This window comes from Bombina bombina, chromosome 4, assembly GCF_027579735.1.
Source record: "Bombina bombina isolate aBomBom1 chromosome 4, aBomBom1.pri, whole genome shotgun sequence".
Classification (NCBI taxonomy): domain Eukaryota; kingdom Metazoa; phylum Chordata; class Amphibia; order Anura; family Bombinatoridae; genus Bombina; species Bombina bombina.
The window spans coordinates 320,601,061-320,673,149 of record NC_069502.1 but is presented as its reverse complement, the minus strand read 5'-3'; the positions used below and the strand labels follow the sequence as shown (position 1 = coordinate 320,673,149).

The window sequence follows — 72,089 nt, the reverse complement described above, 5'->3', positions numbered from 1 at the left end:
ATTAAGTTGTTAAAAAGATAGGGCAGATAATAAGAGTGGATATACAGAGAGTAATAATTCTCAATAGATAGTAGTAATTAAACAAGATCCCCCACCTATGAACAATGATACTAATAAAAAAAAAATGATACTAAGTAATAATAACAGTTAAATGCATGAAAATAGCAATTAAATAGTCTATAAAAATATGAATAACAAATGCATATATTTACAAATTATTTGCAAATAATTATAAATTACAAGCTCCCTTAAGGATAGGTTATTTGGATCAATTACATAAAAGAAGCAGAAAGAACAATCCTCGGCTGTGGAGAACCCTGGTAACCCAGTGTTAGAACCAGTGGATGTCGTGAACCAGACACAGACTGAGTTATTGCGGATATCATTTTAACCTCTTGTGAGTGTTTTTGACTGTTTTTAGCTCCAATAAAGAGTTATTCTACCTTGATGTGGTGTTGCGCCTCTCTTCTCTTGTTTTACTACACATGCATACATACATACATACTGGCATTCAAAAGATTGGGGTCACCTAGACATTTCCTTAATTTCCATGAGAATATACATGGAATGAGTTTTAATAGGAAATATAGTAATTGGCAGGGTTAGAAATAATTAATTTTAAGTGAAATAGTAATTGTGTCCAAACTTTTTTGTCAAAGAATCCTCCATGAGCAGCAATTACAGCCTTGCAGACCTTTGGCATTCTACATGTTGCGAGGAAAAGAAAAATGCTGAGTCCCATAGTTTGCAAATCTTTTGTTTATTGGATCTGAGCCATAGGGTACAGGAAGGGAATCCCTATTTTCTGACGCGTTACATGCATGCGCACATGTGCTTCATCATAGAAAATTTCCTCTCATCCACTTAGGCCTTAATAGGGTAAACCAGCCAATCATTTTAAGTGGTCACTGATTTCACAATAGGTAACATGTAAAAGGTTTATACATTTACATTTAAAACTCAAGCAAGGATATTAATTGCTGACTTTAAATGAATTGGTTTTATGTAGCTATCTTTGGCTTATGTTGGTATGTACTTATTAAAATTATTTTAGAATTAAAGTGCTAAATATACTCTTGTTGGAGAGGAACTACAGATAAAAAAATAATCTAAAATAAGAAAATAAGAGAAAAAGTGATATAGAATAAGGGTTACCAGAAATCTTCTCTGGTCTAAGAGAAGTATGTAATGTGAAAATAGGTAAAGAAATAAATAAAAGAATATAAAATATAAAATAAAATACATAGAAAACATGTGGGTAAACTGGTATACTATTAAAAATTTTAAGCAATGATATTGGACATCAGAATATGAAAAAGGCAGGGAAGGAAAATGGGAAAAATAAGCTTGCATTTTCCAATACTAAACAAGAAAGGTATTCAAATATTTTGATATATATGAATACTACTTAATATGCTGTAGTAGCAAAAACATATTTATTACTTTTTATACCCTTTATATTTATCCCTGTTTATATCCCATTGGTTCTCATATTGTTTATATATAGCTCTCTTATATAGAAGGGATAAGATGGATGCTAATCACTATTATATTGACTAGCTGTATTTCCTATAAACATACTGACTTTTTTAATGTTCTTTTTGATTCTGCTTTATTAGTATTGTTCTGGGATATGATATCACACAACAATTCTAAAAAGGGAATTTTAGAATAATTTATACTTATCTATTTTCCAGATAAAGCCTTGTTGGCCTAGTGTTTGAAATGTACATGTTGACACCATTCTGATAGAAACTTGGTGTTGGAATCAGTTGGATTAAAAAGCTAGATATGTATTTTGTATTTAGTAACTCTGTTTATGAATAAATTAACATCATATCTACAACTGATACCTTTAGGGATTCTGATTTGCAATGTGAAAATCCAGAAAACTTCTCTTTTCAGTAGCTTTTATAGTCGGTCACCTCCAGTGTTCCCTCTAAGGCCAGTTTTGTGTGCGGCCTAGTAGTGAAACAGCTAATTAGGTAACCACACCCTGCAATTAGCAAACACTGCACAATGCAGATGGGAAGATATGGTTCTCTTGTTAACTGTTTCACTGCTGGGCTGCACACAAAACTGTCCTTAGAGGGAACACTGGTCACCTCCTAGTGGATCATTCTCTATCTGTTCAATGGCTATGAAGGAAAAATTTGATATGCCCTGCTCATGCAGGTGGAAATGCTTAGCTACAGGAGTTCTAGGTATTTCTTCTTCAATTAAATTCAGATGCTCTTTAATTCTATCTTTCAAAGAGCGAGTTGTGAATGTGATGCCTATATATTGTAGTAGGCAGTGCTTACATGTAATGAGGTATATTATGTATGTGAATGTACAATCTATTCTTTGTCTAATGTCATATGTTTTCTTAGTTTGTGTGGAGGTGAATGTGAGACTTTTCTTCGTATATGAGCAACTCCTACATGGGACACGGCCACACTTATAGTTGCCTTTGACAGATGACAACCAATTAGTGGTGATGACTGCTTTGTATGAACTTTCTTGGTAATCATGTCACGTATAGTGGGTGCTCTTTTGGCCACACAATTTATACCATTCTCAAATTTGTATTTTGGTATACTATCACCATTTAATACTGGTAAATATTTCTTTATAATATTGGAAATGATATAAAATTGATTACTGTATTTTATTATGAAATATATGTCTTCATTAGTAATATCTTTGATCTCAGTGTTCTTATTTATCTTGTTCCTATCTCTTTTTATATTAGAATTGAGAAGAGTTGGTCTATCCAATTTTGCTACTTGGTGTTTGATTTTATAAAATGTATTTTTATTGTATCCTCTTGCTATTAGTCTTTGTGTCAACTCGTCAGCTTGTTTGCTATATAGAGTCAGAGAGGTACAATTTCTCAGAATGTGAAGGTATTGTCTCTTAGGGATACCTTTATTCATGTGAGGGGCATAACAAGAATCAGCCCTTAGAATAGTATTCCTGGATAGTGATTTTATGTCGGTACTGGTAATGATATTGTTGTCGAGACCATAATCTAAATAAGCATCAAGAAACTCTATTGATGTATCACTGTAGCATTCTAGTTGTCAATTTGTTAAGGCAATCTGAAGAGATTTCACCCCATGCTCCTTGAAGCACCTCTCAAGTTAGATTTGCTTGAGGGGCACTTTTTACATACTACCTGCTCCCACAACAACTAAATAGGTTTGAGATCTGATTACTTTTCTGGCCACTCCATTAAAGACAGAATTCCAGCTGACTGCTTCTTCCCTAAATAGTTCTTGCATAGTTTGGAGCTATGCTTTGGATCATTGGAGGAAATTGGCTCCAATCAAGCAGTGTCCACAGAGTATGGCATGGTGTTGCAAAATGGAGTTGCAGCCTTACTTTTTCAAGGACCCTTTTACCCTGTATAGATCTCCCACTTTACCACCATCAAAGCACCCCCAGATGAAGACACATTGCCTCCTCTATGCTTGACATATTGCATCAAGTACTCCAGCACCTTTTCATTTGGTCTGCATCTCATGAATGTTTTTCTTTGTGATCAAAACATCTAAAAATTGGATTTGTCTGTCCATAACACTTTTTCCAATCTTCCCCTGTTCATTGTCTGTGTTTTTTGCCCATCTTAATCTTTTCATTTTATTGGCAAGTCTGAGCTATGGATATTTCTTTGCCTCTCTGCAAGTTGTGGGATAAGCACTCTCACCACCTCCTCAGTAAATGGCCAGGGTGATAGGAACTATGGTTATTTATAGTATAACTCACTGGACTTTGAAAAAACAAAACGTGGTTTATTGTTGTGACGTTTCGGAGATCAAACCGTCCCCTTCATTTGAGTGACTCACTTGTTTGGATCTATGATCATTGCCACTCGGCAGTTTAAAGATTATACCTGTCCTGATGAAGGCCCAACTGAGGGCCAAAACGTCGACCATGTATTAATGTTCTAAGAATAAAGAAAATATTCTTCTCTATACAAACCCTGAGAGTGCCCTTCTTCCACACTTATCTCTATAATTATCTCTCATAAGGATTGCACCCAGGTCGTGGCTGCTCCACCTGGTTGGAGTGCTGGGCTACATGCTATTTGACTTTTGATATATATATATATATATATATATATATATATATATATAGAGAGAGAGAGAGATCAAGACTATATCCCAGAGCTGGCTAGAATACCCAGAATATACAGCAGGCCTACACAGGTAAGCGGCAAAAAATCATTCTTTTATTAGACAAAAATACGAATTGACCTGTTGCCAAACGTTTTAGCTCACGCAGAAGATTTCCTCAGTGGAGGCCCAAGTAGACATAAACTGCATAGCAGTAAAACATCCTTATATACCCTTATAAAGCACAAATTAAACCCACCTGTGTGAATTAATCTCCAGAGCAAACACATTGCTTGTACTGTGTCTATAGGCCATGCCCATCACTAGCCGCGCCTATTATTGACATCATCAGCATCAGGCACAGTTACCAAGGCAACCTGTAAACACCACTGGGCACCAATGATCCATACACAATCGTCATGAAAAGACATGCCCGCCGGGTGTGTACTGCTATCTGTCATAACCTAAGGAACCAGATGTACGTCTCAACTATACCACTACGTACACCCCAGCTTCTCAGTTTGTGGTGTCGGTGGTGAAAGATAACTAGTCCATTAGTCAGACAACACTTTTCCTTTTGAGACAACTCCCAGTCCAAGGATGGTATACAAGAGATCCAAAAGTTTGAGAGACTTACTGGTCCTTACGGATCCAATGCACTGTTAACGAAAAAGCGACATGGTTACCCAAGGGTAAACTGGGATGCTTCCGATGTTGCAATTGTGTAACGTGTAATAGTAAGGTTACATGGAACAAATTCCATCATTCCCATACTAATAAGGTGTAAAACATTTGACACAGATTAATGTGCACATCAGAATACATTATATAAATGTTGATCTGTTCGTGTTCCCTTTGCTATATCAGTAAAACAACAACTTCATTCAGAGAAAGACTTGCAAACCATAAGTCGACTATCTACCTGGCTATTGACAAAGGAGATTTGGACTAACCTGTAGCAAGGCACTTTGTGCAGGCTGGACACTCGATCTCCTCGCTGAGAACTATGCTAATTGATCATCTCCCACCACTGAAATGAGGGGGAGATTGAGGAAAAACGCCTCTCAAGTTGGAAGCATGCTGGATTTTTGCTCTGGACACTGTGTCCAAAAGGGGATTGAATAGCAGTGTTGATTGTGCTTTCTGCTATCGATAGTTGAGTGTTTTCTTACAACTTAACTATGAGGATAGATACTACAATCAAGACTACATGTCTGGACACTACGTCTCCAAGGTGACTGAATAGTAGTGCATTTTATGCATGCTGCTATTGTTAACCTAGTGCTAGACAATAATAGACTGATGGGGAAGAAGACTACAATCAAGATTTAATTTGCTTATTATTATGGACTCTTACGGGTATCTAAGTCCTCAGTACTCTTATGCTGATATGGGCATATGTTTCTAGCTATTTCTTGGGACATGAAATCATGTGGTATGCTGGAAATACAGATGGTTATGGGTCCACCAAGTCTTGACACAGCAATGTGTAAATCTCCTTAAGTGTTTTATTACGATGCTAGAATTATAAGTATATTGCACAATATTTATTTAGTGTAATATGAAAAGAGTCTGTTATATGTGCTTATGCTTTGCATCACTATTTAGCTAGAATTCTTGAATGCCATAACCCTAATACAGATTGTTTGTATATAAGTACACAATATGTAGGTTTATATGTTGTTCTGACTCCGTCTCCAGAACTCGTATTTCGTTATTAATACTGTTTGCCTATGTTATCCTGTACATAATACTGTGAGCTGATTTGATAAGAATTATGATAGATAGCAGTACACGCCCCAGTGGGTGCATCTTCATGACGATTGTGTATGAATCATTGGTGCCCAGTGGTGTTTACAGGTTGCCTTGGTAACTGTTTCTGATGCTGATAACGTCAATAATATGCGTGGCTAGTGATGGGCATGGCCTATAGACACAGTGCACAGGTGGGTTTAATGTGTGCTTTATAAGGGTATATAAGGATGTTTTATTGCTATGCACTTTATGTCTACTTGGGTCTCCACTGAGGAAAGCTCCTGCGTGAGCTGAAACGTTTGACAACAGGCCAATTCATATTTTTGTCTAATAAAAGGCTAATTGTATGCCACTTACCTGTGTAGACCTACTGTTTATTCTGGGGATTCCAGCCAGCTCTGGGATATAGTCTGTATCTCTGTATCAGTGTTTAGCAGTGCTCCAGGGAGTTTATATGTTGGTGTGTCCCATTTATACTGGACTTTTTATATATATATATATATATATATATATATATATATATATATATATATATATATATATATATATATATATATATATATATACATGCATATTGTATATGCCAATAATTGCACCAGGGTTGATATCTACATGGTAAAATTGTACAGACCCAGACATATAAACATAGAGGATCACCCTTGATTCAACTGTCGCTTGCATCTTCAGTAGAACAAAATGCAAGAATAGCAATATCCCTACAATCAAATTACTGGAGAAATCTCTCCTGGTTCATAGTCATTCAGTATTAAGCTTGCAGAGGTGGAGTGCCACAAATATATCACAGAGGCACTGCATTGTGGCCCCTAGGCCTTACAGTGAACCAATCTATGTTAAAAATGGGTATTTGCCATTAGAAAAATGTGTAGTAAAGACAAAAAAAATCATTTGAGCAAACATGAAATGTGTCAAATCTACATTATTGCAAAATGAACCACAACAAAGTAAATATAGCTTGGAGCTGAGGTTGTTTGCAATGAACTGACAGGTGCCCTTTTATTGCAAATTAATGTGTATATGACTGTGCTTAAAATCCATTGCTGTAAGATAATGTGCCCAGAAGGGCACAACCAAGGATTTGTTTGGTTTTTGTCCTCACACAAACATGACACAAGCCTAGCAACAAAAGCTTCACTAGCCTTGTAAAAATTATTTTTGGTACATGGTTCGCTCACAAAATACAGAAACAGCTGGAAAAATAGATATTTCATTGTTACTGCAAATGTTTGATTTTTCTGTGTTTTCTGTTAGTCTTTATATTACGTGTATTGCAGAGATTTGCTAAGCACATAAACAACTAATTGGCAACAAATGTAGCCTTATAAAAACTGATGGGGTTTTTGATAGGATGTGGATATTCAAAGCACTTTTGGAAACTTAAAAAATAATAAGCAGGTAGATAATGCTTTTTTTTTGTGAAACAAAAGTTGATGTTAATAAGTGGAGACACTAAACAAATGAACATGTATAAAGAAAACAGAGGATAATGGTTAAGGACTAGCTCTCATAAGGCTTAATAGCATGATACATTGTTTGTCAATCATTTCACGAATACACTCTTTAGCTATTAGATTGTCTTTCATATATGACCTATTTGACATTAATAACCAGGGGTATAACTAGACCTCACTGGGTCCCAGGGCAAAAGTTGTGGTGGGGCCCTACTTCCAACAGTGCCCTTTCTGGTTGTTTGTAATCAGCAGAATCAGAGCCAGACGCCACACAGTAGAAAAGGGATTTTTTTGTTCTATGGATGTGAGTTATCCTTCCTTCCTAGTTTGTCTTTGCCAGATAATACACACAGCAAACAGGGAAAGAATCCAGCACCCTTGTATTCTCCTTTAAAGTGTGCCTGTCACAAAGGAGTATCTGTTTCTTCCAAAATTCACAGTCCACAACAAAGAGATGTGACAGCACCACAATATAACATGTGAAAGCATTATTAGAGGACCTAAGACCTTAAGACAACTGTGACATTTCAGAACTACATGGTCCTTAATCATGCATAGCTATACAGGTGAACATTCACAGTTTAAATAATTTTCTTAATCCCATCAAATCCCTGATTTTTTTAATTTTTAAAGTTTTTTATTATTCAGCATATAAATTTCCAACAATTTGATTACGGCGTGCAAGGCAACAGAAAAAAAGGAAAATAATTAAAAAATGAACATCGACATAGCTTTCTTGCAGCTTGCTTTTCTTAAATATACAACTTAAATTATACCTAGGTAAATTAACAATTGTTAACAGGGTGATACCACAAAAGTACATGCATAACAACTGCTAATAGTGTAATAAACCCCTTAGCCCGTCCAAATCAAACAATCAGTACTCCTGCAAACAGTTATCAATTATATACTGCTGACTTCGTTTTATCCCCTCTAATACCCTCGAATCATGAGCAATTAGCCTTTTATAGGGCCGTTTTTTCTCAGGATGACTTTGGGCCACGTCCCCGCCCCACCCCCCCCCCCCCCCCGAGCTGCCAAGAGGAGAGAAAAAAAAAAACCAACAAGTAGCGAGGGAGTCAATCACACCCCTAGTAATACTAATTCCAAATTTCTAAAGGGAAATATCATGTAGTCTATTTCGGCTAATGTGAAAATTTTAATGAATAAAGACCACTTCGTAAAAAACTTTTTAATGTCCTCTTCATCATTCATGTTGGTATCTATCTGTTCTAATATGCACTGTTTTTTAAGGCAGTTTTTAACCTCATTGACCGAAGGGGTTGCCGACGTTTTCCATTTTTTAAAAATTAAGTATCTAGCTGCTATGATTACCATATTAATTAATTTGTGTTGGGGATGTAGCTTCTCCCTATCTTTCTTTAGAAATACCATATAGCTCAGGGATAGATCCAGAGGGCAGATCTTGACAATGTTTTTTAGCCAATATTTCACTTTCCTACAGAATTGACCTATTCTAGGACAGCTCCATATCATGTGTACCAGGTCAGCACCATATTTTGAACATTTTGGGCATTTAATAAATTCTGTGTTCCCACATTTAAGACCTTTCTCTGGAGTGAAGTATGCCTTGTACAGAAGTTTGACCTGTGTTTCCCTCCAGGTGGAAGAAAGTGTCGTCTGAGCTAGTCTTGTAATAGAACCTTGTACCAATTGAGCGTCAATATTGCTCTCTGATATTAAGTTATTCCAGTCTGCCGAAAGTTTCTCGAGATTTGAAGTGCCCCCGAGGGAGACAAGAAGTTGGTAACATGGGGAGATAGACATCAGTCCATTTCCTACCATTGTTAACCATCCCTCCAATCCTCCCCATGACCAAGGGGATTTTGTATCCTTCAAGAGTTCCACTACAAAATGTCTGGCTTGGAGGTAAGCGAAGAATTCCTTGTTTGGAAGATCAAATTCGTGTGATTCATATGCTTTTACAGCATAATTCTCTCTATCGATGTACTGAATGACCCTTGCCAATCCTACGTTCTGCCATCTTTGATATACTGCTGATTCTATTCCCGCCGGGAATTTAGGGTTACCTAAGAATAGAGCAAACTTTGATATGTTACAGTCCAGAGATAGAGCCTTACCCATTCTCCACCAGCTCTGAATAAGGATATAAATAGTTTTTAATGTCTTCAACCCCTGGGGTATTAGTTTCGGTTTACAGTGTGTTAGAGCTGCCGGTAAAAATGGGTAGCAGATATTGATCTCTAATTCATTGTTTGTGACATAGTCTTTAGTAAAAAACCAGTCTGCCACTATGCGTGCTAAGAAAGCGTAATTGTAAGTGCAAATCCCCCCTGACTCCGAGGTAGTTGTAGCTTAGAAAGAGCGATTCTAGGCTTTTTATTCTGCCAAATGAATCTTCTCAAAAGCATATTCAGCAACCGAATGTCTTTCGCTTTAAGTAGAATGGGAAGATTCTGCAAGATATATAACAACTTCGGAAGTAGAACCATTTTAAACACCGCTATCCTACCTGATATAGATATTGGAAGACTTTGCCAGTTTGATAGACTCTGTTTAATCTCTGTCAGAATTGGAGGATTATTTAACTCATACAGCTTCTCTATATTCGATGGTATTAGGATCCTCAGATATTTAAATGCATCCGACACTATCTTGAAAGGAGTAACAACAGATGAGTTTTTATTTCTCTTTAACCAAAGAAGTTCCGATTTTGAGGTATTAACTCTGTAGCCTGAGAAGGATCCAAATTGTTTAATAATTAATAATAGCTTTGGCAGATTATCTTTGATGTTTGATAAATAGAGCAGGATATCATCTGCATATAATGCAATTTTGAGCTCCTTTTTCCTAACCTTGATACCTTCTAACTGATGTCTAACCATGATTGCTAGGGGTTCTATTGATAGATCAAAGAGCAGGGGAGATAGAGGACATCCCTGTCGTGTTCCCCTCTCCAGAGTAATCTCTGGCGAAAGGGTACCATTGACCAAGAGTTTAGTACAAGGTTTATTATATACATTTGTTACAAAATGACAAAAATTACCTTCAAAACCAAATTTGATTAAAGTCTCGGTTATGTGATCGTGATGTACCGAATCAAATGCTTTTTCTGCATCAATTGAAATAACCGCATAGTCCGAGATGTCCTGCCCCTCCCCGCCCCTCATGCTTTCCTGAGAAAAATAATCCACAATGAGCAAGATCTCTCTGATCTTTGCTGATGAGTTCCGTCCATGCAGGAAACCTGCTTGATCCCTATGTATAATAGTGGGTAGAATCCGTTGTAATCTGTATGCTAGAATAGAAGTTAAAATCTTATATTATATATGCAGGAGAGCTATGGGTCTATAAGATTCTTTTGTGCTAGGATCTTTCCCCTGTTTGGGAATTAGTATTGTGTTTGATGCAGAGAAAGAGGGGGGGATTGGGAGCCCATCTATATAAATTGCATTAAATATCCTACACAGACTTGGAACTATTGCTGGCACAAGAATTTTGGAAAATTTGTTGGGCAACGAGTCAGGACCGGGAGCTTTCTCCAGTGCGAGTTTATTTATAATTCTTTCAATTTCAAGCTCACCAATAGGGGCATTTATAGTCTCTATCTCGTCTGCCCTAAGAGTTGGAATTGTCAATTGTCTCCAGAATTGAGCCGATTGGGTTTTATCTGAGTCTTTCAGAGAGTATATCTCTTGATAATAAGCTGAAAACAGATCAGCAATCTTTTCTGAGCTTGTTATTGTTTTCCCCTCCTGTTGAAGTGATTCAATCACCACTGACCCTTTGGCTCCTTTAACTAGTTTCGCCAAGAGCTTTCCTGATTTGTTTCCAAATCTATAAAATTTTGCTTGTGATATTAGTTCTCTTTGTGTGGCCTGATATGTTAGATAGGTATCTCTTTCATTTTTAACCTTTATATATTTTAACCAATTTACCTTTGTTTTTGCTGAGAGGTATTGGTTATAGGCATTGGTCAATGCGTTGGTTACTTCTTTCTCTCTGGTTTTGATTTTTTTCTGTATCTTAGATACATAAGATATTATTTCGCCCCTTAGGACAGCTTTTGCAGCCTCCCAATATATCATGGGATGCTTACAATATTCTGCGTTATGCTCCACATAGTCTTTAAATTTTGAATTAAGCCAGTTTTTGAACTTTACATCCTTTGCTAGAAAGATAGGGGGAAAAAAACGAGCTTGGTTAAATCTTCTGTCCGATTCCTGGACTTGGAGAGTAATAGGAGCATGATCCGAAAGGGAGAAAGGGAGATAGGTATTATATCTGTCTTCACCTTTGAATTTAAGAGCCAAATCCCTGATTTTTACTTGTTTTTTAAACCCTGAAAGTACTCAGCAAATTAATAAATAATACCTTAAATATGTAATAATACTAGCAGACAAGACTAGTTGTGTATAAATTATTATTATTATTATTTTTTGCATTTACATTATTTACACTTTATTCATATTAAATGATGGTATATATATATATATATATATATATATATATATATATATATATATATATACAGTATATATTATGGCTATTATAAGAAAGCCCTATCTGTCCTTTAAAAAACAATATATAATATATATGGGTGCACTAAATATAAAATCAGATACTAAAGGCTATAAACATGTCAAATATAGCAAAAAAAACTCTGGTCCTCTATGCACAAATTAATTGCAAACATAATGGTCTTGAATGGGATAAAATATATTTTTGTTTGCTTAAAACACTCCCCACTAAAAAGTTATTATTTATAGAGTAAATAGAACACAAACCAATTTTTCTAAACTTTACAATCTAGCATCTTATGGTTCCAAATTTAGAACTGTAACACTGATAAAAGACATACACCTAGATTATGAATTTTGTGGCATTTCAGCGTAAAAACCAGAATACAGCCATTATGAGTCTTGTCGGTATAGCTGTACCGCAAGCATTTTAGCCTGTAACACGTCAGTCCTGCACTCAAAAAAATGATGTTTTTGCGTGGGATTTCCATAGCGCTGCCATTAAAAGTTGTGCAGTGAGGCTAAAATGCTTGCGTTCCAGCCTATACGACACAATCCGTTCCGCAATCTTAGACCAATAGTTATGAATTTTGCATAACAAAACTGTTACACAAAACTCATAACTAAAGTGTTACAAAGTATACTAACACCCATAAACTACCTATTAACCCCTATTCCACTGCCCTCCCGCATCGCAAACACTAAATTAAACTTATTAACCCCTAATCTACCGCTCCCGACATCGCCGCCACTAATAAAATGCATTAACCCCTATTCCACTGCTCGACATCGCCGACACTATTATAAAGTTATTAACCCCTAAACCTCTGGCCTCCCACATCACTGCCATGAAATAAAGCTATTAACCCCTAAACCGCAAACCCCCCACATCGCAAACAACTAAATTAAACTATTAACCCCTAAACCTAACAACCCCCTAGCTTTATTAAAATTACAATATCCCTATCTTAAAATAAATAAAAACTTACCTGTGAAATTAAAAAAAAAAACCCATATATTAAACTAACATTACTATTATACTAAAATTAAAATAACTACAAATTAAATAAACTAAATTACACATTTAAAAAACCTAACACTACTAACAATAATTAAATCTACAATTACAAAAAATCAAAATTACTAAATTACAAAAAATAAAAAAACACTAAATTACAAAAAATAACAAACACTAAATTATGAAAAATAACAAATGAAATTATCCAAAATAAAAACAATTACACCTAATCTAATAGCCTTATAAAAATAAAAAGCCCCCCCCCAAAAAAAATAAAAATAAACCCTAGCCTACAATAAACTACCAATTGCCCTTAAAAGGGCCTTTTGTAGGGCATTGCCCTAAAAAAATCACCTATTTTCCCTGAAAAAAAAATACAAAGACCCCCAACAGTAAAACCCACCACCCAACCAACCCCCAAAATTAAAAAAACCTAACTCTAACAAAAACCTAAGCTACCCATTGCCCTGAAAAGGGCATTTGTATGGGCTTTGCCCTTAAAAGGGCATACAGCTTTTTTTATTGCCCTTAAAGGGGCATTTAGCTCTTTGAAGAACGCCCAAACCCTAATCTAAAAAAAAAAAAACCCACCCAAAAAAAGTTAAAAAAAAAAGCCTAACACTAACCCCCGACGATCCACTTACAGTTTCTGAAGTCCAGACATCTAGGCGGTGAAGTCTTCATCCAGGCGTCGAAGTCTTCATCTATCCAGGCGCGTCTTCTATCTTCATCCAAGTGGCATCTTCTATCTTCATCCCAGCGCAGAGCATCCACTTCATACTGTCGCCGCTGTACACTGAATCTTCAATACAAGGGAGCCGTTTAAAAATGGCGTCCCTTGCATTGCTATTGGCTGATTTGATTTTTGTAATTCAAATCAGCCAATAGGATGAGAGCTACTGAAATCCTATTGGCTGTTCAAATCAGCCAATAGGATGAGAGCTACTGAAATTCTATTGGCTATTCAAATCAGCCAAAATAATTTCAGTAGCTCTCATTGATGTTTATGGGGAAAGCGTGCCCTTTGGATTTTCTGCGGTATGGGACTCATTGCAACCATATCACACGCACAAGGTGGCTTTTTAAAAACTTGTAATGGTAGCGCTATGGAGGGTGAAATAACGCAACTTTTGTTGCGTTCGTTTCGTACCCTATATAGCGCAAAACTTGAATCTAGGTGATAGTTAATATTCTACATATTGTATCTTAATTATAACTAACTTTTCATATAGTGAGTGACAAAGTAAAACCACAAGAATGCTATTTCTCAGAATTGTTTATCTGATAGAAAACTAACCAAGATGTGTGACACCACTCTGGTGCATTGGTAACAATGTATACAGGGTATTTCTCAGGTAAAGCAAGCTGGGATACTTGCCTAGATATGGAAATTGCCTGTGCAATAATTAGATTGCTCTTATTTTTATGAAATGGAGGATTTTAATTTCATTCTTTTATCTACACAACACTTTAAATGAATTATATATATATAGTATCTCACAAAAGTGAGTACACCCCTCACATTTTTGTAAATATTTTATTATATCTTTTCATGTGACAACACTGAAGAAATGACACTTTGCTACAATGTAAAGTAGTGAGTGTACAGCCTGTATATCAGTGTAAGTTTGCTGTCCCCTCAAAATAACTCAACACACAGCTATTAATGTCTAAATCGTTTGCAACAAAAGTGAGTACACCCCTAATTGGAAATGTCCAAATTGGGCCCAATTAGCCATTTTCCCTCCCCGGTGTTATGTGACTTGTTAGTGTTATAAGGTTTAAGGTGTGAATGGGGAGCAGATGTGTTAAATTTGGTGTTATCGCTCTCACACTCTCTCATACTGGTTACTGGAAGTTCAACATGGCACCTCATGGCAAAGAACTCTCTGAGGATCTGAAAAAAAAGAATTGTGGCTCTACATAAAGATTGCCTAGACCCTGAAACTGAGCTGCAGCACGGTGGGCAAGACCATACAGCAGTTTCACAGGACAGGTTCCACTCAGAACATGCCTCGCCATGATCAACCAAAGAAGTTGAGTGCACATGCTCAGAGTCATATCCAGAGGTTGTCTTTGGGAAATAGACATATGAGTGCTGCCATCATTGCTGCCTAAGTTGAAGGGGTGGGGGGTCAGCCTGTCAGTGCTTAGACCATACGCCGCACACTGCATCAAATTGGTCTGCATGGCTGTCGTCCTAGAAGGAAGCCTCTTCAAAAGATGATGCACAAGAAAGCCCGCAAACAGTTTGCTGAAGACAAGCAGACTAAGGACATGGATTACTGGAACCATGTCCTGTGGTCCAATGAGATCAAGATAAACTTATTTGGTTCAGATGGTTTCAAGCGTGTATGGCGGCAACCAAGTGAGGAGTACAAAGACAAGTGTGTATTGCATGCAGTCAAGCATGGTGGTGGAAGTGTCATGGTCTGGGCCTGCATGAGTGCTGCTGGCACTGGGGAGCTACAGTGCCAGCAACCTGTGTGTTTGGGTTGTACACATTGTTAAACTACTCTGATGCAGAAATGTTAATTGCAGAAACACTTCTTCATATCCTTTTAGTTTAAAGATATAAGTAAAAAAAGGCAGCTGTAGTCCACAGTCCAAGGAAAAACAAGCAAAGGGAAACTACATCTTATAGGCAAACATTTGTAGATAATATATTTTGTACTAATTGCATTTCAGCTTCAGTGCTTTTTCTGTGAGTTTTCCACACAAGTTATACCTTGTTTTTTTGTTTTTTTAAAGGAATGCTTCTTTAAAACATGAGGTCTCACATCAATTTATGTATTGGGGAGGGAGAGAGAATGGCGATCACCTGATAGCTTTCCCAGGATCTCAACTTACAATCACTATAATGTTTTTATGAATCACAGAGCATTGCCTATTAGTAAACCCAGAAAGCCCAATTATTTCAAACCCACATACTGTATTGCATAATTTGCATCTAACAAAATGCAATATAAAAAAAATAAAAAAACATTAAGATGTCAGGGTACAAAGAGTATTTAAATAGTTAAAATATAAACATTTCCTTTTATTTTTATAATTTATATGCTATCCAAAATGAACACTAAAATATTACATTGAAACAAGGAAAATGTATAAGTATAAAGTGCTTATTAAAGTCAATATAAAAACACAATACTGTAAGATAATTGCATTTACAAAAAAAAAAAAATATATATATATACTGTACACATACATATTTATTTATATATATATATATATATATATATTTATATATATATATATATATATATATATATATATATATATATATATATATATATATATATATATATATATATATATATATAGTGGATATAAAAAGTCTACACACCCCTGTTAAAATGGCAGGTTTCTGTGATGTAAAAAAATGAGACAAAGATAAATCATTTCAGAACTTTTTCCACCTTTAATGTGACCTATAAACTGTACAACTAAATTGAAAAACAAACTGAAATCTTTTAGGTAAAGGGAAATAAAAATAAAAAACTAAAATGATATGGCTGCATAAGTGTGAACACCCTTAAACTAATACTTTATTGAAGCCCCTTTTAATTTTATTACAGCACTCAGTCTTTTTGGGTATGAGTTTTTCAGCATGGCACATCTTGACTTGGCAAGATTTGCCCACTCTTCTTTGCAAAAACACTCTAAATTTGTCAGAATGCGAGGGCATCTCCTGTGCACAGCCCTCTTTAGATCACCCCACAGATTTTGAATTGGATTCTCTGGCTGGGCCATCCCAAAACTTTAATCTTCTTCTGGTGAAGCCATTCCTTTGTTGATTTGGATGTATACTTTGGGTCGTTGTCATGGTTAAAGATGAAGTTCCTCTTCATGTTCAGCTTTCTAGCAGAAGCCTGAAGGTTTTGTGCCAATATTGTCTGGTATTTGGAACTGTTCATTATTCCCTCTACCTTGACTAAGGCCCCAATTTCAGCTGAAGAAAAACAGCCCCAAAGCATGATGCTGACACCACCATGCTTCACTGTGGGTATGGTGTTCTTTTGATGATATGCAGTGTTGTTTTTGTGCCAAACATATCTTTTGGAATTATGGCCAAAAAGTTCAACTTTGGTTTCATCAGACCAGAACACCTTTTGCAACATGCTTTTGGGAAACTTCAAAAGTGTTTTTGCAAAATTTAGCCGGGCTTGGATGTTTTTTTTTGTAAGAAAAGTCTTCCTTCTTGCCACTCTATCCCATAGCCCAGACAAATGAAGAATACGGGCAATTGTTGTCACATGTACCACACAGCCAGTACTTGCCAGATATTCCTGCAGCTCCTTTAATGTTGCTGTAGGCCTCTTGGCAGCCTCCCAGACTAGTTTTCTTCTCATCTTTTCATCAATTTTGGAGGGACATCCAGTTCTTGGTAATGTCACTGTTGCGCCATATTTTCTCCACTTGATGATGACTGTCTTCACTGTGTTCCATGGTATTTCTAATGCCTTGGAAATTCTTTTGTACCCTTCTCCTGACTGATACCTTTTAACAATGAGATCCCTCAGATGCTTTAGAAGCTCTCTGCGGACCATGGCTTTTGCTGTAGGATGCGACTAACAAAATGTCAGGAAAAACCTACTTGAACAGCAGAACTTTATTTGGGGTTAATCAGAGGCACTTTAAATGATGACAGGTGTGTACTGACTCCTATTTAACATGATTTTGAATGTGATTGCTTAATTCTGAACACAGCTACATCCCCAGTTATAAAAGGGTGTTTACACTTATGCAACCATATTATTTTAGTTTTTTATTTTTATTTCCCTTTACCTAAAAGATTTCAGTTTGTTTTTCAATTGAGTTGTACAGTTTCTAGGTCACATTAAAGGTGGAAGAAGTTTTGAAATGATTTATCTTTGTCTCATTTTTTTACATCACAGAAACCTGACATTTTAACAGGGGTGTGTAGACTTTTTATATCCACTGTATATGTGTATGTATATATATATATATATATATATATATATATTATTATCGGTTATTTGTAGAGCGCCAATATATATATATATATATATATATATATATATATATATATATATATATATATATAAAATATATAAAAAAGGTAATTATTTTACTTTATTTTTTTATTATTATTATTTTCCCTGGTTCGAACTTTTTGAATAATACTTTGTCAGGATGAAGAACTGAAATCCAGTGTACAATATGATTTCAGTGTTTTAAGCATATGCTGCACTCTATCAAGAAGCATTTCTCTAAAATGGTCACCCATTAGGAAATAAAACACAGGGTTGATTACACTGTTCAAGAAAGCCACAGGTCTAGATATAATGTAAATAGAATTAATTGTGGCAATTGCACATTTACTTAGTTCCCATGTTTCGGTTTGCGAGGCAATCCTGATATTTCTCATTACATGATAAGGAGTGAAAAGGACTGAAAACACAAGTACTGCAATAGAAACTAAAGTCAGTGGTTTTTCAATTGAAATGGATGATGTAAGCTGTTCATTTCTGTGTTTCAGAAAACAAACTATCTTCAGATAAAAGAAACACATCAAACATAATGGAATAATAAATCCAGTAACAGTGAGGCACAGGCTGTATATTAAGCTTTTTGATGCATCTCCAGAGCTGCCATAGCTAACGCATTGAGTTTTATTGTCCACCTTGTCTGGTCCTATAAAAATCAGAATTGGAATTATTTCAAATGTGACTAATATCCAAATACCAATTGATATTAGAATTGCTGTTCTTTTCTTCTGCAGGACATGATCTCTGAAAGGATATCTGATGAGCATGTATCTATCAATGCTGATAAATGTAAGGAAAAGGATGCTGGTGTATAGATTTTCATGTAGTAAATATCTGTTACTTACACAAAGTACATGACCAAATGTCCAACGTTCATTGGCATAACCTTCAATTAACATTGGAAGGGTACAGAGAAATGCAAAATCCGACAAGCAAAGGTTGAAAAGGTATATACTTCCACTTGTCCAGTTCTTCATGCAGAAAATATATCCAAACATCACAACAACATTACCAAGCACGCCAAAGAAAAACTCAAGGCTGTATACAGTAGACAAGTAATATTTTTCAAGCAGGCGGTCAACTCCTGTGCACACTGAGCTTTCATTCGAGACCTGGGAAGAAATAAAGAAAAGATCAATACAGTTTAGGGCAATACACTTTTACTTTTTAAAACATTTATTTAAAATCACATAGTAGAAAGTAAAAATAGCATTGACTTGACTGGTGTACTGTACGATTTTTGGATAATTTTGAAATTCATATAAGTGGAGCACTATTTTAACGTGCACCTGTAAAGGGGAAAATTTTCCCCTTTACAGACGCACATTAAAAAACAATCCATTACAAGTGGCTGGTTAATGATCCTGCAAGCTTGCGGTTTCACTTTGTGCTAAGCGCAATTAACCAGAGGTCAGACCTCTGGTTAATGATAGCAGTTGTCCAAATTGCCCCCAAAATAAAGTGGACAGTTCTTTAAAATAAATAAAAAAAATATGAGCATTTCTAATTTTTTTAATGAAAACTGCTCAAAGCATTATAAGGGGGTTAAAGTGAGGTAATGTGGGATGTGTGAGAAAAAAAAAAGCACTGAAAGTACCTTTACATAGAGGTTAATGGGGACTGTGTTTTTATATGTATATGCTTATATATATTTATGTGTTAATATTTGTATATAATGATTCAAGAGACGTGGTTCACTCCATAAAATGTATCTTTTATTCTTCCAATTTAAAACAGCATAAAAGAAGTTTCAAAGCAATACACATGAAGGGTGCAGCACACAGGTTAACGTGGCTATGATTATGGCAACTCGCCGAAATGTGTAAGCCTGTGTGCTGCGCCCTTCATGTGTATTGCTTTGAAGCTTCTTTTATGCTGTTTTAAATTGGAAGAATAAAAGTTACATTTTATGGCGTGAACCACGTCTCTTGAATCATTTTATATTATCCAGCGGGATTTCACTCCAGTGTCCTATGGACTGTTTTCCTTGGAACCTGCTCCTTCCCTTTGATGACGTCACGATAAGCGCCCAGCAGCACACGTTTGAAGCTGCACGCTGAGAAGGTGAGAAGCAGACAAGCAGAGTCGCTTGATGTTTGACCGTTAGAGGAACGGAGGCTTTCTGCACCTTAGCGTGGATGTCCAGGTGATGTGCGGCTTTTGCTGAATCAGTGGCGAAATATATTTATCGTTATTGTTATGGGAGAAACTCTTTCTTTGAATCTTTATTAGGTGTATAAACACATAAATATATAGAGTATGTATATATTCATATATATACATATATATTTAAATATTGCTGACCAGCGTTCGCTGCGCTAGGTGGTTTGCCATGTCTGACAACATGAGAAAGAGGCTCCCATTGGAGCCTATGGAAGCACACTCTCGTGCGCGCAAGGCTTCCAGGCAATGTGCCTCACTTGTAATACCAGTGCACATTTTCGTGTGCTGGTTTTACTGAGTGGAGCGGCAATTTCGAAATAGCGAGAATGCAATATTGCACTCCACTTGTAATCTAGCCTAATATCTCTTGTTTATTTTTATATAGTTATACAGTTAAAGCAATATACTAGCTGAAAAGCACAAACACTATCAAATGAAAAGCATATTTGTTATGAGATGCCAATACAGAACAATGACATGTATTGCAGAGTATTAAGGAAGAAGCAATTAGATTTTTTATTTTTTTATTTGGATTCTTGGAAATATGATCATTGATGTTTTTGTTTTTTGTTTGTTTTTTTGCTCTGTGTAAAAAAAAAAGACAGGGAAAGTTTGATACACTTGTTTGTGTGTGTGTGTGTGTGTGTGTGTGGTGGTAAGGGGGGTCCCAAAATCAACATATTTCATGAAAAATTGTGATTGTCTTGTTTCTTTAAAAGTTAACATACTCATTCAAAACATCATCAATTTCCAAGAGAGTTTACAGTCTACACAATAATCGAGTGTAGTGTAGATTCAAATTTTAAGAAAGAGGGTTTAAGTTAATACACTTGTGTGGGCAAAACAAAATGGCCTCTATATCACTAAAGCATTTATTTGAAGTTTTTTTTCTATACTACAGAGTATATTTGGCTTTGATTAAATTACTTTCTACAATGTGTGTGTTTGTCCTGCAAGTAAAAGCATACAACGCAGCCAGGTATATCTAGAGAGTAAAAAGAGGGAAAATATTTACAGTACTCTAATATTCTATACGTTATACGATTGAGAGGTAGTTTTAACAAAGGTCGCTTTAGCGAATCATGTCCGCTCAACCTCGCTAAATGCCGACAGCGTATGCTGATGCGTATTCTGATGAAATGCTTGTGCAATGCTGCCCCCTGCTCACTGGCAGACAATGGGCTGCTAGCAGGGGCTGTCATATCCAATCGGGATGATGTCTTACAACCGCTGCTTCTTAACTTCCGTTTCAGGCGGATCTATATCGATGGGGCTCAGAAGCAGCATCTTCTGCTTAATAAATGGACCCCCAAATATCATCAAGTTCACTTTAAGAAGTGTACTGTATTGAATACTAAATAAGAAAACATCTCATTTACTGAGTGAATTGGTAACATGTAAGTATATCTACAGTTTTGTGTCCAATAAGTACTAGTTATAATAGTGCATAACGTTTTTCTTGTTTATTACAGCTAGACCTAATATACACCCTCAGGGGCCGATTTATTAAATGTCTGTCCGACATGGTCCGCTCAGCAGATCATGTCCGACAGACATCGCTGAATGCCGACAGCATACGCTGTCAGCATTTAGCATTGTACAATCAGTTTTGGTGATTTGCTTGTGCAATGCCGCCCCCTGCAGGGGGTGTCAATCAGCCCGATCGTATGAGATCGGGCAGATTGATGTCCGCAGTCTCAGAGGCGGCGGACCAGTTAAGGAGCAGCGGTCTTAAGATCACTGCTTCTTAACTGCTGTTTCCGGTGAGCCTGAAGGCTCGCGCGGAGACAGGGGCACCAGGGGCCATTCAGCCCTTCATAAATTGGCCCCTCAGTGCTTACTTTGCCAAAGCACTACAAGCATCAGTATGAAATACAGGGAGTGCAGAATTATTAGGCAAATGAGTATTTTGACCACATCATCCTCTTTATGCAAGTTGTCTTACTCCAAGCTGTATAGGCTCGAAAGCCTACTACCAATTAAGCATATTAGGTGATGTGCATCTCTGTAATGAGAAGGGGTGTGGTCTAATGACATCAACACCATATATCAGGTGTGCATAATTATTAGGCAACTTCCTTTCCTTTGGCAAAATGGGTCAAAAGAAGGACTTGACAGGCTCAGAAAAGTCAAAAATAGTGAGATATCTTGCAGAGGGATGCAGCACTCTTAAAATTGCAAAGCTTCTGAAGCGTGATCATCGAACAATCAAGCGTTTCATTCAAAATAGTCAACAGGGTCGCAAGAAGCGTGTGGAAAAACCAAGGCGCAAAATAACTGCCCATGAACTGAGAAAAGTCAAGCGTGCAGCTGCCAAGATGCCACTTGCCACAAGTTTGGCCATATTTCAGAGCTGCAACATCACTGGAGTGCCCAAAAGCACAAGGTGTGCAATACTCAGAGACATGGCCAAGGTAAGAAAGGCTGAAAGACGACCACCACTGAACAAGACACACAAGCTGAAACGTCAAGACTGGGCCAAGAAATATCTCAAGACTGATTTTTCTAAGGTTTTATGGACTGATGAAATGAGAGTGAGTCTTGATGGGCCAGATGGATGGGCCCGTGGCTGGATTGGTAAAGGGCAGAGAGCTCCAGTCCGACTCAGACGCCAGCAAGGTGGAGGTGGAGTACTGGTTTGGGCTGGTATCATCAAAGATGAGCTTGTGGGGCCTTTTCGGGTTGAGGATGGAGTCAAGCTCAACTCCCAGTCCTACTGCCAGTTTCTGGAAGACACCTTCTTCAAGCAGTGGTACAGGAAGAAGTCTGCATCCTTCAAGAAAAACATGATTTTCATGCAGGACAATGCTCCATCACACGCGTCCAAGTACTCCACAGCGTGGCTGGCAAGAAAGGGTATAAAAGAAGAAAATCTAATGACATGGCCTCCTTGTTCACCTGATCTGAACCCCATTGAGAACCTGTGGTCCATCATCAAATGTGAGATTTACAAGGAGGGAAAACAGTACACCTCTCTGAACAGTGTCTGGGAGGCTGTGGTTGCTGCTGCACGCAATGTTGATGGTGAACAGATCAAAACACTGACAGAATCCATGGATGGCAGGCTTTTGAGTGTCCTTGCAAAGAAAGGTGGCTATATTGGTCACTGATTTGTTTTTGTTTTGTTTTTGAATGTCAGAAATGTATATTTGTGAATGTTGAGATGTTATATTGGTTTCACTGGTAAAAATAAATAATTGAAATGGGTATATATTTGTTTTTTGTTAAGTTGCCTAATAATTATGCACAGTAATAGTCACCTGCACACACAGATATCCCCCTAAAATAGCTATAACTAAAAACAAACTAAAAACTACTTCCAAAACTATTCAGCTTTAATATTAATGAGTTTTTTGGGTTCATTGAGAACATGGTTGTTGTTCAATAATAAAATTAATCCTCAAAAATACAACTTGCCTAATAATTCTGCACTCCCTGTACATACTCAACAGTAGTAGAAATCTTGACCCTACATAAATCTACCCCATAAACTCAGGAGCATGCACGTGTCTGGAGCACTATGTGACAGCAGTTTTGCATGACTGCTATACATCTGCAAGAGCACTAGATGGCAACACTATTTTCTGTCATGTAGCGCTCCAAACACCTAGCTAGTTAACCCTTAAACCACAAATATCATTGGAACAAAGCAAATTTGATACTAGAAGTAAAATTGATTTTTTTTTTTTTAAATTGTATGCTCAGTCTGAATTAAAAAAGAAAGTGTTTGGGTTTTATATCCCTTTAAGGACCCTGCTGTTTCCAAAAACCCAGATGACAGGGCATTTGCAGCTCCTGGTGTCCCTGTCTGGTGCCATTTTTAGCTATAGCACTCATTTGTTATTAGGTGTTTGATTCTTCGCTGGTAAGTATGACGTGCTTCTGTTGCATAGGTCAAGTACTGCATGTTTGCAAAATATAGTGAAAAAAGGAGAAGTCTTAGTCGATCTGCACAATAATTTGCAAGTGCATATACTTTGCTATAATGTATGTGTTTTTCTATAGATACATGTAAATTAAAATAAAAATGTATTTTTGGATTTAATAAATTAATATACGACAAATTCCTTAAAAAAATTGAAATGCTTTTGAAAATATTCAAATTATTTAAAAATATATCTGTTAATTTGGTACAAAAATATTTGAACTCTTTTTGTAAGGCTTGTGAAGAAAATGAGTATTAATGCAGCAGTATAATTACATAATCACATGCATTTTTTGCTAATTGCTACTTTCATGTGTTATTTGTTTAGAGTTAAGGGGAAGGTTGTGGTATTGAGGTTTTTTAGGTTTTCTGATGGGTGTTAAGGGGTTACCCAGTGTGGGCATGTATAAGGCAATCAGCGTTGGGGGCCATGGTTATGTATAGAGTTAATAGTTTTGGTGGACAAAGTTTCATATGGGTAAATTGTAGTGGGGGGAGGGTCACATAGCTGTGGGTCATAGGGTTGAGTATAAGTTTAATACTGGGGGAAGCAGGGTCACATATTGTATGACCCGCTGTTTAAGGTTTCTTGAAGTGGGTAATGTTATGAGTAAGGATAACTAGAACCTAGTGCAGTGAAGGGGGTAAGTCGTGCTGCAATGGGCAGCAAAGGTTAAATATATATGTATATGAATGTATACATATATATATATTTATGTGTATATACACATATTAACATAAATATATACAGTGTATATATATATATATATATATATATATATATATATATATATATATATATACATATACATATATGATTTCAGTTTAAAAACAGTCCCCATAGAAAGCAATGTAAAGGCACTTTATAACTGTTTTGTGCAGTTATTTTAAAAACAAATTAAAGATGCTACATTTTAATTAAAAAAGGAACCTTACACTTAATTTTGGGGGCAATTGGGGGACATTTTTAAATTAACTAGAGGTCTGACCTCTGGTTAATTTTCAGCATGAAGTGTTACTGCAAGCTCACTGTAACATTTGCCAGCTTCTCGTAATGGCTGGTTATTTAAGTGCGCCCATAAATGGGCAAATTTGCCCGTTTACGGGTGCATATTAAATTAGTTCTCCACTTGTAATCTAGCCCAATATTGCTTGAAAAGTGTCATCTCTTTAACTGCTGCAAGATACCTCTCTACTTTAAAAACATAAATTAGAAACCACAAATTATGAGATCAATAGTAAGTAACTAAGCTGCAGATAAAGTTATAGTAGATTCAGAAACAAACAGAAATGTTATGCTATAAAAGTTTATATTATAATATATAGCAGCATAAAGATCTAAAATATATGATGAAGATTAAATAAGGACTAAAGCTGCATATATTGTATTAAGGGTTGTAGAAAAAAAACAAAACAATAACCACTGTTTTAATGAGTTTTTCCTTTAGTTTGAATCAGCTTCTCTGTTATATATACTTGGAAATGATTCTGTTAAACAGTGATGAACTTGTGAAACTGTTATCACATATAACACAATTATTGGCAGTTATATATTCTGCATGTTTAAAATATAAAAGGCTAATTTTAAGAGGAAATAACCTAAAATAATCATATAATTATTGTTAAATAGAAAATTAAATTGTACCTTACCATTGTGCCAGAAGGTATTCTGCCAGCCTCTCTAGCTGATATGTGTCGGTCACTGTTTTCAGAGGTGTGACTTCTCAGTGCATTAGGGAAAAAGCTTTATAGTCTAATTTGCATATCTTGATTAAGGCTAGTTAATAATTCAAGCATACACTACAAGCTTGTTTTTTTAAGCTGGCATTGTGGTTAGCAACTATCAGGAAAAGGCACACTAAAAAATAATTTGTCTCCAACACAATAACTTTTAGGGTGATTCATTTAAAAAATTAGCAATTCCATGAAGGTTTTTCTTTTTATATTCATGACTATTTCCACACACAACAGTAAAGCTATGAAACTTCCACAAAAAAAGTTAAAAATAAAAACATATAGTTATTTATATTTGAAGAGCTATTCTTAAATCATTATATTTTACTTGCCAAAATAAGAGCTACAATACAAACTGAGTGGTACTTTGTGCTCCTGCTCGTACGTTAACTCAGCTAGATGTAGGCTTTTTGTGTGCGTCAGGTAGCGTGGAGGCTTTTTGTGTGCGTCGGGTAGCGTGGAGGCTTTTTGTGTGCGTCAGGTAGCGTGCGTATTACAAGTTGAAAGTAAAAAAAATTTAACACTAGTGCTAACCCGACGCCTGCAAGAAGTTTGAATTTTGTGACACGGTGCAGGAAAAATGGAAATAAAACCTAACACCCTTACTTGCACGCAAACCTGATCACGTTTTCTCATGTGCGCTAACCCGACATTAAATATTAATATTTCACATCCCAATATTCTTCACATAGACGAATATGTTCTATTTATTCATAAATATATATTTCTACATATATATGATTTTTTTGTATATATATATATATATATATATATATATATATATATATATATATATATATGCACAAACACTCACTGTCCACTTTATTAGGTATAACTTGCTAGTACTGAGTTGGGCCCCCTTTTGCCTTCAGAACTGCCTTAATTCTCCGAGGCATAGATTTAACAAGGTGTTGGAAACATTCCTCAGAGGTTTTGGTCCATATCATCACGCAGTTGCTGCAGATTTGTCTGTTGCACATTCATGATGCGTATCTCCCGTTCCACCACATCCCAAAGGTGCTTTATTGGATTGAGATCTAGTGACTTTAGAGGCCATTGGAGTGCAGTGAACTCATGGTCATGTTCAAGAAACCAGTTTGAGATGATTTGAGCTTTGTGACATGGTGCACTATCCTGCTGCAAGTAGATGGGTACACTGTAGTCGTAAAGGGATGGGCATGGTCAGCAACGATACTTAGGTAGGCCGTGGTGTTTAAACAATGCTCAATTGGTGCTAAGGAGCCTGAAGTATGATAAGAAAATTTCCCCCACCACATTACACCACCATCACCAGCCTGAACCATTGCTACAAGGCAGGATGAATCCATGCTTTCATGTTGTTTACACCAAATTTTGACCTTACCATCTGAATGTTGCAGCTGAAATTGAGACTCATCAGACCAGGCAATGGTTTTCCAATCTTCTATTGTCCAAGTTTGGTGAGTCTGTGCGAATTGTAGCCTCCGTTTCCTGTTCTTAGCTGACAGGAGTGGCATCAGATGTGGTCTTCTGCTGCTGTAGCCCATCTGCTTCAAGGTTTGGCATGTTCTGTGATCAGAGATGGTATACTGCATACCTTGGTTGTAACGAGTGGTTATTTGAGTTACTGTTGCCTTTCTATCATCTAGAACCAGTCTGTCCATTTTCCTCTGACATCAACAAGGCATTTTCATCCACACAACTGCCGCTCAATGGATATTTTCTCTTTTTAAGACCATTCTCTGTAAGCCCTAGAGATGGTTGTGCGTTAAAATACCAGTACATTAGCAGTTTTTTAAATACTTAGACCAGCCCATCTTGCACCAACAACCATGACACGTTCAAATTCACTTAGATCTCCTTTCTTCCTCATTCTGATACTCGGTTGGAACTTCAGCAAGTTGTCTTCACCATGTCTATACACCTAAATGCATTGAGTTGCTGCCATGTGATTGGCTAATTAGCAATTTGTGTTACCAAGAAATTGAACAGGTGTACCTAATAAAGTGGCTGGTGAGTGTGTATATATATATATATATATTTTATTTTTTTTTAAATTGTCAAAATACTTAAGGTAATACCTGGATTTTAAGTTCTTAATGAAATTTTTTAAAAATGATGGATGGCATTAATATTGACATCATCAATGGCATCACAAGTGATATAACCCATGACATCATCCTACATATCAGAGAAATTATATTTTTTAAATCATCAATGTAATACTAGTGACATAACCTATGACATCATCAATGGCATCAGTAGTAACATAGGGGCCGATTTATCATGGCCTGAATGGGGTCGTATACACCTGTTTTCGCGCGAGCCTTAAGGAGGCGGTGAACATGATGGGGTTGATTGACACTAGAAATGCTTGTGCAAAGATAAATGCCAACAGCAAATGCTGTCAGCATTTATTGATGTGCGGCTGACATGATCCGCTACAGTGGATCATATCCACTGCACTTTGATAAATCGGACCCATAATCTTTAAAGTTATCCTACACAAAAAATATATATTTTCTATATCATCAGTGACTTCACTGATAACATTATCTATGTCATCATCAATGTCATTAGTAGTGACATGACTCATAATATCATCCTACACAAAGAAATTATAATTTTAAATCATCAATAACATCACGAATGACATCAATTATATCAGTAAAGACATAACCCATCACATCATTCTTTAAATCAGAAAGATTAAAACTCACTAACAGCCACCACAACACAGCAATTTCTCTCTGCTTTTTTAACCCCCCATTGCATTTCATTTTTGAATAGAAGCATTATTGTAATATATGTGCATTAACAAAAATTCTTCTAATAAAAGCTATAGCTGTCTCAAAGGTATATTTAAGTATGCACTGTGCACCAGCATTTTTAACACAGTACTTGCTCAGAGAGCCTAAGGTGCTTGTACCATCTGGTAATGACTCACGGTCAGATTACGAGTTTTGCGTTAGGAGCTAGCGGTGCTAATGAGCAGTTTTTTCTCACCGCTCACTTACCTACAGCGCTGGTATTACGAGTTTTTACAAACACGGCGTTAAAAGGCAAGAAGTGAGCGTAGAGCAAAATTGTGATCCTTACCGCACTCCAATGCCAGCGCTGCTTAAGTCAGCGGTGAGCTGGTCTTAATAGGAATCAACGGGTAGAGCCGGCTGAGAAAAAGTCTAACACCTGCAAAAAAGCAGCGTAAAACTCAGTAACGCAGCCCCATTGATTCCTATGGGGAAATAAAAGTTATGTTTACACCTAACACCCTAACATGAACCCCGAGTCTAAACACCCCTAATCTTACACTTATTAACCCCTAATCTTCCGCCCCCGACATCGCAGACACCTACATTATTCTTATTAACCCCTAATCTGCCGCTCCGGACATTGCCACCACCTACATTATATTTATTAACCCCTAATCTGCTGCCCCCAACATCGCCAACACCTACATTGTATTTATTAACCCCTAATCTCCCTCCCCCAATGTCGCTGCAACCTAACTACACTTATTAACCCCTAAATTGCTGCCCCCAACATCGCCGCTACTGTAATAAACATATTAACCCCTAAAACGCCGCACTCCCGCCTCACAAATATTAGTTAAATATTATTAACCCCTAATCTGCCATCCCTAACATCGCCGCCACCTACCTACATTTATTAACCCCTAATCTGCCGCCCCCAATGTCGCCGCCACAATACTAAATGTATTAACCCCTAAACCTAAGTCTAAACCTAACACCCCCTAACTTAAATATAATTACAATAAATAAAAATGTATAGTATTACTTTTAAATAATTCCTATTTAAAACTAAATACTTACCTTTAAAATAAACCCTAAGCTAGCTACAATATAACTAATAGTTACATTGTAGCTATCTTAGGGTTTATTTTTATTTTACAGGCAAGATTATATTTATTTTAACTAAGTAGAATAGTTACTAAATAGTTATTAACTATTTAATAACTACCTAGCTAAAATAAATACAAAACTACCTGTAAAATAAAACCTAACCTAAGTTACACTAACACCTAACACTACACTACAATTAAATAACTTACCTAAATTAAATACAATTAAAAAAATTACATACAATTAGCTAAAGTACAAAAAAAAACCACTAAAAAAAAACCTAGCCTAAACTAAACTATCAATAGCCCTTAAAAGGGCCTTTTGCGGGGCATTGCCCCAAAGAAATCAGCTCTTTTACCTGTAAAAAAAATACAAACAACCCCCCCAACAGTAAAACCCACCACCCACACAAACCTAAGCTCCCCATTGCCCTGAAAATGGCATTTGGATGGGAATTGCCCTTAAAAGGGCAGTTAGCTCTATTGCAGGCCCAAACCCTAACCTAAAATTAAAACCCACCCAATACACCCTTAAAAAAACCTAACACTAACCCCCTGAAGATCGACTTACAGTTCTGAAGACCGGACATCCATCCTCAAGGAAGCGGCAGAAGTTTTCATTCAACCGGGCCGAAGTCCTCAATGAAGCCGGGAGAAGTCTTCATCCAAGCCGGGCGATGTGATCCTCCAGACAGGCAGAAGTCTTCATCCAGACGGCATCTTCTATCTTCATCCATCAGACGCGGAGCGGGTCCATCTTCAAGACATCCGATGCTGAGCATCCTCTTCATCCGGAGTCTTATTACTGAATGACGGTTCCTTTAAGTGATGTCATCTAAAATGGTGTCCCTTAGATTCCGATTGGCTGATAGAATTCTATCAGCCAATCGGAATTAAGGTAGAAAAAATCCTATTGGCTGATGCAATCAGCCAATAGGCTTGAGCTCACATTCTATTGGCTAAATGCATTAGGGATCTAGGACAGACTCGTAATACCAGCGCTATGGAAGTCACATAGAAAAAAGACTTTACAAAGTTTACGTAAGTCGTTTTGCGGTAAGGCCAAAGAAGTGTGCGGTGCCCCTAAACCCGCAAGACTCGTAATAGCAGCGGGAGTAAAAAAGCAGCATTAGGACCTCTTAACGCTGCTTTTATACCTTAACGCACAACTCGTAATCTACCCGTCAGTTTGTTAATTGCTGACATGAATGATACAAGCCCCATAGTCGTGCTGAGCAGCTGCAGTATTTAAAATCCTGTTGCACTGATACTATCTAGCTATGCTTCACATGCACATGCAGAGAAAAATGTTATCACTTAAACAGTGATAACTTTTACTAGACACATTTTTGCCCGTATATGTTGCAAAAATGTTTCTATTCAGAGATGTAATTCATGTATGTGCATTTACATTTTGACTGGAATGTCCTTTTAAGTCAATACAAACAACATACTAAATATATCACTACAAACTTGTTTTAGTCTAAAGAAAACCTTCATACATTTCTACACATTGCTGTATATGGTACTACCATTAATTACATGCATATAATATTGCACAATATAACCTGAAATACATTGTAATACATTATTTCTACATTCCTCTAATATGTAGAAAATTGTCATGGGTTATGTCACTAATGGCACCATTGATGATGTCATAGGGGATGTCACTAGTGATGCAAATGAGGATGTCATTAACAGTGTCATGTGAGTTGTAATCAGTAATGTAATTGATGATGTCACGCAAAGCACCCAGGTCTGGGGTAGTTCAAGTTGTGAATTTCCATGCTTTTTTAACATTTGATCAAGAACTTAAACTCTAGGGGTTAGATTTAACAAAGGTTGAGCTGACATGATTCGCTGTGTCGTTTCATGTACGCTCAACCTCGCTAAATGCTGACAGCATACGCTGTCAGCATTTAACATTGCACAAGCATTTCTGGTGAAATTCTTGTGCAATGCCACCCCCTGCTCACTGGCGACCATCGGCGGCTAGCAGGGGCCGTCAATCATCCCAATCGCGATGATTTCAGTCCGCCATGAAGTTAAGGAGCGGCGGTCTTATGACTGCTGCTTCTTAACTTCTTTTTCATGCGAATCTGAAATGATGGGGCTCTAAAGCAGCATCCACTACTTAATAAATGGAGCCCTAGGCATTAAGTTACATTTTTTGCATATTAATTTCCTTGTTTTTTTATTCTTGAATTCACACACATAGACCCAATGCATATTTTTATACTTAAAGGAAAAACACATCTAAAAAGTACACAGAGAGTATAAGAATGACCAATAGGGAATTAATACCAGCAATTAGTAATTATTTAAACAGTATACAATAAGTCTGACATGCTGAACTGTGCACATGCACACAGTTATTACCATACAACGTTATACAGTATATTAAGACTGATATGCTGAGCTGTGCACATGCACACAGTAATTACCATACAATGTTATACAGTATAATAAGTCTCACATGCTGAACTGTGCACATGCACACAGTAATTACCATGCAACGTTATACAGTATAATAAGTCTGATATGCTGAGCTGTGCACATGCACACAGTATTTACCATACAACGTCATACAGTATAATAAGACTGATATTTTGAGCTGTGCACATGCACACAGTAATTACCATACAACGTTATACAGTATAATAAGACTGATATGCTGAGCTGTGCACCACACACAGTAATTACCATACAACGTTATACAGTATAATAAGTCTGACATGCTGAACTGTGCACATGCACACAGTGATTACCATACACCGTTATACAGTATAATAAGTTTGACATGCTGAACTGTGCACATGCACACAGTGATTTCCATACACCGTTATACAGTATGATAAGTCTTACACACTGAACTGTGCACATGCACACAGTAATTACCATACAACGTTATACAGTATAATAAGACTGATATGCTGAACTGTGCACATGCACACAATAATTACCATACAACGTTATACAGTATAATAAGTCTGATATGCTGAGCTGTGCACCACACACAGTAATTACCATATAACCTTATACAGTATAATAAGTATGATATGCTGAACTGTGCACATGCACACAGTAATTACCATACAACGTTATACAGTATAATAAAACTTATATGCTGAGCTGTGCACATGCACACAGTAATTACCATACAATGTTATACAGTATAATAAGACTGACACGCTGAGCTGTGCACCACACACAGTAATTACCATACAACGTTATACAGTATAATAAGTCTGATATGCTGAGCTGTGCACATGCACACAGTAGTTACCATACAATGTTATACAGTATAATAAGACTGATATGCTGAGCTGTGCACCACATACAGTAATTACCATACAATGTTATACAGTATAATAAGTCTGATATGCTGAGCTGTGCATCACACACAGTAATTACCATACAACGTTATACAGTATAATAAGACTGACACGCTGAGCTGTGCACCACACACAGTAATTACCATACAACGTTATGCAGTATAATAAGACTGATATGCTGAGCTGTACACCACACACAGTAATTACCATACAACATTATACAGTATGATAAGTCTTACACACTGAACTGTGCACATGCACACAGTAATTACCATACAACGTTATACAGTATAATAAGACTGATATGCTGAGCTGTGCACATGCACACAGTAATTACCATACAATGTTATACAGTATAATAATACTGACATGCTGAGCTGTGCACCACACACAGTAATTACCATACAACGTTATACAGTATAATAAGTCTGATATGCTGAACTGTGCACCACACACAGTAATTACCATACAATGTTATACAGTATAATAAGTCTGATATGCTGAACTGTGCACCACACACAGTAATTACCATACAACGTTATACAGTATAATAAGTCTGATATGCTGAACTGTGCACCACACACAGTAATTACCATGCAATGTTATACAGTATAATAAGACTGACACGCTGAACTGTGCACCACACACAGTAATTACCATACAACGTTATACAGTATGATAAGTCTTACACACTGAACTGTGCACATGCACACAGTAATTACCATACAAAGTTATACAGTATAATAAGACTGATATGATGAACTGTGCACATGCACACAGTAATTACCATACAATGTTATACAGTATAATAAGACTGATATGCTGAACTGTGCACATGCACACAGTGATTACCATACAAAGTTATACAGTATAATAAGACTGATATGCTGAGCTGTGCACCACACACAGTAATTACCATACACCGTTATACAGTATAATAAGTCTGATATGCTGAGCTGTGCACATGCACACAGTAATTACCATACAACGTTATACAGTATAATAAGTCTGATATGCTGAGCTGTGCACATGCACACAGTAATTACCATACAACGTTATACAGTATAATAAGTCTGATATGCTGAGCTGTGCACCACACACAGTAATTACCATATAACCTTATGCAGTATAATAAGTATGATATGCTGAACTGTGCACATGCACACAGTAATTACCATACAACGTTATACAGTATAATACGACTGATAAGCTGAGCTGTGCACATGCACACTGTAATTACCATACAATGTTATACAGTATAATAAGACTGATATGCTGAGCTGTGCACCACACACAGTAATTACCATACAACGTTATACAGTATAATAAGACTGATATGCTGAGCTGTGCACCACACACACAGTAATTACCATATAACCTTATACAGTATAATAAGTATGATATGCTGAACTGTGCACATGCACACAGTAATTACCATACAACGTTATACAGTATAATACGACTGATAAGCTGAGCTGTGCACATGCACACTGTAATTACCATACAATGTTATACAGTATAATAAGACTGATATGCTGAGCTGTGCACCACACACAGTAATTACCATACAACGTTATACAGTATAATACGACTGATATGCTGAGCTGTGCACCACACACAGTAATTACCATACAACGTTATACAGTATGATAAGTCTTACACACTGAACTGTGCACATGCACACAGTAATTACCATACAACGTTATACAGTATAATAAGACTGATATGCTGAGCTGTGCACATGCACACAGTAATTACCATACAATGTTATACAGTATAATAAGACTGACACTCTGAGCTGTGCACCACACACAGTAATTACCATACAACGTTATACAGTATAATAAGTCTTATATGCTGAACTGTGCACCACACACAGTGATTACCATACAATGTTATACAGTATAATAAGTCTGATATGCTGAACTGTGCACCACACACAGTAATTACCATACAACGTTATACAGTATAATAAGTCTGATATGCTGAACTGTGCACCACACACAGTAATTACCATACCATGTTATACAGTATAATAAGACTGACACGCTGAACTGTGCATCACACACAGTAATTACCATACAACGTTATACAGTATAATAAGACTGACACGCTGAGCTGTGCACCACACACAGTAATTACCATACAATGTTATACAGTATAATAAGTTTGATATGCTGAACTGTGCACCACACACAGTGATTACCATACAACGTTATACAGTATAATAAGACTGATATGCTGAACTGTGCACCACACACAGTAATTACCATACAATGTTATACAGTATAATAAGACTGATATGCTGAACTGTGCACCACACACAGTATTTACCATACAACGTTATACAGTATAATAAGACTGATATGCTGAACTGTGCACCACACACAGTAATTACCATACAACGTTATACAGTATAATAAGACTGACACGCTGAGCTGTGCACCACACACAGTAATTACCATACAACGTTATACAGTATAATAAGACTGATATGCTGAACTGTGCACCACACACAGTATTTACCATACAACGTTATACAGTATAATAAGACTGATATGCTGAACTGTGCACCACACACAGTAATTACCATACAACGTTATACAGTATAATAAGACTGACACGCTGAGCTGTGCACCACACACAGTAATTACCATACAACGTTATACAGTATAATAAGACTGATATGCTGAGCTGTACACCACACACAGTAATTACCATACAACATTATACAGTATGATAAGTCTTACACACTGAACTGTGCACATGCACACAGTAATTACCATACAACGTTATACAGTATAATAAGACTGATATGCTGAGCTGTGCACATGCACACAGTAATTACCATACAATGTTATACAGTATAATAATACTGACATGCTGAGCTGTGCACCACACACAGTAATTACCATACAACGTTATACAGTATAATAAGTCTGATATGCTGAACTGTGCACCACACACAGTAATTACCATCCAATGTTATACAGTATAATAAGTCTGATATGCTGAACTGTGCACCACACACAGTAATTACCATACAACGTTATACAGTATAATAAGTCTGATATGCTGAACTGTGCACCACACACAGTAATTACCATGCAATGTTATACAGTATAATAAGACTGACACGCTGAACTGTGCACCACACACAGTAATTACCATACAACGTTATACAGTATGATAAGTCTTACACACTGAACTGTGCACATGCACACAGTAATTACCATACAAAGTTATACAGTATAATAAGACTGATATGATGAACTGTGCACATGCACACAGTAATTACCATACAATGTTATACAGTATAATAAGACTGATATGCTGAACTGTGCACATGCACACAGTGATTACCATACAAAGTTATACAGTATAATAAGACTGATATGCTGAGCTGTGCACCACACACAGTAATTACCATACACCGTTATACAGTATAATAAGTCTGATATGCTGAGCTGTGCACATGCACACAGTAATTACCATACAACGTTATACAGTATAATAAGTCTGATATGCTGAGCTGTGCACATGCACACAGTAATTACCATACAACGTTATACAGTATAATAAGTCTGATATGCTGAGCTGTGCACCACACACAGTAATTACCATATAACCTTATGCAGTATAATAAGTATGATATGCTGAACTGTGCACATGCACACAGTAATTACCATACAACGTTATACAGTATAATACGACTGATAAGCTGAGCTGTGCACCACACACAGTAATTACCATACAACGTTATACAGTATAATAAGTCTGATATGCTGATCTGTGCACATGCACACAGTAATTACCATACAACGTTATACAGTATAATAAGTCTGATATGCTGAGCTGTGCACCACACACAGTAATTACCATATAACCTTATGCAGTATAATAAGTATGATATGCTGAACTGTGCACATGCACACAGTAATTACCATACAACGTTATACAGTATAATACGACTGATAAGCTGAGCTGTGCACCACACACAGTAATTACCATACAACGTTATACAGTATAATACGACTGATAAGCTGAGCTGTGCACATGCACACTGTAATTACCATACAATGTTATACAGTATAATAAGACTGATATGCTGAGCTGTGCACCACACACAGTAATTACCATACAACGTTATACAGTATAATAAGACTGATATGCTGAGCTGTGCACCACACACACAGTAATTACCATATAACCTTATACAGTATAATAAGTATGATATGCTGAACTGTGCACATGCACACAGTAATTACCATACAACGTTATACAGTATAATACGACTGATAAGCTGAGCTGTGCACATGCACACAGTAATTACCATACAATGTTATACAGTATAATAAGACTGATATGCTGAGCTGTGCACCACACACAGTAATTACCATACAACGTTATACAGTATAATAAGACTGATATGCTGAGCTGTGCACCACACACAGTAATTACCATATAACCTTATACAGTATAATAAGTATGATATGCTGAACTGTGCACATGCACACAGTAATTACCATACAACGTTATACAGTATAATACGACTGATAAGCTGAGCTGTGCACATGCACACTGTAATTACCATACAATGTTATACAGTATAATAAGACTGATATGCTGAGCTGTGCACCACACACAGTAATTACCATACAACGTTATACAGTATAATACGACTGATATGCTGAGCTGTGCACCACACACAGTAATTACCATACAACGTTATACAGTATGATAAGTCTTACACACTGAACTGTGCACATGCACACAGTAATTACCATACAACGTTATACAGTATAATAAGACTGATATGCTGAGCTGTGCACATGCACACAGTAATTACCATACAATGTTATACAGTATAATAAGACTGACACTCTGAGCTGTGCACCACACACAGTAATTACCATACAACGTTATACAGTATAATAAGTCTTATATGCTGAACTGTGCACCACACACAGTAATTACCATACAATGTTATACAGTATAATAAGTCTGATATGCTGAACTGTGCACCACACACAGTAATTACCATACAACGTTATACAGTATAATAAGTCTGATATGCTGAACTGTGCACCACACACAGTAATTACCATACCATGTTATACAGTATAATAAGACTGACACGCTGAACTGTGCATCACACACAGTAATTACCATACAACGTTATACAGTATAATAAGACTGACACGCTGAGCTGTGCACCACACACAGTAATTACCATACAATGTTATACAGTATAATAAGTTTGATATGCTGAACTGTGCACCACACACAGTGATTACCATACAACGTTATACAGTATAATAAGACTGATATGCTGAACTGTGCACCACACACAGTAATTACCATACAATGTTATACAGTATAATAAGACTGATATGCTGAACTGTGCACCACACACAGTAATTACCATACAACGTTATACAGTATAATAAGACTGATATGCTGAACTGTGCACCACACACAGTAATTACCATACAACGTTATACAGTATAATAAGACTGACACGCTGAGCTGTGCACCACACACAGTAATTACCATACAACGTTATACAGTATAATAAGACTGATATGCTGAGCTGTGCACATGCACACAGTAATTACAATACAATGTTATACAGTATAATAAGACTGATATGCTGAACTGTGCACCACACACAGTAATTACCATACAACGTTATACAGTATAATAAGACTGATATGCTGAGCTGTGCACCACACACAGTAATTACCATACAACGTTATACAGTATAATAAGACTGACATGCTGAGCTGTGCACCACACACAGTAATTACCATATAACTTTATACAGTATAATAAGACTGATAGGCTGAACTGTGCACCACACACAGTAATTACCATACAACCTTATACAGTATAATAAGTCTGATATGCTGAGCTGTGCACCACACACAGTAATTACCATATAACCTTATACAGTATAATAAGTATGATATGCTGAACTGTGCACATGCACACAGTAATTACCATACAACGTTATACAGTATAATACGACTGATAAGCTGAACTGTGCACATGCACACTGTAATTACCATACAATGTTATACAGTATAATAAGACTGATATGCTGAGCTGTGCACCACACACAGTAATTACCATACAACGTTATACAGTATAATAAGACTGATATGCTGAGCTGTGCACCACACACAGTAATTACCATATAACCTTATACAGTATAATAAGTATGATATGCTGAACTGTGCACATGCACACAGTAATTATCATACAACGTTATACAGTATAATACAACTGATAAGCTGAGCTGTGCACATGCACACTGTAATTACCATACAATGTTATACAGTATAATAAGACTGATATGCTGAGCTGTGCACCACACACAGTAATTACCATACAACGTTATACAGTATAATACGACTGATAAGCTGAGCTGTGCACATGCACACTGTAATTACCATACAACGTTATACAGTATAATAAGACTGACATGCTGAGCTGTGCACCACACACAGTAATTACCATACAACGTTATACAGTATAATAAGACTGATATGCTGAGCTGTGCACCACACACAGTAATTACCATACAACGTTATACAGTATGATAAGTCTTACACACTGAACTGTGCACATGCACACAGTAATTACCATACAACGTTATACAGTATAATAAGACTGATATGCTGAGCTGTGCACATGCACACAGTAATTACCATACAATGTTATACAGTATAATAAGACTGACACTCTGAGCTGTGCACCACACACAGTAATTACCATACAACGTTATACAGTATAATAAGTCTTATATGCTGAACTGTGCACCACACACAGTAATTACCATACAATGTTATACAGTATAATAAGTCTGATATGCTGAACTGTGCACCACACACAGTAATTACCATACAACGTTATACAGTATAATAAGTCTGATATGCTGAACTGTGCACCACACACAGTAATTACCATACAATGTTATACAGTATAATAAGACTGACACGCTGAACTGTGCATCACACACAGTAATTACCATACAACGTTATACAGTATAATAAGACTGACACGCTGAGCTGTGCACCACACACAGTAATTACCATACAACGTTATACAGTATAATAAGTTTGATATGCTGAACTGTGCACCACACACAGTGATTACCATACAACGTTATACAGTATAATAAGACTGATATGCTGAACTGTGCACCACACACAGTAATTACCATACAATGTTATACAGTATAATAAGACTGATATGCTGAACTGTGCACCACACACAGTAATTACCATACAACGTTATACAGTATAATAAGACTGATATGCTGAACTGTGCACCACACACAGTAATTACCATACAACGTTATACAGTATAATAAGACTGACACGCTGAGCTGTGCACCACACACAGTAATTACCATACAACGTTATACAGTATAATAAGACTGATATGCTGAGCTGTGCACATGCACACAGTAATTACCATACAATGTTATACAGTATAATAAGACTGATATGCTGAACTGTGCACCACACACAGTAATTACCATACAACGTTATACAGTATAATAAGACTGATATGCTGAGCTGTGCACCACACACAGTAATTACCATACAACGTTATACAGTATAATAAGACTGACATGCTGAGCTGTGCACCACACACAGTAATTACCATATAACGTTATACAGTATAATAAGACTGATAGGCTGAACTGTGCACCACACACAGTAATTACCATACAACCTTATACAGTATAATAAGACTGACATGCTGAGCTGTGCACCACACACACAGTAATTACCATATAACGTTATACAGTATAATAAGACTGATAGGCTGAACTGTGCACCACACACAGTAATTACCATACAACCTTATACAGTATAATAAGACTGATATGCTGAACTGTGCACCACATACAGTAATTACCATACAACCTTATACAGTATAATAAGTCTGATATGCTGAGCTGTGCACATGCACACATTAATTACCATACAACGTTATACAGTATAATAAGACTGATATGCTGAGCTGTGCACATGCACACAGTAATTACCATACAACGTTATACAGTATAATAAAACTTATATGCTGAGCTGTGCACCACACACAGTAATTACCATATAACATTATACAGTATAATAAGACTGATATGCTGAACTGTGCACCACACACAGTAATTACCATACAACCTTATACAGTATAATAAGACTGATATGCTGAACTGTGCACCACACACAGTAATTACCATACAACCTTATACAGTATAATAAGTCTGATATGCTGAGCTGTGCACATGCACACATTAATTACCATACAAAGTTATACAGTATAATAAGACTGATATGCTGAGCTGTGCACATGCACACATTAATTACCATACAACGTTATACAGTATAATAAAACTTATATGCTGAGCTGTGCACCACACACAGTAATTACCATATAACGTTATACAGTATAATAAGACTGATATGCTGAGCTGTGCACATGCACACAGTAATTACCATACAACGTTATACAGTATAATAAAACGTATATGCTGAGCTGTGCACCACACACAGTAATTACCATACAACGTTATACAGTATAATAAAACTTATATGCTGAGCTGTGCACATGCACACAGTAATTACCATACAACGTTATACAGTATAATAAAACGTATATGCTGAGCTGTGCACCACACACAGTAAATACCATACAGCGTTATACAGTATAATAAGTCTGACACACTGAACTGTGCAAATGCACACAGTGATTACCATACACCATTATACAGTATAATAAGTCTGACGTGCTGAACTGTGCGCATGCACACAGTAATTACCATACAACGTTATACAGTATAATAAAACTGATATGCTGAACTGTGCACATGCACACAGTGATTACCATACAACCTTATACAGTATAATAAGATTGATATGCTGAACTATGCACATGCACACAGTGATTACCATACAACGTTATACAGTATAATAAGACTGATATGCTAAACTGTGCACATGCACAAAGTGATTACCATACAACGTTATATAGTATAATAAGACTGATATGCTGAACTGTGCACATGCACACAGTGATTACCATACAATGTTATACAGTATAATAAGACTGATATGCTGAACTGTGCACATGCACACAGTGATTACCATACAATGTTATACAGTACAATAAGTCTGACATGCTGAGTTGTGCACCACACACTGTCATTGTTTATGATACAACACTATACCATAAGTCTGACACACTGAGCTGTGCACCACACACAGTGATTGCTATACAATAAGTGTGATACACTGAGATGTGCACCTGCACACAATGATTAATTACCATAAAATACTTTACTATAAGTCTGACACAATGAGCTGTTCACACACACAATGATTGATTACTATACAACACTATACAATAAGTCTGATACGCTAAGCTGTGCACCATACGCTGTGATTGTGTACAATACAACACTATACAATAAGTCTGAGACACTGAGCTGTGCACATACACACAGTGAATGATTACCATACAATATTATAGAATAAGTCTGACACACTGTGCTGTACACATACACACAGTGATTGATTACTATATAACACTATACAACAAGTCTGAAACGCTGAATTGTGCACACAAAGTGATTGATTACTACATAACACTATACAATAAGTCTGAGACACTAAGAACTGCACATGCACACAGTGATTGATTACTATATAACACTATACATAAGACTACAATAAGTGACATGCTGAGCTTTGCACATACCACAGTGATTGATTACCATACAACACTATAAAAAGTCTGACATGCTGGGCTGTCCACCATTCACACAGGGCCGGCCCCATTGCTGGGCCCAAGGCAGGATGACAAAATGGGGCCCCTTTATCCCCGCCTCCAACTCTGCCCAGTCTCCGCCTCCAACCCCACCCCCAGTTTTTAAAATAATAATTTAAAGGTAATGCACAACATTTTAAAAAAACAAAACAAATCCACTAATGTGGAGCACTATTGCATTGTATATACTGCAATAAACCATTTGTATTATTGGAACAACTGTTTATGTATATAATGAAGAATTATGCTGACAATTAGGGATGGTTGAGTTGAAATGGGGCTTATTTTGTGTTTTCTTATGATAACAGGAACATTACAGAGACGCCAGGGTCGGCCCTAGCAAGTGCAGGTCCATAGGCAGAATGACAGTGCAGCGGCCTCTACCCAGAACAATAAATACTTAAAGAAATGGGGCAATGCACTGTACCACCCCCCACACACCCCCCCACCCACAACAACCCCCCCACCACACACACCCCCACCAACCACACATAGCCCCCACTCAAGGGTAATAGAAATACTTGTAAACATTTTTTTAAAGATGTTAATGCTTTATTTAGAATACCAAGGTATGGCAGCTACCTGTTGTAATAAGGTTTGATTTATAGCCCCAACCATTATAAAAAGCAGTTAGGTAGTGTGCATTGGCATGCCTTCTCATAAGTGTGCATTTTATATGCAACTGAAAACAAATCTGGCATTACATTTAAACAGAAAGTACCTTAGTTACACCAAGTTACAATGAATGCAGTTACATTCTTTGATGTAGACATTAGACATTGATGTCCAATATCCACATAATCTTACAGATGTTAATACCATGAAAACCCAAAGCAAAAATGTATAGAAATGGGAAGCAACTGAAATGGTGTAAATTGCTCAAGCTTAGTTGCAGTCAGGTACTTACTGTAACTAAGGCAAGCTGGTTAGCTGCAAATTACAGTTGTCTGATCTTTACTTTATACAATTTTAAATCCATAACGAGGTATTGTGACACATGATGGTATGCCAAGCTTTGTTATTGAGCTTTTATTAGTGACACCTCACGTAACATGCACCACTCCAATAGGAATCAGCGGTCAAATCATAAATGATATCCCAGCCCCACTGCAATAAAATGATGCCCCCAGAACCCCTGCAATAAAATTATGCTCCCAGCAATAAAATGATGACCCCAGCACCCCTGCAATAAAATGATGCTCCCAGCAATAAACTGATGCTTCCAACACCCCTGCAATAAAATTATGCTCCCAGTCCCCCTCTGTAATAAATTATGCCCCAGCAATAAATGATGCTCCCAGCACCCCTGCAATAAAATGATGCTCCCAGCACCCCTGCAATAAAATGATGCTCTCAGCACCCCAGCAATAAAATGATACCCCAGCAATAAAATGATGCTCTCAGCACTCCAGCAATAAAATGATACCCCAGTAATAAAATGATACCCCAGCAATAAAATGATGCCCCAAGCCACCCTGCATTAAAATGATGCCCTGAGCCCCCTGCAATAAATGATGTCCACAGAAATAAAATGAAGCCTCCTGCAATAAAATGATACCCCATGCCTCCAGCCATAAATGATGCCCCCAGCAGCCCCCCTACAATAAAATGATTCCCCCCAGCACCCCTGCAATACAATTATACTCCCATCCCCCCTCTGTAATAAAATATGCCCCAACAATAAAATTATGCTCCCAGCCCCCCTGCAATAAAATTATGCTCCCAGCCCCCTCTGTAATAAATGATGCCCCAGCAATAAATTATGCTCCCAGTCCCCTTGCAATAAAATGATGCTCCCAGCACCCCTGCAATAAAATGATGCTCCCAGACCCCTGCAATAAAATGATATCCCAGCCCCCCTGCAATAAAATGATGCCCTGAGCCCCTCTGCAATAAATGATGCCCACAGCAATAAAATTAAGTCCCCTGGCCAGCTCCCCTGCAATAAAATGATGCCCCAACAATAAAATGATTTCCTCAGCCCGCCTGCAATAACATTATGCTCCCAGCCCCCCTCTGTAATAGATTATGCCCCCAGCAATAAATTATTCCCCCAGCACCCCAGCAATCAAATTATGCTCCCAGCCCCCCTCTGTAATAAATTATACCCCCAGCAATACATTATTACCCCCAGAACCCCTGTAATCAAATTATGCTCCCAGCCCCCCTCTGTAATAAATTATTTCCCGCAGCAATAAATGATTCCCCCCAGCACCCCTGCAATAAAATTATGCTCCCAGCCCCCTCTGTAATAAATGATTCCCCCAGCAGCCCCCTGCAATAAAATGATGCCCCCAGCAATAATCTGATTCCCCCAGCACCCCTGTAATAACAATATGCTCCCAGCCCCCCTCTGTAATAAATTATGCTCCCAGGAATAAATTATTACCCCCAACACCTCTGCAATCAAATTATGCTCCCAGCCTCCCTCTTTAATAAATTATGCCCCCAGCAATAAATGATTCCCCCCCAGGACCCCTGCAATAAAATTATGCTCCCTGCCCCCTCTGTTATAAATGATGCCCCCAGCAATAAATGATGCCCCCAGCACCCCTGCAATAAAATGATGCTCCCAGCACCCCTGCATTAAAATGATGCTTCCAGCCCCCCTGCAATAAAATGATACCCCAGCAATAAAATGATGCCCCAGCCCCCTGCAATAAATGATGCCCATAGCAATAAAATGAAGCCCCCTGGCCAGCCCCCTGCAATAAAATGATGCCCCAACAATAAAATTATTTCCTCAGCCCCCTTGCAATAACATTATGCTCCCAGGCCCCCTCTGTAATAAATTATGCCCCCAGCAAAATAAATTATTCCCCCCAGCACCCCAGCAATCAAGTTATGCTCCCAGCCCCCCTCTGTAATAAATTATACCCCCAGCAATACATTATTACCTCCAGCAACCCTTTAATCAAATTATGCTCCCAGCCCCCCTCTGTAATAAATGATTCCCCCCAGCAATAAATGATTCCCCCCAGTACCCCTGCAATAAAATTATGCTCCCAGCCCCCTCTGTAATAAATGATGCCCCCAGCAATAAATGATGCCCCCAGCAATAATCTGATTCCCCCAGCACCCCTGCAATAACATTATGCTCCCAGCCCCCCTCTGTAATAAATTATGCTCCCAGGAATAAAGTATTACCCCCAGCACCTCTGCAATAAAGTTATGCTCCCATCCTCCTCTGTAATAAATTATGCCCCCAGCAATAAATTATTCCCCCCAGCACCCCTGTAATCAAATTATGCTCCCAGCCCCCCTCTGTAATAAATTATGCCCCCTGCAATAAATGATTCCCCCCCCAGGACCCCTGCAATAAAATTATGCTCCCTGCCCCCCTCTGTAATAAATGATGCCCCCAGCAATAAATGATACCCCCAGCCCCTTGCAATAAAATGATGCCCCCAGCAGCCCCCCAGCAATAAACGGATGCCCCCAGCACCCCTGCAATAACATTATGCTCCCATCTCCCCTCTGTAATAAATTATGCCCCCAGGAATAAATTATTTCCCCCAGCATCCCTGCAATCAAATTATGCTCCCAGCCCCCCTCTGTAATAAATTATGCTCTAGCAATAAATGATTCCCCCGCAGCACCCCTGCAATAAAATTATGCTCCCAGCCCCCCTCTGTAATAAATGTTGCCCTCAATAATAAATGATGCCCCCAGCAGCCCCACTGCAATAAAATGATGCCCCCAGCAGCCCCCCTGCAATAAAATGATGCCCCCAGCAATAAACTGTTTTCCCCAGCACCCCTGCAAAAACATTATGCTCCCAAACCCCCTCTGTAATAAATTATGCCCCCAGGAATAAATTATTCCCCCCTGCACCCCTGCAATCAAATTATGCTCCCAGCCCCCTCTATAATAAATGATGCCCCCTGCAATAAATGTATGCCCCCAGCAGCCCTCCTGCAATAAAATGATGCCCCCTGCAATAAACTGTTTCCCCCAGCACCCCTGCAATAACATTATGTTCCCAGCACCCCTCTGTAATAAATTATGCCCCCAGGAATAAATTATTCCCCACAGAACCCCTGAAATCAAATTATGCTCCCAGCCTACCTCTGTAATAAATTATGCCCCCAGCAATAAATGATTCCCCTCAGTACTGGGGGGAATAATTTATTCCTGGGGGCACCAGATGGGAAGGCGATGGCCTTTGCACTAGGAGAGTCAGTGTTGTGGACGCAGTCAGCGCATCAAAGAAACTAACTACAGATCTCCTCATTGAGAAGAAGCCTAACCGATATATGCAGAACTCTACAGGCGTCTTGGAACATGACCGCAACGTCTCCCACAGTAGTCCCCTCAAGTGTGCATACAACATGGCGTCACTTGTTTCTCCATCATGTGCAGCTCAATCAGTGTCAGTGCCGGCGTGGGATACTCTGAGCCTCCTGACCGTTACACAGCACACAGGTATTCATACGACTCCAAGCAGACAAGACCATCCACTGGTCCTAGATACCGGAGTTATCCGATCCACTCAAGGCTATAAGATTGGCATTGAGCCAAAATGTGGACTGCTTCTGTGGGATTCCATATGAGGCCGGAGGCAATCGGGAGTTGGCTGGGATAGAGAAACTTACAGGTCCGCCTACATCAGACTGTTTAGCCCGCTAAGACATTCACTTTAATCTCACTGCCTTTTTTCTTCTCTTTTGGCTACCACAGTTATGTTTGTTTACAACGTTCTTTGTTTGTTCTTCAAATCAAGGTCTCTGTGTATATTTCAACAGAAGGAACACTAACACTAAGAAACTGCCCTGCTATGCAGAAATGAGAGCGAGTGTTTGTTTCCATTATATGTTTGTTCTTGTGTCTGTTTCTTGTATTTACTAAGTTAAAGTAATGCTATCAAATAATTACATATACTCCTAGAATTTATGAGTGAATATAATAGTTTAGCACAACCCCATAGGAAATGGGCTCTAATTCATATTTGAAGCAGTGACTGACTCATTAATAGGCTACAGCTAAACATATTGAAACTTAGCTCCCCACACAAAATGCAGTTAGCTTTGACGTGAATGTATGGAGCTTTGCAAGATGCTGTTCACAAGTTCTGTGTAATTGGATCCAGATAAGATCTCTTTGTCTAGATTGATATAAAAGTGCTTCCACGTCAGGTCCTTCAGTTTTTGCGTACTTATCTCCAGTCCCATCACCATATAGGCTAACTCTATTACCCCATCAAGCATTTAGAGAGATTTCAAGGTTTTTTTTTTGCCCCCTGCAATAAACTGTTTCCCCCAGCACCCCTGCAATAACATTATGTTCCCAGCCCCCCTCTGTAATAAATTATGCCCCCAGGAATAAATTATTCCCCACAGAACCCCTGAAATCAAATTATGCTCCCAGCCTACCTCTGTAATAAATTATGCCCCCAGCAATAAATGATTCCCCTCAGCACCCCTGCAATCAAATTATGCTCCCAGCCCCCCTCTGTAATAAATGATGCCCCAGCAATAAATGATTCGCCCACCAGCACCCCTGCAATACAATTATGTTCCCAGCCCGCTCTGTAATAAATGATGCCCCCAGCATTAAATGATGCCCCCAGTAGCCCCCCTGCAATAAATGTATGCCCCTAGCAGCCCCCTGCAATAAAATTATGCCCCCAGCAATAAACTGATGTCCCCAGCACCCCTGCAATAACATTATGCTCCCAGCCCCCCTCTGTAATAAATTATGCCCCCAGGAATAAATTATTCCCCCCAGCACCCCTGCAATAAAATGATGCTCCCAGCAGCCCCCTGCAATAAAATGATGCTCTCAGACCATTAAAAGATACAAATTGGGGGGGGCGGAGCCAGTTATCAACAAGAGCAGACGCACAGCAACAAGGCTCCTGCTACTTTAGCCTCATAAGTCACTTTTAATAATGGTTTAGCGATTATTATTGTACTGGAAATATTGTTATGAGGCTTAGGAGAAGCACTGGATCGCCAGAACACTAACCGAAGAGATCTAATCTTAATTTCATCAGTACGGGCCTACTATTAGAGCTTCCCACCCCTCCCAGTTCTCTAAGGTCTACCAGCCCCACTGAGGCATCGTATCGCTTGTGACTATGGAGGACGGCTATGTGTTCATCCATAAGCTATTAATGGACTTTAACTTGCAGATGTCTGCTCAATTTGAAAGCCTCGGGAGTATATTAAGTGACATGCGCATGGAACCAGCCATAAGTACGCAGGAGATACCTGTCAAGACCACAGAGCCGCAGTGTGAAGATCTAGTGGATCACAAAGCCCACTTGGAGGGAGATCGGTCTATCTTTTTAATCGGAAACCCACCAGGTGATGTACCTCTTGTTGTCACCCCAATTATTGAACATTCGTTGGGCACCAGATGGGAAGGCGATGGCCTTTGCACTAGGAGAGTCAGTGTTGTGGACGCAGTCAGCGCATCAAAGAAACTAACTACAGATCTCCTCATTGAGAAGAAGCCTAACCGATATATGCAGAACTCTACAGGCGTCTTGGAACATGACCGCAACGTCTCCCACAGTAGTCCCCTCAAGTGTGCATACAACATGGCGTCACTTGTTTCTCCATCATGTGCAGCTCAATCAGTGTCAGTGCCGGCGTGGGATACTCTGAGCCTCCTGACCGTTACACAGCACACAGGTATTCATACGACTCCAAGCAGACAAGACCATCCACTGGTCCTAGATACCGGAGTTATCCGATCCACTCAAGGCTATAAGATTGGCATTGAGCCAAAATGTGGACTGCTTCTGTGGGATTCCATATGAGGCCGGAGGCAATCGGGAGTTGGCTGAGATAGAGAAACTTACAGGTCCGCCTACATCAGACTGTTTAGCCCGCTAAGACATTCACTTTAATCTCACTGCCTTTTTTCTTCTCTTTTGGCTACCACAGTTATGTTTGTTTACAACGTTCTTTGTTTGTTCTTCAAATCAAGGTCTCTGTGTATATTTCAACAGAAGGAACACTAACACTAAGAAACTGCCCTGCTATGCAGAAATGAGAGCGAGTGTTTGTTTCCATTATATGTTTGTTCTTGTGTCTGTTTCTTGTATTTACTAAGTTAAAGTAATGCTATCAAATAATTACATATACTCCTAGAATTTATGAGTGAATATAATAGTTTAGCACAACCCCATAGGAAATGGGCTCTAATTCATATTTGAAGCAGTGACTGACTCATTAATAGGCTACAGCTAAACATATTGAAACTTAGCTCCCCACACAAAATGCAGTTAGCTTTGACGTGAATGTATGGAGCTTATAAAATGATGCTCCCAGCAGCCCCCTGCAATAAAATGATGCTCTCAGACCATTAAAAGATACAAATGGGGGGGGGCGGAGCCAGCTATCAACAAGAGCAGACGCACAGAGACAAGGCTCCTGCTACTTTAGCCTCATAAGTAACTTTTAATAATGGTTTAGCGATTATTATTGTACTGGAAATATTGTTATGAGGCTTAGGAGAAGCACTGGATCGCCAGAACACTAACCGAAGAGATCTAATCTTAATTTCATCAGTACGGGCCTACTATTAGAGCTTCCCACCCCTCCCAGTTCTCTAAGGTCTACCAGCGCCACTGAGGCATCGTATCGCTTGTGACTATGGAGGACGGCTATGTGTTCATCCATAAGCTATTAATGAACTTTAACTTGCAGATGTCTGCTCAATTTGAAAGCCTCGGGAGTATATTGAGTGACATGCGCATGGAACCAGCCATAAGTACGCAGGAGATACCTGTCAAGACCACAGAGCCGCAGTGTGAAGATCTAGTGGATCACAAAGCCCACTTGGAGGGAGATCGGTCTATCTTTTTAATCGGAAACCCACCAGGTGATGTACCTCTTGTTGTCACCCCAATTATTGAACATTCGTTGGGCACCGGATGGGAAGGCGATGGCCTTTGCACTAGGAGAGCCAGTGTTGTGGACGCAGTCAGCGCATCAAAGAAACTAACTACAGATCTCCTCATTGAGAAGAAGCCTAACCGATATATGCAGAACTCTACAGGTGTCTTGGAACATGACCGCAACGTCTCCCACAGTAGTCCCCTCAAGTGTGCATACAACATGGCGTCACTTGTTTCTCCATCATGTGCAGCTCAATCAGTGTCAGTGCCGGCGTGGGATACTCTGAGCCTCCTGACCGTTACTCAGCACACAGGTATTCATACGACTCCAAGCAGACAAGACCATCCACTGGTCCTAGATACCGGAGTTATCCGATCCACTCAAGGCTATAAGATTGGCATTGAGCCAAAATGTGGACTGCTTCTGTGGGATTCCATGCGAGGCCGGAGGCAATCGGGAGTTGGCTGAGATAGAGAAACTTACAGGTCCACCTACATCAGACTGTTTAGCCCGCTAAGACATTCACTTTAATCTCACTGCCTTTTTTCTTCTCTTTTGGCTACCACAGTTATGTTTGTTTACAACGTTCTTTGTTTGTTCTTCAAATCAAGGTCTCTGTGTATATTTCAACAGAAGGAACACTAACACTAAGAAACTGCCCTGCTATGCAGAAATGAAAGCGAGTGTTTGTTTCCATTATATGTTTGTTCTTGTGTCTGTTTCTTGTATTTACTAAGTTAAAGTAATGCTATCAAATAATTACATATACTCCTAGAATTTATGAGTGAATATAATAGTTTAGCACAACCCCATAGGAAATGGGCTCTAATTCATATTTGAAGCAGTGACTGACTCATTAATAGGCTACAGCTAAACATATTGAAACTTAGCTCCCCACACAAAATGCAGTTAGCTTTGACGTGAATGTATGGAGCTTTGCAAGATGCTGTTCACAAGTTCTGTGTAATTGGATCCAGATAAGATCTCTTTGTCTAGATTGATATAAAAGTGCTTCCACATCAGGTCCTTCAGTTTTTGCGTACTTATCTCCAGTCCCATCACCATATAGGCTAACTCTATTACCCCTTCAAGCGTTTAGAGAGATTTCAAGGTTTTTTGTTTTTTTTTGTTTTTTTTTTAATCATTTCTCTTTTGTTCATTGTCAACATAATTATAGTCAGAACTACATCTATGCCCAAAGGTATAGAATAGGGATTGAGGTGGCTTTGAGTTTTTAAATACATTAGTTAGATAGATGGGAAACCGGCTGCATTAAGCTTATTATATTACACATACAATGAAGCGGTTTCTAAATTTACATAGCTTAGAAACTATTTGATCGCAGAAATAAGTTATTGTGTATGAGACTTAAATATATATCTTTATTGTGAAGTAATATCATAATTTAAGTAGGCTGGAGCCTAGTGGTGTCAACCACTGCTATCTAGTTGTCTTCCTCCTTGGGATCAACAGTAAGGCCAGGATCAGTAAAGTTATGGAAATACTTTTTAAGTAAATGGCATACATCAGTTGAGACAACTGTAGTGTAGTGACTAATCTGCATGAATCTATTATATTTTACAACAGTACTGTCTGCGGCCGAGACAGTAAAATACAATTTTATTGATGAATGTAGATCAGTTTAAATTATAGTATCTAGTCTCACTTAGCTAATACTTATTATGTCGGGTAAATTAGTGCTATTTATACAGATATCCACATACCAATTATAAGGTATCAGCATATAATGACCTTATAAGTGAATTAAGATAATATCATCTTATGAGTACAGTGGAAGACTATTCTGACTGAAGCCACCACCTAAGCAGATTAACATACTCATTCAGGCTCATTTACCACATTAAACTATCTGGGTATAATGCAATGTACAGCATGTTTTTACCACAGTGATATCTCTTTGAATATATGCTAAACCTCTATATGTCGAATTTCATCTGCAGAAATGTAAGATGCCTACCCCCCCTATTTAATCTATTCTATAGATCTACCTTCCCTATATACCCTATAGATCTTTCTGAGCTTACAGTTTACTCAAAGCATTGCTGGTAATATTTAATTGAAGCTAGACCCCCGCTATAATTCTCTGAGTAACATACTCATTTAGGTTCACTTGCTACATTAAATTATCTGGGTATACTACACTGTCCAGCATGCTTTCGCCACAGTGATACTTTTTTGTGTATATGCTATGCCTCTATATGTCAAACTCCATTTGCAGAAGTGTAAGATAACTACCCTCCTATTTAATTTATCCCACAGATCTACATCCCCTATATACCCTATAGATCTATCTGAGTCACTATTATATATTTTATGTCTTTGTTGGAGTTATATAGCTCTCTCAGGACATAATTCTACCGGTACTTTTGGGTAAATCCCCATATTAGTGGTGTTAACTTATATTCATACTTGGTACCCTTGTTTTAGGAGGTGGAGGATAGTTCTATCTTGGACATGTAAGAGATATACAGTTTAGGCCTTGAGATTAACCTCATTATGCTTCCATGTCGATATTCATAACTACTTTATACCCCGTCTATCTATTTGTAAGAATTTACGTGGCAATTAAAAACAATGCTCACCTAGGCCTAGATTTGGAGTTTGGCGGTAGCCGTGAAAACCAGCGTTAGAGGCTCCTAACGCTGGTTTTAGGCTACCGCCGGTATTTGGAGTCACTCAAAATAGGGTCTAACGCTCACTTTCCAGCCGCGACTTTTCCATACCGCAGATCCCCTTACGTAAATTGCGTATCCTATCTTTCCAATGGGATTTTTATAACTCCGGTATTTAGAGTCGTTTCTGAAGTGAGCGTTAGACATCTAACGACAAAACTCCAGCCGCAGGAAAAAAGTCAGTAGTTAAGAGCTTTCTGGGCTAACGCCGGTTTATAAAGCTCTTAACTACTGTGCTCTAAAGTACACTAACACCCATAAACTACCTATTTACCCCTAAACCGAGGTCCCCCCACATCACCGACACTCGAAAAAAATTTTTAACCCCTAATCTGCCGACCGCCACCTACGTTATACTTATGTACCCCTAATCTGCTGCCCCTAACACCGCCGACCCCTGTATTATATTTATTAACCCCTAATCTGCCCCCCTCAACGTCGCCTCCACCTGCCTACACTTATTAACCCCTAATCTGCCGACCGCAAAGCGCCGCCACCTACGTTATCCTTATGTACCCCTAATCTGCTGCCCCTAACACCGCCGACCCCTGTATTATATTTATTACCCCTAATCTGCCCCCCTCAACGTCGCCTCCACCTGCCTACACTTATTAACCCCTGATCTGCCGACCGGACCTGAACGCTACTATAATAAAGTTATTAACCCCTAATCCGCCTCACTAACCCTATCATAAATAGTATTAACCCCTAATCTGCCCTCCCTAACATCGCCGACACCTAACTTCAATTATTAACCCCTAATCTGCCGACCGAATCTCGCCGCTATTCTAATAAATGTCTTAACCCCTAAAGCTAAGTCTAACCCTAATACTAACACCCCCCTAAGTTAAATATAATTTAAATCTAACGAAATTAATTAACTTTTATTAAATAAATTATTCCTATTTAAAGCTAAATACTTACCTGTAAAATAAACCCTAATATAGCTACAATATAAATTATAATTATATTATAGCTATTTTAGGATTTATATTTATTTTACAGGTAACTTTGTATTTATTTTAACCAGGTACAATAGCTATTAAATAGTTAAGAACTATTTAATAGCTAAAATAGTTAAAATAATTACAAATTTACCTGTAAAAGAAATCCTAACCTAAGTTACAAATAAACCTAACACTAGACTATCAAAAAATTAATTAAATAAACTACCTACAATTACCTACAATTAACCTAACACTACACTATCAATAAATTAATTAAATACAATTGCTACAAATAAATACAATTAAATAAACTAGCTAAAGTACAAAAAATAAAAAAGAACTAAGTTACAAAAAATAAAAAAAAATTTACAAACATAAGAAAAATATTACAACAATTTTAAACTAATTACACCTACTCTAAGCCCCCTAATAAAATAACAAAGCCCCCCAAAATAAAAAAATGCCCTACCCTATTCTAAATTACTAAAGTTCAAAGCTCTTTTACCTTACCAGCCCTGAACAGGGCCCTTTGCGGGGCATGCCCCAAGAAATACAGCTCTTTTGCCTGTAAAAAAAAACATACAATACCCAAGCCCCCCAACATTACAACCCACCACCCACATACCCCTAATCTAACCCAAACCCCCCTTAAATAAACCTAACACTAAGCTCCTGAAGATCATCCTACCTTGTCTTCACCATACCAGGTTCACCGATCGGTCCAGAAGAGCTCCTCCGATGTCCTGATCCAAGCCCAAGCGGGGGGCTGAAGAGGTCCATGATCCGGCTGAAGTCTTCATCCAAGCAGGGCAGAAGAGGTCTTCCATCCGATTGAAGTCTTCATCCAAGCGGCATCCATCCGGAGCGAAGCGGCAGCATCCTGAAGACCTCCACCGCGGAACATCCATCCTGGCCGACGACTGAACGACGAATGACGGTTCCTTTAAATGACGTCATCCAAGATGGCATCCCTCGAATTCCGATTGGCTGATAGGATTCTATCAGCCAATCTGAATTAAGGTAGGAATATTCTGATTGGCTGATGGAATCAGCCAATCAGAATCAAGTTCAATCCGATTGGCTGATCCAATCAGCCAATCAGATTGAGCTCGCATTCTATTGGCTGATCGGAACAGCCAATAGAATGCAAGCTCAATCTGATTGGCTGATTGGATCAGCCAATCGGATTGAACTTGATTCTGATTGGCTGATTCCATCAGCCAATCAGAATTTTCCTACCTTAATTCCGATTGGCTGATAGAATCCTATCAGCCAATCGGAATTATAGGGACGTCATCTTGGATGACGTCCCTTAAAGGAACCGTCATTCTGCAGTTGGACGTCGCCGGAAGAAGATGGGTCCGCGGTGGAGGTCTTCAGGATGGAGCCGGTCGTCATCGGATGAAGATAGAAGATGCCGCTTGGATCAAGATGGTTGCCGGTCCGGATCGCCTCTTCTTCCCGGATAGGATGAAGACTTTGGAGCCTCTTCTGGACCTCTTCAGGCACCGGATGATGGATCGCCAACCCCCGCTTGGGTTGGATGAAGATTTTGGAGCCAGGACGGATCGGTGATATCTGGTGAGGTGAAGACAAGGTAGGATGATCTTCAGGGGCTTAGTGTTAGGTTTATTTAAGGGGGGTTTGGGTTAGATTAGGGGTATGTGGGTTGTAATGTTGGGGGGGGTATTGTATGTTTTTTTTTTACAGGCAAAAGAGCTGAACTTCTTGGGGCATGCCCCGCAAAGGGCCCTGTTCAGGGCTGGTAAGGTAAAAGAGCTTTTAACTTTAGTAATTTAGAATAGGGTAGGGCATTTTTTATTTTGGGGGGCTTTGTTGTTTTATTAGGGGGCTTAGAGTAGGTGTAATTAGTTTAAAATTGTTGTAATATTTTTCTTATGTTTGTAGATATTTTTTTATTTTTTGTAACTTAGTTCTTTTTTATTTTTTGTACTTTAGCAAGTTTATTTAATTGTATTTATTTGTAGGAATTGTATTTAATTAATTTATTGATAGTGTAGTGTTAGGTTAATTGTAGGTAATTGTAGGTAGTTTATTTAATTAATTTATTGATAGTATAGTGTTAGTTTTAATTGTAAGTTAGGTTAGGATTTCTTTTACAGGTAAATTTTTAATTATTTTAACTATTTTAGCTATTAAATAGTTCTTAACTATTTAATAGCTATTGTACCTTGTTAAAATAAATACAAAGTTACCTGTAAAATAAATATTAATCCTAAAATAGCTATAATATAAATATAATTTATATTGTAGCTATATTAGGATTTATTTTACAGGTAAGTATTTAGCTTTAAATAGGAATAATTTATTTAATAAGAGTTAATTAATTTTGTTAGATTAAAATTATATTTAACTTAGGGGGGTGTTAGTGTTAGGGTTAGACTTAGCTTTAGGGGTTAATACATTTATTAGAATAGCGGTGAGCTCCGGTCGGCAGATTAGGGGTTAATAATTGAAGTTAGGTGTCGGCGATGTTAGGGAGGGCAGATTAGGGGTTAATACTATTTATTATAGGGTTAGTGAGGCGGATTAGGGGTTAATAACTTTATTATAGTAGCTCTCAGGTCCACTCGGCAGATTAGGGGTTAATAAGTGTAGGCAGGTGGAGGCGACGTTGAGGGGGGCAGATTAGGGGTTAATAAATATAATATAGGGGTCGGCGATGTTAGGGAACCAGATTAGGGGTACATAGGGATAATGTAAGTAGCAGCGGTTTACGGAGCGGAAGATTAGGGGTTAATAATAATATGCAGGGGTCAGCGATAGCGGGGGCGGCAGATTAGGGGTTAATAAGTGTAAGGTTAGGGGTGTTTAGACTCGGGGTACATGTTAGAGTGTTAAGTGCAGACGTAGGAAGGGTTACCGCATAGCAAACAATGGGGCTGCGTTAGGAGCTGAACGCGGCTTTTTTGCAGGTGTTAGGTTTTTTTTCAGCTCAAACAGCCCCATTGTTTCCTATGGGGGAATCGTGCACGAGCACGTTTTTGAGGCTGGCCGTGTCCGTAAGCAACTCTGGTATCATAGTAACATAGTAACATAGTAGATAAGGTTGAAAAAAGACTGAAGTCCATCGAGTTCAACCTATACAAATCTAAAATACTTACAAAAAGCTCCAGTTAAGCTTAAATAACCCCATTAAAATGTGACCCATTTAATACTAGCAATCATATCCATGTATCGAGAATTGAAGCTGCGTTAAAAATGCTCTACGCTCCTTTTTTGGAGCCTAACGCAGCCTTTATGAGGACTCTCGATACCAGAGTTATTTTTATGGTGCGGCCAGAAAAAAGCCGGCGTTAGATTTTCGGGTCGTTACCGACAAAACTCCAAATCTAGGCCAGAGTGTCCCGATAATAGTTATTATAAGATTGACATCCCGATTGGCTCCGCCCTCCACCCCCCCTCCACAACCCCCCTCCACCCCCCCTATTATATTTCGAGCGGCTCTTGCCCGCTGCATTCCCCCCACCCTTTAATCTATAAAGCTAACTCGCCCCTGGCCCTAATTGTATCTGAGTCATTCTAACTTGCCTTCTATATAGCCCAGGGAGGACTATTTTTGTCATATTGTTATTACCTTTATTGTAAAACTGAAGTCTCACTGTAAACTGCCCAAACTTTATAACATTGTGTGTGCTATTTGGATACAGTATGCCCTTACTGTAGGGTTTTGTCTGTAACATGTATTTAACAAAATTGTATTTGCACTTTTCTGTAAATGTTTTGGGTCATACCCTCTGGTTGTATCTGTTTGTGACTTCAATAAAAAAATATTATTAAAAAAAAATAATAATAAAAAAAAAATGATGCTCTCAGCAGCCCCCTGCAATAAAATGATGCTTCCAGCACCCCTGCAATAAAATGATGCTCCCAGTACCCCTGCAATCAAAGTATACCCCCAGCAATAAAAAGATGCCCTAAGCCCCCCTGGAATTTATGATGCCCATAGCAATAAAATGAAGGCCTCAGGCCAGCCCCCCAGCAATAAAATGAAGCCCCCTGCAAAAAAATGATGCCCCCAGCAATAAAATGATTTCCTCAGCCCCCTGCAATAAAATGATGCCCCATCCATAAGTGATGCCCCCAGCAGCACCCCTGCAATAAAATTATGCCCCCAGAAGCCCCCTGCAATAAAATTATGCCCCCAGCAGCCCCCTGCAATAAAATGATGCTCGCAGCAGCCCCCTGCAGTAAAATGATGCTCCCAGCACCCCTGCAATAAAATGATACCCCCAGCAATAAAATGATGCCCCCAGCCCCCCTGAAATAAAATAATGCCCTGAGCCCCCCTGCAATAAAATGATGCCCCCAGCAATAAAATGATTTCCTCAAACCTCCTGCAATAAAATGATGCCCCCAGTCCTCCTGCAAAATAATTATGCCTCCAGCCATAAATGATGCCCCAGCAGCCCCCCTGCAATAAAATGATGCCCCCAGCCAGCCCCCCTGCAATAAAATGATGCCCCTAGCCAGCCCCCCTGCAATAAAATGATACCCCCAGCCAGCCCCCCGCAGTAAAATGATGCCCCCAACCAGCCCCCCGTGCAATAAAATAATGCCCCCTGATGCCCCCAGCCATCCCCCCTGCAATAAAATGATGCCCCAGCAATAAGTGATGCCCCAGCCAGCCCCCTGCAATAAAATGATGCCCCCAGCCCTCCTGCAATAAAAATTATGCCTCCAGCCATAAGTGATGGCCCCAGCAGCACCCCTGCAATAAAATGATGCCCCCAGCAGCTCCCATAAGCACAGCACCCCTGCAATAAAATGATGCCCCCAATAATAAAATGATGTCCACAGCAGCCCCCCCTGCAATAAAATTATGCCCCCATCCCTGTGTCAGTACTGCAGGCCAGGCTGAAGGCAGATTGGTAAGCAACTGAACAAACTAAGCAGCACATTAGCACAACACTAAGCAGAGGAGCGACGGTACTGTGCAGTGAACACCCAGGCCAGCCCAGCCCCTGACTACTCACTGTCACTGACTCACTCCTCTGGTCCGGTCCCACTCTCTCTCTCCAGTCTCCTGCCCTGCACTTGAATGACTCAAACTGACTGGTCTGAATCACGTGACATGACGTGGGTGGAACCTCACTGCTCCCGCCTCCTCCCCTCTCAGCACCAGCCAGTCACTCACCACCCACCTCTTACTAGCTGAATGATTGGAGAATAAAAGTGTATATCCTCCAATCATTCAGATCGCCACCAATGATGATTGACTGCCTGTCACCATTGCTTCCGCTCGGTCGCTCCACATGCTGTTTTTGCGGTAAAAAAAATGGTGCCAAATTAAAATAAAAAAAAACGGGGAATAAAAAAATGTAAATTTATTTATTTTTTTAATTTCAACCAGTGCAGTGGGGGCCCCCATGCTTGCCCAAAGGCCGGCCCTGCATTCACAGTGATTGTTTACTATACAACACTATAGAATAAGTCTGACACGCTGATCTGTGCACATTCACAGTGACTAATTACTATACAACACTATACAATATGTCTGATACACTGAGCTGTGCACATACTGCGATTGATTACTATACAGCACTATACAATAAGTCTGAAACACTGATCTGTGCACATACAAAGTGATTGATTACTATACAACACTAAACAATAAGTATGACACACTGAGCTGTGCACATACACAAAATTATTGATATAAAACATTATACAATAAGTCTGAGATGCTGGGCTATTCACCCCACAATGTGATTAATTACTATACAACACTATACAATAAGTCTGACACACTGAGCTGTGCACATACACACAGTGATTAATTACCATACAACATCATACAATAAGTTTGACACACTGAGCTGTGCACACACACAGTGATTGATTACTATATAATAAGACTGATATGCTGAGCTGTGCACCACACACAGTGATTGATTATTATTATCGGTTGTTAGACTGTTGAGTTCAATCAGATTCTGCAGTGCTAATGTATATAATATACCATGTCTGACATGCTGAGCTGTGCACATACACACAGGGATTAATTGCTATTCAACACTATACAATAAGTCTGACATACTGATGTCAGGGTATTAGTGAGTGATATTTAATTGAGATATATATATATATATATATATATATATATATATATATATATATATATATATATAAAACACACAGAGAAAATCCAGCACTCACGTACAAGCTCTCAGCTAAGATTTAAAAGCAAAAATGAAAAGGTTAGTTACCGCATCTGACCAAATGGGTCAAGCCCAGGTACCTCATCAAGGTCCTTTCCAATACCTGGGACCCTAAAACAGCCACACTATGCAAGCTTTTAAATCCAAACAAACTGGGAACAAGGGAAGGGTGCACAGGCATAGGTAATCACCCTAGAGATATACAAAACACGAAAGGGAACTGCACTCTCATACCGGACCGGGTACACATCCCATGACCCTGCAACATGCACAGCACTGGGTGCCACTGGCACTCACAGGAAGCTGTGCTGTCTCCAGAGTCACAGGCAGTTAACCCCAGACAGGTTTGGGTGCAAGAACCATAGGAAAAATTACAAAACAAATTAATACAACACACAGAGAAAACCCAGCACTCACTTACAAGCTCTCAGCTAAGATTTAAAAGCAAAAATGGAAAGGTTAGGTACCGCATCTGGCCAAATGGGATCAAGCCCAGGTACCTCGTCAAGGTCCTTTCCAATACCTGGGACCCTAAAACAGCCACACAATGCAAGCTTTCAAATCCAAACAAACTGGGAACAAGGGAAGGGTGCACAGGCATATGTAATCACCCTAGACATATACAAAACACGGAAGGGAACTGCACTCTCATACCGGACCAGGTACACATCCCATGACCCTGCAACATGCTCAGCCCTGGGTGCCACTGGCCCTCACAGGAAGATGTGCTGTCCCCAGAGTCACAGGCAGTTAACCCCAGACAGGTTTGGGTGCAAGAACCATAGGGAAAATTACAAAACAAATTAATACAACACACAGAGAAAACCCAGCACTCACTTACAAGCTCTCAGCTAAGATTTAAAAGCAAAAATGGAAAGGTTAGTTACCGCATCTGGCCAAATGGGACAAGCCCGGGTACCTCGCCAAGGTCCTTTCCGATACCTGGGACCCTAAAACAGCCACACAATGCAAGATTGCTTTTAAATCTTAGCTGTGAGCTTGTAAGTGAGTGCTGGGTTTTCTCTGTGTGTTGTATTAATTTGTTTTGTAATTTTCAACAAAGTAACAAAGTAATTTTTTCTTTGTTTCAGGAATCTGGTGTGAAATTAAGTTTCCAAATATGACTAGTAGATACTGGTATATAAATGCCTATGTAATGTGTGCCATGAATTGTATCATATAGTTATATGCACTCAATATTAAGGGGATATATATATATATACCTGTATATCTATAATGATATTAATTACTACAGAATTACATCAGACAGCTACTCACATGGTATGTATATGATATAAGATAAAGGTGGAGATATTATATCAGAATATGAACTAAAATATTAATTAATCTTATACTGAAATTATGAATTAAAATACATTTAAGTCCCCTTATAGAAACATGACTTTTGGGTACATCTCTTAAGATATTATCAGTGGGAAGAATATATATATATATATGTGTGTATGTTGTATAGATTTAATGTTGTACACAGGTCTAGTGTTTGAATGTATAAGAATACATACTAAATCAATATAATCATGCTTAGTCTTAAAGTGTACATGCTCACTTGAGCCAGATAGTCACATGTATACTGAACAAATATTTTATTGAGCTACAAAATATAAGTGTATTAAGAAACACTTTAAAAATATATAAGAAAATATATTTCTCTGTAGTATTTTGCAAACAAAGCTACATTTCAGTTGCCTGTTGCCACCGGTGTCCAATATGAGGTATTGCAGCCAAAAATATTAAATTAACCCCTTAAACACCAACGTCGTACCCTGTATGACATTGGTCATTATGCCCTTAAGGACCAGCAACTATTTCTGCATGCTATTTCTGCATGCGCCACGCGTGTGTGTACGCGCACATGTCCATTATACTCAATGAAAGGAGGGAGAGGGGTAGGGGAAAGGGAGAGGGAGGGGGAATTTTTTTTGGAAAGGGATCAGGGAGGGGGGGGTAGGGTAATCAGGGGGAAGCTACACTACAGAAAAATAGGGTTTTATATTTTAATTAAAAAAAAACCTGAATTATATGGACAACTGGCTACTGGCAGACAGCTGCCAGTACCCAAGATGGCGGACAATAAGGTAGAGGGAGGAGGGTTAGAGAGCTGTTTGGGGGGAGATCAGGAAGGTTGGGGGCTAAGGGAGGATCTTAAAAGACAGAATAAATATTTTAAAATAATAATAATAAAAACAATTTAAAAAAGCCTTTTATTTTAGTACTGGCAGACTTTCTGCCAGTACTCCAGATGGCGGGGACAATTGTGGGGTGGGGGAGGGAAGAGAGCTGTTTGGGAGGGGTCAGGGGGTGGGATGTTTCAGGCGGGAGGCTGATCTCCACTCTAAAGCTAAAATTAACCCTACAAGCTACCTGTCAGAGTGCCAGGAATCAGACTGAGACCAGAAGTGCAAAAATTATCACACCTTTATTAATAGCAAAAAAAAAAAAAAAAGTCCACAAGTCAAATAACAAGCCAGGAATCAAAACCAGAGCTGGTAGTCAGACGAGCCGAGTCAGGAACCAAAGCGAATAGTCAGACGAGCCGAGTCAGGAACAAGGAGAACAGCAGAGTCAGGAACAAGCCAGGGATCAGGAACTAGGAGGGACGTCAGACAGCCAGGTAATACACAGGAGCTCTCACAAACAGGTCTGAGACAACGCAAGGGCAAAGCATACTGAACAGAGGCCCTTTAAATAATAAGTGATGACATCACAATTCTGAGACTGCATCCTGTCTCACATAAAAGGAAGTGTAGGAAATGAGCAGCATCACACAGTATGCACCAGATTCAGCAAGAGAGGGGAGTAAAATGGCTGCCAGCAGCACATGGCAAACATGCCCTGACACTACCTAATTAACCCCTTCACTGCTGGACATAATACACGTGTGGTGCGCAGCTCAAAAGCAATGCCAAAGCCATATATGTCTGCTGTTTCTGAACAAAGGAGATCCCAGAGAAGCATTTACAACCATTTGTGCCATAATTTCACTAACTGTTTATAAATAATTTCAGTTAAACAAACTAAAATGGTGAAAAATGGAACGATTTTTTTTATTTGATTGCATTTGGTGGTGAAATGGTGGCATGACATATACCAAAAGGGCTAGATCAATACTTTGGGTTGTCTACTACACTACACTAAAGCTAAACTTAACCCTACAAGCTAACTAAACGCTTCACTGCTGGGCATAATACACGTGTGGTGCGCAGCGGCATTTAGCGGCCTTCTAATTACCAAAAAGCAATGCCAAAGCCATATATGTCTGCTATTTATGAACAAAGGGGATCCCAGAGAAGCATTTTCAACCATTTGTGCTATAATTGCACACGCTGTTTGTAAATAATTTCAGTGAGAAACCTAAAGTTTGTGAAAAAGTTCGTGAAAAAGTGAACAATTTGATTGCATTTGACGGTGAAATGGTGGCATAAATATACCAAAATGGGCCTAGATCAATACTTTGGGTTGTCTACTAAAAAAAATATATATATATACATGTCAAGGGATATTCAGGGATTCCTGACAGATATCAGTGTTACAATGTAAGTATCGCTAATTTTGAAAAAATTATTGCCCTATAACTTGCAAAAAAGCAAAGAACATGTAATCATTGAGTATTTCTAAACTCAGAACAAAATTTAGAAATTATTTTGCATGGGTGTTTTTCGGTGATTGTAGATGTGTAACAGATTTTGGGGGTCAAAAATGTTATAGTAAATTATAAGATATGATGACAATAATGGTATCTTTAAAAAAATTATTTAATGCGAGAAAAAACGTATATAATATGTGTGGGAACAGTAAATGAGTAAGAGGAAAATTATATCTAAACACAAACACTTTTGAAACACAATTGAAGAATGGCCTTGTCCTTAAGGGGTTAAGGAAATTGAATTACAAAGTTGCAATTCCCAGTAGCCAATGAGAAGCTAAGGGTGTACACAGATTTAGAGTTTTGTCGGTAAAGACCCGTGGTGCTAATGCTGCTTTTTTTTCCAGCGCACCCTTAAGACAACGCTGGTATTTAGAGTTGTCTAAATGGCTGCATTAGAAAAGGGAGCCTTGAGCATAATTTAGCTCCACTTCAACCCTCAATACCAGCGTTGCCTACGGTAGCGGTAAGCTGGGAAAATGTGCTTGTGCACGATATCCCCATAGGAAACAATGGGGCTGAGCTGGCTTAAAAAAAAACTAACACCTGCAAAAAAAGCAGCATTCAGCTCCTAACGCAGCCCCATTGTTTCCCATTGGGAAACACTCTCTAAGTCTGCACCTAACACCCTAACATGAACCCCGAGTCTAAACACCCCTAACCTTACACTTATTAACCCCTAATCTGCCACCCCCACTATTGCTGACACCTGCATTATACTATTAACCCCTAATCTGCCGCTCTGGACACCGCCGCAACCTACATTATAGCTATGAACCCCTAATCTGCTGCCCCTAACACTGCCGACACCTATATTATATTTATTAACCCCTAATCTGGCCCCCAACGTCGCCACTACCTAACTACAATTATTAACCCCTAATCTGCCGACCGGACCTCTCCACCACTATAATAAATGTATTAACCCCTAAACCGCCGCACTCCCGCCTCGCAAACACTATAATGAATTGTATTAACCCCTTATCTGCCCTCCCTAATATCGCCGCCACCTACCTACAATTATTAACCCCTAATCTCCCGTCCGCAACGTCGCCGCTACTATAATAAATGTATTAATCCCTAAACCTAAGTCTAACCCTAACCCTAACACCCCCCTAACATAAATATAATTTAAATTAAACGAAATAATATTCCTATAATAAATTAATCCTATTTAAAACTAAATACTTACCTATCAAATAAACCCTAATATAGCTACAATATAAATAATAATTACATTGTAGCTATTTTAGGATTTATATTTATTTTACAGGCAACTTTGTATTTATTTTAACTAGGTACAATAGCTATTAAATAGTTATTAACTATTTAATAGCTACCTAGTTAAAATAATTACAAAATTACCTGTAAAATAAATCCTAACCTAAGTTACAATTAAACCTAACACTACACCATCATTAAATTAATTAAATAAATTAACTAAAATTACCTACAATTACATTTAATTAAATAAACTAATCTATAATACAGAAAAACCCACTAAATTACAGAAAATAAAAAAATATTACAAGAAGTTTAAACTAATTACACCTAATCTAAGACCCCTAATAAAATAATAAAGCCCCCCAAAATAAAAAAATGCCCTACCCTATTCTAAATTACAAAGTAACCAGGTCTTTTACCAGCCCTTAAAAGGGCTTTTTGCAGGGCATTGCCCCAAAGTAATCAGCTCTTTTACCTGAAAAAAAAAAAATACAACCCCCACAACATTAAAACCCACCACCCACATACCCCTACTCTAACCCACCCAATCCCCCCTTAAAAAAACCTAACACTAACCCCCTGAAGATCTCCCTACCTTGAGCCATCTTCACCCAACCAAGCTAAATTCTTCATCCAATCCGGGCGAAGTCTTGATCCAAGCGGCAAAGAAGAGGTTCTCCATCCGGGCGATGTCTTCTTCCAAGTGGCATCTTCTATCTTCTTTCTTCCGGCTCCATCTTCAGACCGCTGACGCGGAACATCCACCTTCCCGGACGGACTAACAACGAATGATGGTTCCTTTAAGGGACATCATCCAAGATGGCGTCCCTCAAATTCCGATTGGCTGATAGGATTCTATCAGCCAATCGGAATTAAGGTAGGAAAAATCTGATTGGCTGATTCAATCAGCCAATCGGATTGAGCTTGCACTCTATTGGCTGATTGGAATAGCCAATAGAATGCAAGCTCAATCCGATTGGCTGATTGGATCAGCCAATCAGATTTTTCCTACCTTAATTCCCATTGGCTGATAGAATCCTATCAGCCAATCGGAATTTGAGGGATACCATCTTGGATGACGTCTCTTAAAGGAACCATCATTCGTCGTTAGTCCATCGGGGAAGCTGGATGTTCTGCGTCGGCGGTCTGAAAAGGAGCCGGAAAAATGAATATAGAAGATGCCGCTTGGAGGAAGACATCGCCCGGATGGAGGACCTCTTCTTTGCCGCTTGGATCAAGACTTCGCCCGGATGGAGGACCACATCGCCCAGATTTGATGAAGAATTCGGCTCGACTGGGTGAAAACGGCTCATGGTAGGGAGATCTTCAGGGGGTTAGTGTTAGGTTTTTTTAAGGGGGGATTGGGTGGGTTAGAGTAGGGGTATGTGGGTGGTGGGTTTTAATGTTGGGGGGGTTGTATTTTTTTTACAGGTAAAAGAGCTGATTACTTTGGAGCAATGCCCTGCAAAAAGCCCTTTTAAGGGCTGGTTAAAGAGCTGATTACTTTGTAATTTAGAATAGGGTAGGGCATTTTTTATTTTGGGGGGCTTTATTATTTTATTAGGGGGCTTAGATTAGGTGTAATTAGTTTAAACTTCTTGTAATATTTTTTTATTTTCTGTAATTTAGTGGGGTTTTTTTTGTATTATAGATTAGTTTATTTAATTAAATGTAATTGTAGGAAATTGTAGTTAATTTATTTAATTAATTTAATGATAGTGTAGTGTTAGGTTTAATTGTAACTTAGGTTAGGATTTATTTTACAGGTAATTTTGTAATTATTTTAACTAGGTAGCTATTAAATACTTAATAACTATTTAATAGCTATTGTACCTAGTTAAAATAAATACAAAATTGCCTGTAAAATAAATATAAATCCTAAAATAGCTATAATGTAACTATTAGTTATATTGTAGCTATATTAGGGTTTATTTGATAGGTAAGTATTTAGTTTTAAATAGGATTAATTTATTTAATTATAGGAATATTATTTTGTTTTATTTAAATTATATTTATGTTAGGGGGGTGTTAGGGATAGGGTTAGACTTAGGTTTAGGGGTCAATACATTTATTATAGTAGCGGCGACGTTGCGGGCGGGAGATTAGGGGTTAATAATTGTAGTTAGGTAGCGGCGACGTTGGGGGGGGGGCAGATTAGGGGTTAATAAATATAATATAGGTGTCGGCGATGTTAGGGGCAGCAGATTAGGGGTTCATAGCTATAATGTAGGTGGCAGCTGTGTCCGGTTGGCAGATTAGGGGTTAAAAACTTTTATTAGAGGGTTTGCAATGTGGGGGGCTTCGGTTTAGGGGTACATAGGTAGTTTATGGGTGTTAGTGTACTTTGTAGCACAGTAGTTAAGAGCTTTATGTTGCGGCGCTAGCCCATGAAGCTCTTAACTACTGACTTTTTTTGGCGGTAGAGGCTCTACTGCTCACTTGTTCCAAAACTCCAAATACCAGCGTTAGGCAAATCCCATTGAAAAGATAGGATACGCAATTGACGTAAGGGGATCTGTGGTAGCCTGGAGTCGCGGAAAGAAAGTTAGCGGTAGACCCTTTCCTGGCTGACTCTAAATATCAGCGGGCTGTAAAAAGCAGCGTTAGGACCCCTTAACGCTGCTTTTGACGGCTAGCACCAAACTCTAAATCTAGCTGAATTTTCCATTGTGTGATTTAGAAAGGAAGATGGAATTTGTCCCAGACAAAAACTCTATGCAAAGAAGGGAAGAGACACAAAAACACACTTTGGTTTGGAGCCTGGTTTGTAATAACTCTCTGTGTTTGTAATACCCTGTTTGCAAAAATACCTTCACGTATGACTTTGGAAAACTCTGATTAAAAAGGCTGAACTCTTATATTGGTTACTGGTAATGTATTAGCAGTTGGTTTATATTTTTTATGTTTTAAATCAAAGGTATTCTATAGCTATAGTTAAATTGTAGCTGTGATTTGTAAGTTTAATTTATAGTTATAATTTACATTTTAGAGACCTGAGTAGTCCATAAACAATTATATTAGTGCTAAGTAAATGTATTATTTAGAGGAAAGGATTTACAGCTAGATTTAGGGTTCTGCGGCCAAAGGGGTGCGTTAGCTACGCATGCTTTTTTTCCCCCGCACCTTTTAAATACCGCTGGTATTTAGAGTTCACAGAATGGCTGCGTTAGGCTCCAAAAAAGGGAGCGTAGAGCATATTTAACGCCACTGCAACTCTCGATACCAGCAGTGCTTACGGACGCGGCCAGCTTCAAAAACGTGCTCGTGCACGATTCCCCCATAGGAAACAATGGCGCAGTTTGAGGTGAAAAAAACCTAACACCTGCAAAAAAGCAGCGTTCAGCTCCTAATGCAGCTACATTGTTTCCTATGTGGAAACACTTCCTAAGTCTGCACCTAACACCCTAACATGTACCCCGAGTCTAAACACCCCTAACCTTATACTTATTAACCCCTAATCTGCCGCCCCCGCTATCGCTGACCCCTGCACTTTATTATTAACCCCTAATCTGCCGCTCCGTACACCAAGCAAGCTACATTATAGCTATATACCCCTATATTATATTTATTAACCCCTAATCTGCCGCCCCCGCTATCGCTGACCCCTGCATTTTATTATTAACCCCTAATCTGCCAACCGCACAACGCTGCCACCTACGTTATCCCTATGAACCCCTAATCTGCTGCCCCTAACACCGCCGACCCCAATATTATATTTATTAACCCCTAATATGCCACCCCCAACGTCGCTGCCACCTACCTATGCTTATTAACCCCTAATCTGCCGACCGGACCGCGCCGCTATTATAATAAAGTTATTAACCCCTAATCCGCCTCACTCCCGCCTCAATAACACTATAATAAATAGTATTAACCTCTAATCTGCCCTCCCTAACATCGCCGACACCTAACTTCAAGTATTAACCCCTAATCTGCCGATCGGAGCTCACTGCTACTCTAATAATTTTTTTAACCCCTAAAGCTAATTCTAACCCTAACCCTAACACCCCCCTAAATTAAATATAATTTTATTCTAACGAAATAAATTAACTCTTATTAAATAAATTATTCCTATTTAAAGCTAAATACTTACCTGTAAAATAAACCCTAAAATAGCTACAATATAAATTATAATTATATTGTAGCTATTTTAGGATTAATATTTATTTTACAGGCAACTTTGTATATATTTTAACCAGGTACAATAGCTATTAAATAGTTAATTACTATTTAATAGTTACCTAGATAAAATAATTACAAAATTACCTGTAAAATAAATCCTAACCTAAGTTACAATTAAACCTAACACTACACTATCAATAAATTAATTAAATAAAATACCTACAATTATCTAAAATTAAACCTAACACTACACTATCAATAAATTAATTAAATAAAATACCTACAATTATCTACAATTAAACCTAACACTACACTATCAATAAATTAATTAAATACAATACTTACAAATAAATACAATTAAATAAACTAACTAAAGTACAAAAAATAAAAAAGAACTAAGTTACAAAAAAAAATATTTACAAACATTAGAAAAATATTACAACAATTTTAAACTAATTACACCTACTCTAAGCCCCCTAATAAAATAACAAAGCCCCCCAAAATAAAAAAAATGCCCTACCCTATTCTAAAATTAAAATAGAAAAGCTCTTTTACCTTACCAGCCCTGAAAAGGGCCCTTTGCGGGGCATGCCCCAAAGAATTCAGCTCTTTTGCCTGTAAAAAAAAAACATACAATACCCCCCCAACATTACAACCCACATACCCCTAATCTAACCCAAACCCCCCTTAAATAAACCTAACACTAAGCCCCTGAAGATCTCCCTACCTTTTCTTCACCACACCGGGTCCCAATCTGTCCAGAAGAGCCTCCGATGTCTTGATCCAAGCCCAAGCGGGGGGCTGAAGAGTGACGTCCATCCTCGGGCTGAAGTCTGGATCCAAGCGGCGGCTGAAGAAATCCATCATTGGGCTGAAGTCTTGATCCAAGCGGGCGCTGAAGAAGTCCATCATCGGGATGAAGTCTTCTATGAAGCAGCATCTTCAATCTTCTTTCTTCCGGAGCCATCATCTTCCAGCCGACGCGGAACATCCTCTTCTACCAACGCCTACTCGCCGAATGACGGTTCCTTTAAATGACTTTCCATCAGCCAATCAGAATTTTCCTACCTTAATTCTGATTGGCTGATATCAGCCAATCGGAATTCGACGGACGCCATCTTGGATGACGTCAGTTAAAGGAACCGTCTTTCGGCGAGTAGGCGTCGGTAGAAGAGGATGTTCCGCGTCGGCTGGAAGATGATGGCTCCGGAAGAAAGAAGATTGAAGATGCTGCTTCATAGAAGACTTCATCCCGATGATGGACTTCTTCAGCGCCCGCTTGGATCAAGACTTCAGCCCAATGATGGATTTCTTCAGCTGCCGCTTGGATCCAGACTTCAGCCCGAGGATGGACGTCACTCTTCAGCCCCCCGCTTGGGCTTGGATCAAGACATTGGAGGCTCTTCTGGACAAATCGGGACCCGGTGTGGTGAAGACAAGGTAGGGAGATCTTCAGGGGCTTAGTGTTAGGTTTATTTAAGGGGGGTTTGGGTTAGATTAGGGGTATGTGGGTGGTGGGTTGTACTGTTGGGGGGGGGTATTGTATGTTTTTTTTTTTACAGGCAAAAGAGCTGAATTCTTTGGGGCATGCCCCGCAACGGGCCCTTTTCAGGGCTGATAAGGTAAAAGAGCTTTTCTATTTTAATTTTAGAATAGGAAAGGGCATTTTTTTATTTTGGGGGTCTTTGTTATTTTATTAGGGGGCTTAGAGTAGGTGTAATTAGTTTAAAATTGTAACTTAGTTCTTTTTTATTTTTTGTACTTAGTTAGTTTATTTAATTGTATTTATTTGTAGGTATTGTATTTAATTAATTTATTGGTAGTGTAGTGTTAGGTTTAATTGTAGATAATTGTAGGTAGTTTATTTAATTTATTTATTGATAGTGTAGTGTTAGGTTTAATTGTAACTTAGGTTAGGATTTATTTTACAGGTAATTTTGTAATTATTTTAACTAGGTAACTATTAAATAGTTATTAACTATTTAATCGCTATTGTACCTGGTTAAAATAAATACAAAGTTGCCTGTAAAATAAATATAAATCCTAAAATAGCTACAATATAATTATAATTTATATTGTAGCTATATTAGGGTTTATTTTACAGGTAAGTATTTAGCTTTAAATAGGAATAATTTATTTAATAAGAGTTAATTTATTTCGTTAGAATAAAATTATATTTAACTTAGGGGGGTGTTAGGGTTAGGGTTAGAATTAGCTTTCGGGGTTAAAAAATTTATTAGAGTAGCGGTGAGCTCCGATCGGCAGATTAGGGGTTAATACTTGAAGTTAGGTGTCGGCGATGTTAGGGAGGGCAGATTAGGGGTTAATACTATTTATTATAGGGTTATTGAGGCGGGAGTGAGGCGGATTAGGGGTTAATAACTTTATTATAGTAGCGTGCGGTCCGGTCGGCAGATTAGGGGTTAATAAGTGTAGGTAGGTAGCGGCGACGTTGGGGGCAGCATATTAGGGGTTAATAAATATAATATAGGGGTCGGCGGTGTTAGGGGCAGCAGATTAGGGGTTCATAGGGATAACGTAGGTGGCAGCAGTGTGCGGTCAGCAGATTAGGACCTTGGTTTAGGGGTACATAGGTAGTTTATGGGTGTTAGTGTACTTTAGAGCACAGTAGTTAAGAGCTTTATAAACCGGCGTTAGCCCAGAAAGCTCTTAACTACTGACTTTTTTCTGCGGCTGGAGTTTTGTT

The 72,089-nt window shown here is 38.4% G+C and overlaps 1 protein-coding gene across 1 annotated transcript; it reads right to left on the bottom strand.

Annotated features, from left to right (window-relative positions):
• Positions 1 to 17,996: 17,996 nt before the first annotated feature.
• Positions 17,997 to 47,877, bottom strand: SUCNR1 (succinate receptor 1). Its single transcript, XM_053711743.1, has 2 exons — positions 47,767 to 47,877; positions 17,997 to 18,968 (listed from the first exon to the last, which is right to left on the bottom strand). The coding sequence occupies exons 1-2, from the start codon at positions 47,875 to 47,877 to the stop codon at positions 17,997 to 17,999; spliced, it is 1,083 nt and encodes a 360-aa protein (XP_053567718.1).
• Between the last annotated feature and the right edge of the window lie 24,212 nt (positions 47,878 to 72,089).

Bases quoted from the DNA above. Each gene is read 5' to 3' on its own strand.
- SUCNR1 (XM_053711743.1), bottom strand. From the start codon at position 47,877: ATGGTGATGGGACTGGAGATAAGTACGCAAAAACTGAAGGACCTGACG. The intron at 18,969-47,766 runs GTGAACAGCATC...ATTTCTTCCCAG, and splicing joins GATCCAATTACACAGAACTT to GTCTCGAATGAAAGCTCAGT.